This window comes from Gymnoscopelus microlampas (genome assembly GCF_963454915.1).
Source record: "Gymnoscopelus microlampas genome assembly, chromosome: 15".
NCBI classification, from domain to species: domain Eukaryota; kingdom Metazoa; phylum Chordata; class Actinopteri; order Myctophiformes; family Myctophidae; genus Gymnoscopelus; species Gymnoscopelus microlampas.
In genome coordinates, this window is record NC_139952.1 from 1,691,662 (window position 1) to 1,763,750 (window position 72,089).

At 42.5% G+C, this 72,089-nt stretch overlaps 2 protein-coding genes across 2 annotated transcripts in view; both read left to right on the forward strand.

Moving 5' to 3' along the window:
- LOC311061251 (uncharacterized protein) overlaps window positions 1-4,757 on the forward strand; it is a gene marked incomplete at both ends in the record, with an annotated part of 25,204 nt that extends 20,447 nt beyond the window's left edge. Inside the window, 3 exons of the mRNA XM_084079806.1 lie at window positions 170-313; window positions 3,968-4,490; window positions 4,736-4,757. Of these exons, the coding sequence (XP_083935932.1) occupies window positions 170-313; window positions 3,968-4,490; window positions 4,736-4,757 (689 nt within the window). The remainder of the gene's footprint in view (window positions 1-169; window positions 314-3,967; window positions 4,491-4,735) is intronic.
- A 34,673-nt stretch (window positions 4,758-39,430) lies between these two features.
- On the forward strand, window positions 39,431-54,978 carry LOC311061306 (uncharacterized protein). Its single transcript, XM_084079887.1, has 3 exons — window positions 39,431-39,563; window positions 51,045-51,151; window positions 53,432-54,978. The coding sequence occupies exons 2-3, from the start codon at window positions 51,121-51,123 to the stop codon at window positions 54,949-54,951; spliced, it is 1,551 nt and encodes a 516-aa protein (XP_083936013.1). The 5' UTR covers window positions 39,431-39,563; window positions 51,045-51,120; the 3' UTR covers window positions 54,952-54,978.
- The last annotated feature ends 17,111 nt before the right edge of the window (window positions 54,979-72,089 follow it).

A 72,089-nucleotide genomic window follows, 5' to 3' on the forward strand; every position in this document is an offset into this window, starting at 1 on the left:
AAACGCACATTTAAAATGTGTGTGTCCAATCAAAGTGATTTGATTACATTTTTATTGAAGATACTGAACTGTCACTGCATTGTTGAAGCTCTACTGTGATCTTTTGTAGTACAGTATGTAAGGTTACTGAATGATAACCAAGCGTTATTTCTACTGGTGATTTCCACAGAGCACCACAGACAGACGTCTACACAAACGGGAGAGATGGCCTACAAAACATATTCAACGTTGTCAGAGGTTCAGCGAGAGATCGACCAGGGACGTGGACTGCTTGATGCAAGGATGCAGCCTGTAGTAAAGTTGTACAGGATAGGTATGTACTGTTTTAGGTGCCTTTCACACCCACAGTCCGCTAAAGAGGTCCAGACCAAGGACCAAACTGTTACACTGTTGCATTGTTCAGTGGATCTGGTTTGTGTTCGCACAGTCCTGTGTTAAAGGAGAATTTCAGACCAGCCTTTTTCTTACCTTTGTATGACATTATTATATCCTAGGTAGGACGAGTGGTACAGTTTATTTGTCTGACGCTTATAATATATTTCTGTCCCAAATGGAACATCCTGTCAATATGAACGCAATAAAATATATGCGATCTAGCGCATGGACCGCTACTACCGCTGGCTTGTTCTGCTGTACCACTCATCCTTGGATATAATAACATCATAGAAAGTTTTGAAAAAGGCTAGTTCTGAAATTTGCCTTTAAGCGAACCAAATATGTATACAAATGACACGTACATGTCTTTCATCTTTTGGACAGAACATTTCTAGGAAAAAATCACTTCATTACCATAGACCACAATGGTGCAACAGCAGTGCATTATGATAGCTTCACTTTCATTAGTGTGATTTTTGTATTCCAGTTGCATACGAATAGTGGAAATGTATTAAAACTCAAAAGCTTAAAATACATCATGTTTGTGTAAGCTTCTTGACAAGCATTCTTCCCCACGTGGAACTGACGAGGCATACATGTGTCATGGATTTGTGTCGTGACAATTGCACACAACCCTACCACATTTCTACTCCAGAAAGGTTGTGTTCAGAACAGATAAGACTAGAGATGGTCCGATTGATCGGCCATGGATCGGATCGGCCCTATATTTTTTATATATGGATATATTTTTATTGTATTTACATTAACCACTTGAACCCTAATATCCCTATATTCTGAGGGGAACTTTAGAAGAGGTAGAGTAGAGTGTAGAGGGAAAAAGAGCAGACCAAGTGGAGAGACTAGGGTCAACTTTACTAAGCACTGAGAGTTTTAAATGTCTGATAAATACACCGATCACAGTGCTGTCAAACAAGTCTATGAAGCTATCCATGGAATCTATGAAAAGGTTTCATCTGCAACACAAATGTTATACAATATACTGTAGTGGGGGTCCCTGGTTCATCTCTCCCTCAGCTAAGGGGTCCATGACCTGGAAAACCGTACTAGAGGGGGGGGGCAAGACGTAAAAGGCAATATCCCTTGTTTTGATGATAACATTATTATTAGAGATACTGTGGCTGCCAGCAACAATGGATATGACATTAGCCTATATGTTGGATGAATTCAAAAGGATACAGTTAAAATTGAATAACATTCTAAGCTGTCACTATAGCTTACGTCAAAGCAGTGATTCCCGTATTAGTGACATCAATTGAATTAATCCAGTCTCACAACTGCCCACTGTCAGTTTGAAGGGAAAAAAAAGGATACAAATTGATTTGCATCCAACACTGCTAGACTTGTATGAGTTACAATATTTAGCTATTGATATATGTGCATGAGTAGTGGTTTATTTTCCATATGTTCTTCTTCATTGAACACACGAACACACTGTATTTTCGTTAAACTTCGTATATCAGGTCCTCCATGAAGTCTGATTGCGTTCACACTTATGACAAACTGGACTTGGCACGAGTTCCGACTTGTCAGGGAGCCCATGATCCGCTTGTTTGATCCGCAACAGGGTTTGAAAGCTGCTTGCTGCAGATCAGGCAGTGCTTCTCTAGTCCTTTCATTGATCAGACAGAAAAGTCCTGTCTGATTGTGACTGTAAACTGACCAATATTATAGGCCTACAGCTTTGGTTATCCTCTTAGTCTCTGCAAAGAGACTTTGTCCAAACTGGGATTCCACATTGACCGCCAATCCCGTAGTCCTACGGGCCGTTAAATCCAACCGTTAACCGCCAATCCCGTAGTCCTACGGGGCGGGTGTTTTCCCATGTTAAATCGAACAGGTGCAGATTCCGGATTTTTTTTGCACTTCCGGTTTCGGGGGGGGGGGGGGGGGGGGGGGCGGACCGGAAACAAAATAATACTGTTTCCGGTTTTTGTCCCGCCTCCGTTTCCTGTCTAGCGATCAACTTTGGAAGCCATTATCTCGGCTTGTTGTTTTGCTCTCCGCATCCCCCACTGTAAGGTTTTGCTCTCGTTCTCCAAAATGGAGGGTCGGATCGCGTCGCCGTTTTCGGTGTTTTGTAATGTCGGATCCCGTGTTTGTGTCGAACCAAATGAATGCAGATTTTAAACGGATTTAGCGGGGCCTATGGCGGAATCAAAAAAACAAAAAAGGACAAAAAAAGCTTGGCAGGGGTGAGTGCATTTTGAGATTATGCCTTGGCGGGGGATGTGTTGGTATCGCAAATGTGAAGCAAATTTACAGAAAGTCTGATAAAAACTACATGCAAATGTATCCACGTTTCCATTCATTAACACATGCAAATGTATCCACGTTTCCATTCATTAACACATTGTCTGCTCAGGACGTAGATTTACGTCATTTCAAATCCAACCGCTGACCGCCATTGACATAGATCTACGTCAATTCAATTTAAAAAAAGAAAATTCGCAAAAGCGAGCGAACGCAACTTAGAAATGATCACTTGACTCTGATAGAAGGAATGGACGGATATGACGTCATCGTCCAATCATGTTAAGATTTGTAGAAAAACAAATCTTGCCGGGTTTCTTATTTTTTTGGTGAAAACGAGCCATATTCAACGGGCAAGGGCAACAAAATGGCCGATTGCGGTTACAACATTTTTGTTCCGGTGGATTGACGTGACCCTCCCCCACCCCCCAGACACTCTTTGTTTACATACGCATGCACATCGTGGCTTTCGCGGCTCTCCAAAGATCGTCAATATAAGGTAAAACAACACTGGCACCAGCCGATGAATTAATTAAATAATACCTTGCAGTGAATGTGTTAATAATTAGCGATTTTAAGGAGATGATTGTGCCAGATTACATTTTCCTGGGGGGATGTGATCAAGATGTATGAGTCAGATTTTTCAGATCACGTTATGTGCTCCGAGAAGTACACTTTTTGAATTGTTTTTTGAATTGCAGTTATCTGACCAGTAGTATGATGGGTCCAAATATCTAATCTTAGACCTCCTGATCTGCTCACAAACGATTGGGGTGACTCCAATAATTATATCCTTACAATACAAAATTGAGATAAATGAGGATAGACTGGTGGTTTGGAAATGGAGAATGTATTTACACCATACGTTCTTGCAACAACAGTGTTTCCTGTAAAACAGCTAAATACTGTATCAAAAACATATATAATTCAAATATTTATACAATTCAAATACTTGAGATTTTTCATATCGCATTCTGTGCTCCAAGGAGTACACTTTTCGAATTGCCAATAGCGCCAGGCACCACCTCTTGCGTGGACACAGTTATTCATGGGTGTGTTTTGGCATTACACTAATAAAACCAAACACCGGTTTTCTGCTGATCAGAAGCGGTTATCTTACCAGTAGTATGATGGGTCCAAGATCTAATCTTAGATCACTCCAATAAAGATATCATTACAATAAAAATGTTTGACTGTTACATTTCCACCACAAAGAATGAAATGAGGATAGACTTGTGTTTTGAAAATGGAGAATGTATTTACAGCTGAATCTCTTGAAAAAAATATATGATTTAAATATTTCATTTTATCTTTTGCCTAGACTTCCTTCTGGTCCAAGAGGAATCAGAGCCTCCACAGATTAAAGAGGAACAAGATGAGCTACTTAAGAGACCAAATGATGGGTTTTTATACATTGGGCACCAGTTATTTAGCTCTTCCACTCAGGAAGTGGAAGAGCAGCAGCGCCGGCGAGTGAAGGCAATCTTTGACGAAAAGTCAGATGAGGAGGAGTTCCTTGGATTTCCTGACCTGGATCATGCTTTAAAATCATCAAAACAAACTCACTCCATGGGGATACGGACAGGGAAGAAAAACTGTATTTGTACAGAGTGTGGGAAAGGGTTTATGGATAAGAATACACTGAATATGCACACAATGATGCATACAGGGGAAATGCCACACACTTGTAGAATTTGTGGCAAAGGCTGTATAAAAAAGGGTGATCTAACAATACACATGCGGACTCATACAGGGTTGAAGCCCTTTACCTGTACAGTTTGCTACAAAGGGTGTCGTCAAATGGCTCATCTAAAATCACACATGAGAACTCATACAGGGGAAAGGCCAGTTACTTGTACCATTTGTGGCAAAGGCTGTGCTCACAATGGTCAATTAAAGGCACACATGAGGAGTCACACAGGGGAAAAGCCCTTTATGTGCATAACTTGTGGTAAAGGCTTTAGTTACTTGAATCATTTAAAAACACACTGGATGATTCATACAGGGGAAAAACCCTTTACTTGCAAAGTTTGTGGCAGAGGCTTTAGTCAAAAGATTAATCTACAAAAACACATGTGGACTCATACAGGGGAAAGGCCCAGGCCCTTTAAGTGTAAATTATGTGGCAAAGCATTAGCGTCAAAAAATACACTACGAATACACACAATGATGCATAAAGGGGAAACGCCCCTTAAGTGTAACGTGTGTGGTAAAGGCTGTCGTGAAATGGGTCATCTAAACACCCACATGAGGACTCATACAGGGGAAAAACCCTTTATTTGTACAGTTTGTGGCAAAGCCTGTAGTCAAAGCTCTCATCTAAGAACACACATGAATAGTCACGCAAGGGGAACGATTGTGGCAAAGGCTGTAGTATAAAGGGTGATTTAAATGATTCTGCTTGTGTGCTGGATCATTCAATTGTCATCAAAGTGACTTACCTCCTTTTGGTTATGGAAATGTTGTACTTAACCCATGACTAAAATTTAAAAAAAAGAACAATATAGTATTAAGACTTCATTTGTTATAATATTTTGATGTCAAGATAATGTGACCCCTAAATTGCATATTTTATTAGTGTGAAAATTAGTTATACTTTGACTTCTGACACTTTCGGCAAGGTTTGTGTATTTATAATGACATTCTTTTAGAATTGAATTAATCTAACTGCTGACAGTCAGTTTGGATGGGAAAAAAAGAGAATAATTGATATGCATCTAACACTTGCTAGTCTTGTGTGAGTCAGAATATTTTTCTATTGATATATTTGCATGAGTAGTGTTTTTTTTTCATATGTTCTTCTTCATTGAACACACGATACACTGTATTTTCGTTAAACTTCCTTTATCAGGTCCCCCTAGTTGGAATGATCTCCCCTTCCACCAAAAAACTGTGGCCTCTGTGGACCTTTTTAAAAAATGTTTAAAGACTCACCTATTCTAACAGGCCTTTACATAGCCTTTTATGATTACCGATCTTTGTGTTGTAACATCATTCTGTATCGATTTCTTGATCTTTACCGACTGACTGGTTAAAAGCCGATTGTTTTATATTGTGTTCTTATTTTATTATTGACTTGTTCTGCTTTTATTGTTGTGAAGCATTTTTTGACTCTGATGTCTGCGAAAGGCCCTCTACAAATAAAAGTTACTTACTTAATTACTAACTAGCCCTTTCATTGATCAGACAGAAAAGTCCTGTCTGATTGTGACGGTAAACTGACCAATATACGCCTATACCTCTACAGTTTTGGTTAACCTTTTTGTCTCTACAAAGAGACGTTGTTTCACAAAAATCCAAACTGGGGTTCCATTAACACATTGACTGCCAAGGGGTTTTCTAGAAATGGCTCTCCCACTGCCAAGGTTTTTGACCATTCTGACTCATTTTTGAGGGCCCACAGAACATTTTGTACTAGGACTATGAAAACATAGAATATCTCAAAAAAAAGCTTAGAATCTCTTCTTTCATCTGGAAAAAAAGTGAGTTGATACCATGCTCTGTTCTTTAGCTAGAGGAGTTTGAATACAGCTTGGTATTCACCAAAAAGAGGCCTTTTTCTTCAGAAGCTGAGATATGAGCGTTTTAGTAAATGACACACATTTAGAGGCATAACTTGATTTCAAAAGTGTTTCAAATTTATTTAGGGCCTTCATTGACATCAGTCATGTAAACAATACTTGTTTATAAAAAATAAAAAATAAAAACTGCTTTTGATTGTACATCTATTGCTCTGTTTCGCTCCAAAGTGCTCAATTCAAACAACATTTTTCACAATATTTTTTTTTTCATTTTTTTTTTCAAATAATAAATAATAATAATTCAAAGGTGATGTGCAACATCAATATATTCATCGAGAGCGTCATTTTCCAAACTTTTTGCCCACACAATTCAAAATCTCAATACTACATTCATTGCAGATCTACAAGCTTGCCTTTTTTTTTTCTCTAGGGAGTACAACAACAAATTGGTGCTATTAGAGCAAAATAAATAAATAAAAGTAAAATATCTGCCTGGCATGAAGCAGTATGAATAGGCAGGTTGAGGTTGGTAGGTTGAACAACATAGTAGCAGCTGCTTCACAAAGTGCTTTCAAAGTAAATGTAACTACATCAAATAATAATAAATACTTATCATTCAAATCAATAAATTGAGTGCAATCAGCGCAAATAAATAAACAAAAATAAAGTTCTTTTTTTTGCAGCACCCTGAGCGGATCAACGTGCGTCTACCCTTCACCCGGCTCTCGAGGCCACTCTAGTAGTCTTTTACAGTGTGGTACCGATGTGTACATTGGTGGTGCAAGGGCACACGACAGGACTTGCACTCAAAGCTTGTCTCACTCCGGATGTTTTTCCCGTCCTTCTTCTTTGTCGGTAGCTTCGATCGGGAACAAACCCTACAACACCTTTGTGGGTACTTCTTAGCAGAACTTGCTTTGGGGAAATTGATCAGTTCGTGATCTAGTCTGTCATTCAGCCTGGACTCGGGGTCAACGTTTGGTGGCAATGGGTGTCTAACACGTGGGGCATCCCCAGGAGGCGGGGCCTCACTCCTACCCTCCTGACGACGGGCAGCTCTGGGGCGATCCCCAGGAGGCGGGGCCTCACTCCTACCCTCCTGACGACGGGCAGCTCTGGGGCGATCCCCAGGAGGCGGGGCCTCACTCCTACCCTCCTGACGACGGGCAGCTCCGGGGCGATCCCCAGGAGGCGGGGCCTCACTCCTACCCTCCTGAGGACGGGCGGCGCCGTCTTCCTGCTCTTCCTCGGACCCCTCCTCTCCGTCTTCATCCTCTTCCTCGGACCCCTCCTCAGCAGGCGGGGCCTCATTCCTACCCTGCTGAGGACGGACGGCGCCGTCTTCCTGCTCTTCCTCGGACCCCTCCTCTCCGTCTTCATCCTCTTCCTCGGACCCCTCCTCAGCAGGCGGGGCCTCATTCCTACCCTGCTGAGGACGGGCCACTCCCCCAATGTTCCCGCGGGTGGTCCAGGACTTCACTACTGCCAAGATGAACGAGTAGAAGTTCTGAATTCTTCCAGCTGGGTGCCTGGCCTTGTAGATCACATAGGCGTTGAACTGGGTAATCTGGAGCATATAAAAGAAGAACTTTTTTGTCCACTTCCTCGTTTTCCTGGTACACATGTAATAGCTGAGGTTCTGGTCTAGCTTGTCGACCCCGTTCATGTGTTTGTTATACTCAATAACACACACAGGCTTCTCTTCGACCACCTTCTTGCTGTGATGTTTCTCCTTCCTGGACACGGGCAGCATGTCATGAGGGTGCAAGGTGGAGATCATCGTGACGATTTTTGTTTTCTTGGCTCGCCATGCCAGTACCATCACGTCCCTGGAGTGGCGAGAGATGGTGGACCCCAGTGGCAGCTTTGAAGGGGTAACATCTGCGATGGCTGGTGGCTGTCCTCGCTTCTTACGAAGGGTCCCGCAGACGTATGTCTTCTTGTTCAGGAGCATAATGGCCGTATCCACTGAATTGTACAGGTTGTCCATATAGAGCCTATATCCACATCCGGCTAAACTGCCTAAGAGTGTTGTTATGATGACAGGTAGTGTCTGCTTCTTTTTACAGTATGGCAGCATGTTGTGGAGGTAGCCTGTTGCTGAATCACACAAAATGTACGACCTGATGCCGTACTTGACCGGCTTCTGTGGGGCATAGACCTTGAACTCCAGGCGTCCCCGCCACAACAGCATTCCCTCATCAAGACTGATGTCCACGCTCGGCAGGTACATCTCCTGGAAATTGGCCAGCAAGGACTGCAGTATTGGGCGGACTCTCCAGAGTTTGTCTGCGTCTTCGGGCTTTTCTGGTACAGGGCGGGGGATGGTGTTGTCCACGAAGTGGAGGTTGCTCAAAATGGCCTGGAACCTGTTCCTCGGCATCACTTTCCGGAAGACGGCGGCCTCGATGTACTCATCAGTGGACCAGTACATGACGAGCTCAGGCTTTTGGCTGATTCCGGTCAGAAGAAAGAGCCCCAGGAAGCGCTTGAGCTCGTCTAGATCCACCGCTTTCCACTTCTTTGCTCTGCCATACTTCTTGTCACTGGCCGGCTTCTGTTCGGCATAGAGGTTGGTTTGAGTGCGGATTTCCTCCAACAACTCATCCGACAGCAGCAGCTCAAAGAAGTCCACGGGCTCATCAGACTGCAGAGCAGCAGCAGCGTTTTGAGGACCCGGAGTCCCAGCTGTGAAGGGGATGTCCCGAGGACACCATCCTGTGGAATGCCACACAGGAGGAGGACCCTTGTCCTTCTTGCCCTTGGCACCACCTGTGAATTATAGAAATAGATCATTACCATAAAATACTTTTTTCTTTGACACACACACACACACACACACACACACACACACACACACACACACACACACACAATAATAATTCTTACCTCCACGACCAGCTCCACCAACCGCTCCACCAACTGCTCCCTCCACCTCCTCCTCACCACTAGCATGCGACCCTGTGTAACATAACATATACTTTTTTTTAGATATTATGTCCATCTTTAGCAAAGCATTTATCATCCACAGACCACATGCATATATACACTGAATAAATAAATATGAGAGAATACATTTACCATTACCCTGGTTTTAGCATTTTTTCATTCATGTGCTATAATTGACAATTCACTCACCCCTACTACCGTCATCATCATCATCATCTGCATCCATGGCAGACACCAGTTCCAGAGCACCCACCAGTACCTCCTCCTCAGCATCTACAATACAATTTCAAATACTTTGGTGAATATTATGCATTTAGCAAACATTATCCAGACAGAGCGACTGACAAAAGGCACATATGAGATCAAATAGACATGCCTGATCGACATCAAAGGCTTCAGTTCAGGTCAGAAAAACAACATAACAAAAACAAAAACCCTTTGACCTACAGGATTTTTGTTGTTGTTATTATGTGGCCTGACCTGAACGGATGCTTTGATGTCTTTTATATTATGACAGCCATAATGTGCAGACAGAGGGAGGGGGCATGCAGCTGGCATTTTCCCCCTACAAGAAAACTGAATAAAATGAACAGATCTACAAGCTCAAAAAGCTTGTAGAGCGAGCCTCGCACAACGCCAACTGAATAAAATGAACAGATCTACAAGCTTTTTGAGCTTGTAGATCTGTTCATTTTATTCAGTTTTCTTGTAGGGGGAAAATGCCAGCTGCATGCCCCCTCCCTCTGTCTGCACATTATGGCTGTCATAATATAAAAGACATCAAAGCATCCGTTCAGGTCAGGCCACATAATAACAACAACAAAAATCCTGTAGGTCAAAGGGTTTTTGTTTTTGTTATGTTGTTTTTCTGACCTGAACTGAAGCCTTTGATGTCGATCAGGCATGTCTATTTGATCTCATATGTGCCTTTTGTCAGTCGCTCTGTCTGGATAATGTTTGCTAAATGCATAATATTCACCAAAGTATTTGAAATTGTATTGTAGACGAGGCTCGCTCCGTTGTGGCCAACGAACCACAGGTTGAGAACCGCAGCCACATACAGTAACGAAAAACGGGCCACAGCCTGTCGTCTATGTTGCCAGATCGTGGGAAAGTAATAAGCAACCAGGTCTATGAAAACGAGCCCACAAGAAGCGAATAGCCGAGTATAGGCCACATGGGCACTTCAAACATATCTAAAAAAAAGGTGAAAATAGTCCATCTACAAAATCACAACCACAATTACCATCATTTCCAAGCAGATTTACAGAAAAACAAGTCCAGTGTGGCTTAGCAGACCTAGCCCTGAAACAGATACTAGCGTCATGTGAACCATGGCTTAGCAAACCTGGCAACGACGATAGTTTACTTTTCTGCATTGAATCAACTAAACGCACGGTCAGATGAACTAGTAACGAATACAACTCGATCAAATCAACTTGTAACACATAAAACGATATAAAAAAAAGTATGCTTACCACTGGAAAAAGGACTGTTGCCCCGACTGAGAGCCGCCGCCGGTTCCCAAGCCGAGCCCTCAGAGGCACCACTACTGCCGTCACTGTCGGCGTCGGTGTCGGATTCCTCCACCCCTGACCCCAACTCGCTCCCCGTAACACTGCCACCGGCCCGGGCCCGGTCAGGGCTCGCAGGAGGACTTGGGACGGGGGGACGGGGACGAAGGACACGGGTGCTGCTCGGATCGCTCCTACGGCCGGGGGGCAGGTCCTCGCGGTCCTGGGTGCCGACACTCGGCCCTGGTTGGAGGTCCACAGGAGGAGGATAAACCACCGGAGCTTGGGAGGCTGCTGCACCAGCCCCAACCAAGAACCTCTCCATGGACTGCTGACCAGGTCCGGGGGTGTTCTTGCGCTTACGCGAGCACTTTTTCCCTACCATAGCTACTCTCTCACAGTACACTATATCTAATATAAACTTTATCTCCTCTCTATTACCACCTATTTTCTCCTATTCTCTCCCTATAACGCCGATCACCTCTCCTATAAATACTCCTATTACTGCACTCTATATCTTACCTCCACGCCCTCTCTATCTATAATATATATATATATATATATATATATATATATATATATATATATATATATATATATATATATATATATATATATATATATATAAAACTCAGTAGGATTTATATATATATATCACTCACACTTACTACACTCAAAATATCAACTCACACACACAAACTCACGTACAAACAATTCACTCTTTCACTCAATATAACTCCCACACAAACTCACGTACAATTCACTCGTTCACTCACCGTATCTCACACTCGTATCTCTCGTTCAATCTAACTTACGTATCTCACACTCGTATCTCTCGTTCACTCGATCACAACTCTCTCAACTACTGCTACTGCTGCTACTAATACTACTACTATACTGCTACTGATACTACTACTATACTGCTACTACTAATACTACTACTATACTGCTACTGCTACTACTACTACTACTGCTACTGCTACTACTACTACTACTACTGCTACTGCTACTGCTACTACTACTACTACTACTACTATCAAACTATCTATCTATATCTCTCTCTCTCAATGACGACCGGCTCTTACTAAACTTTTTGAAAATGCACAGAAAGAGGGCTCCGCGCGTGCCCTTTTTGTAGGTTTCCGATCTCAGGACACCTGTTATTTTTCCACAGTGGCTTTGATCTGAGGTCACAATGACCTGGATCCAGAAGAGTTTTTATTTTTTATTTACAAAACAACAATATTGGCGGCGCGATCAGTCAGTTTATCAAAGGGGTAACATGCTGTGTGTTTGTGTTATGATCTGTCCCTGTGTGTGGGAAAGGCTGCTGCGGGTGCACGTTACGAGTGCGAGCATTGACGTGCACACCCTCCCTTCACAGGCAGTCAGGGTGCATGGATGCGCATGCACATTACCAGCGTGGAATGTGATGTGCACACGCTTCCCCAACGAACCTGGCCATGCTGCTTTGTTGATTACTGCAGCGCAGCTGAGGCAGAGAGAGAGAGAGCGATCGCTCGGATTCAACTTTAGGTTTGGGACCCCTGATCACTGCTTTAGATGATGTTTTGTGTGATCACATGTTCAGATGTTTTTATTTTATTACATTACGAGTGCGAGCATTGACGTGCACACCCTCCCTTCCCCCATAGAGCCAGCTGCTGCTATTCAGTGATTACAGGCAGTCAGAGTGCATGGATGCGCGTGCACATTACCAGCGTGGAATGTGATGTGCACACGCTTCCCCAACGAACCTGCCATGCGGCTTTGTTGATTACTGCAGCGCAGCTGAGGCAGAGAGAGAGAGAGAGAGATCGCTGGGATTAAACTTTAGGTTTGGGACCCCTGATCACTGCTTTAGATGATGTTTTGTGTGATCACATGTTCAGATTTTTTTTTGTTTTACTTCTACGTAATTTTCATGTAAGAGATTAACCCACAATGTGCCTGAGGGGTTAATCTAATGTAAACCATTAAAAAGACCTTGGCCCGTAGGACTACGGGCTTGGCAGTTAACGGTTGGATTTAACGGCCCGTAGGACTACGGGCTTGGCAGTCAATGTGTTAAAAGGTATCGCAAATATGAAGCACATTTACATAGTCTGATAAAAAAACTACATGCAAATATATCCACGTTTCCATTGATTAATAATTACATTTTTAGGAGATTCTTGTGCCAGATTACATTTTCCTGGGGTGCATGTCAGATTTTTCAAATCGCGTTCTGTGCTCCGAGGAGTACACTTTTCAAATTGCCACCGGGCACCATCTCTTGCGAGGACACACAATTATTCATGGATGGGTTTTTGCCATTACACTAATAAAACCAAACACCGGTTTGATGCTGATCAGAAGGAGTTTTCTGACCAGTAGTATGGTGGGTCCAAAGATCTAATCTTAGACCTCCCGATCTAATCACAAACAATTGGGGTCACTCCAATAATTACAATACAAAATTGAGAGTTACATTTCCACCACAAAGAATGAAATGAGGATAGACTTGTGTTTTGGAAATGAAGGAATTATTTACAGCTGTTCTTGATAAAAATATATAATTCAAATATTGAATGTTTCATTTTATCTTTTGCCTAGACTTCCTTCTGGTCCAAGAGGAATCAGAGCTTCCACAGATTAAAGAGGAACAAGATGAGCTACTTAAGAGACCAATTGATGGGTTTTTATACATTGGGCACCAGTTATTTAGCTCTTCCACTCAGGAAGTGGAAGAGCAGCAGCGCCAGCGAATGATGGCTATCTTTGACGAAAAGTCAGATGAGGAGGAGTTCCTTGGATTTCCTGACCCGGATTATGCTTCAAAATCATCAAAACAAACTGACTCCATGGGGACACAGACAGGGAAGAAAAACTTTATTTGTACAGAGTGTGGCAAAAGATTTGGGGATAAGGGACACCTGAATAGGCACACAATAATGCATACAGGAAAAACGCCACATAATTGTAGAATCTGTGGCAAAGGCTGTGTTAGTAAGGTTGATCTAACAATACACATGAGGACTCATACAGGGTTAAAGCCCTTTACCTGTACAGTTTGCTACAAAGGGTGTCGTCAAATGACTCATCTAAAATCACACATGAGAACTCATACAGGGGAAAGGCCAGTTACTTGTACCATTTGTGGCAAAGGCTGTGCTCACAATGGTCAATTAAAGGCACACATGAGGAGTCACACAGGGGAAAAGCCCTTTATTTGCATAACTTGTGGTAAAGGCTTTAGTTACTTGAATCATTTAAAAACACACTGGAGGATTCATACAGGGGAAAAACCATTTACTTGTAAAGTTTGTGGCAAAGGCTGTAGTCAAAAGATTAATTTACAAAGACACATGCGGACTCATACAGGGGAAAGGCCCTTTGTGTGTACATTATGCGGCAAAGCATTGGCAACAATGAATACACTACGAATACACACAATGATGCATAAAGGGGAAACGCCCCTTAAGTGTAACGTGTGTGGTAAAGGCTGTCGTGAAATGGGTTCTCTAAAAACGCACATGAGGACTCATACAGGGGAAAAACCCTATATTTGTAAAGTTTGTGGCAAAGCCTGTAGTCAAAGCTCTCATCTAAAAATACACATGAGTATTCACTCAAGGGGAAGGTTTGTGGCAAAGACTGCAGTATAAGGGTGATTTAAAATGATCCTGCATTTGTGCTGAATCATTCAATTATGGTTATTAAAAGTACAAGTGATTTACCTCCTTTTGGTTATGGAAATATTATACTTACTCCATGACTAAAATAAAACATTGAAAGATACAGGAATGAGCATTCATTTGTTAAATTATTTTCATGTCAAGATAATGTGACCCTCAAATTGCATATTTAAACTGTAAAAATGAGTTATACCTTAACCTCTGACACTTTTGGCAAGCTTTTGTATTTGTTGTCTTTTTTTTTAATAAACAAGCAGATGTATTATTAAATCCATCAAGAGAACTCTAATTAGCTCCTTACCAATAAAGGCACTATTCCTTAGAATTAATGTTAAATGCACATGTATATTTAGTTGTAGGACTTACTTAAAATCAAACAACCTATGTATCTTGCAGGTATCACTTAATTGAAACAATAGATCAAAGCAATGGTTCTCAACCTCTGGGTTTGGACCCCAAGGGGGTTACGGCATCAAAAGTAATCAACAAACTATACTAAGAAAAGTGGTCAAACATTGGCCAAATTGTCAAATAATATAAGAAAGAGGCAACACTTTTGAAAAATAGCTTATCTACAAGCTCACAACGCGAGCTTGAGCTTGTAGATTTTTTTTAAAACTATATATCTGTAACAACATTGAATGCCTCAACTCCTACATTGCAAGTACTTATCAAGGTGGGGGGGTCCCCATTTACTGTATGGTTATTGAGTGAGTTACAGCCTGAAAAGGTTGAGAACCACTGGAGTAGAGTACAGTCCTATTGATACTTTTTTTTTCTTCCTGTGCCATTCTACTTTATTCCACATAAACTTATTTATGGAGTTTTGTGATTTCTTTACTTGTGTGGATTGCCTGGCGTGTGAATAGTCTGTGGAAATATATTTACTGGAAAAAGGTTGACTTGTCAAATACTTATTTCTCCCACTATAAGTACCTTTTTTTGTGTCTGTGCTTGACTTGAGTATTTGCATTGTTGTTATGTGTGTAGCAGCAGAGAGTATTGATAGAGAAACAGCACCATTACAAGGCAAAGGAATGTAAATAAACGATCAAATGTATCATAGATATCACAACAACCACTAACAGCCAAATGAAATGCGCCAATTAAAGCAGCACATCCAATCAAACAAAATCCCATGCGTTGTCTCTGCCTCAGCTCTTTCAGGGTTTAATCCCAGCATCCCTTACAGCAGGGGAAGTCAGTGGTGTGTTTTATCGTGTTATATATATATGTATATGTATTACACACAGACACACACACACCCACATACACACATTTGAATTCTTTATTTATGTCCACATAAATACAAGGTCTAAAGGACACAAATACTAGTAGTGCAGTCTGACACTGTGGGTTACTACGGCATACCTGCCGACAAAGGCAATCAAAGTTACAGTTATACACACACGTAGGGCCAAACAGTCAGTATACAGCTTATGGGTACAAATAGCAGCGCCGTCTCCAAATAGCGCGACTGCCAATGATAGCTGACACTGAGCAATATTTTGCTAGCTGTTTGGCTTTTCTCTTTGAGAGACCAGCCATCTGAAGGCCTCTAACAACGAGCTTATGAACATGGCCCAGGCTGCCAAATATGAAAACTAAAAGTTTACAGTTGTAGCCCAGTTGCGACATGGTCTGCTCTAGCAGTTGATACTTCAACACTTTAGTTATAAAGGCTTCTTCTAGGCTGTGGTCAAACGTACAGCCAACCTCTAGAATGAGAACCTCTCTGTTATTCTCATCAACAACAACAATATCGGGGGTATTTGCTGCTATATCAGAGAACATTGAGACATCACTACACAGATTGAACCTACTCGGCTTCACAGTGGAGTGCTTATACAGCATTGGAGCAGGTGACCTGAATGTGGAAATGATACTGTCTGCAATCAGATCCACGATTCTATCATGTCTACAAATGTAAAGCCCTCTGTACGCATGACAACCATTAAGGATGTGGGCCATGGTTTCAGTAATCTGTGCGTGGTCATGATGTATACAGTGTGGGCTATGACTGTCAGGGAGCCAGATGGAAAGGTTAAGCTTAGATGGTAAAACCTGGAGCCTAGCTTTTAAGGTGAGGGTGATGATGGCCTCATCAAGAGCTACACCTTTAAACACTGTATGAGAGACAGAGTGGTCAGCGGTCAGGAGACAGGCAAGCTTTCCTTGCAGTCTGAGTTCAGTCCAGTGCTTCCGTTGTCGTTGTTGTTGCGCTGACATGAGGTGACCACGGGCGTTGGTGAGTGACAGTTCATACCCTGATCCACAGATGTTAATAGTGGCCTTTACAGATATGTTGGGGTCAGAGATTACCTCCTCGGATGCATTGACAGCCTCGGAGTCCGGCCCCACCCACTCCAGGGTCACATCTGACCAGCCGCAGAGGTCATTCAAGTCCAGCCAATCTGACCACACCCCAAATCCGGCGGCGCGGCTGTCCAGCTTGCCACTCGGTTTCTTCCGGTAGCCCAGGAAGCTTGGTTCCGACCCACGTGCCAGCGGGACCTTGCGCTTCTGCAGGTCCAGAAACAGAGAGGCTCTGGCCTGCTCTCTGACGTGCTGGTCATCACTGTTCAGCATATTGAGGAGATGGCTGAGTCTCGTGGCAATGTAAGTCCATTCAAAGTTGGGAACACCAAGTCCGCCCTCCTGCTTGGTATGGAAAAGGATGTCCCGTGTTGAGTGAGTGTTCAGTCCGGTCCATTTTCTCACCATATGCACAGTCCTGTTGTTCATTTCACAAAGAAACTTACGGGGAATATGTACATTGGAAAACAAATGCTGAACTTTAACCAGGGCTACCTGTCTGACTGCTTCAAGTTTCATGATGAGTGGCAGGGGTGATGAATTAATTAACTCTAATCTCTCGGAATAATCAGAGACAATTTCATTCACTTGCTCCTCCCATTCCCCTGCCACGTTAAATTTATGGCCCAGATAGTTATATGTTTCATGACGTGCGTAGACTCTTAGTGGCTTGTTATTAACTGTAAATGTGGGAATGACATCTGTTTTTGCCCTGTACCAGCGGTTCCCTCCGCTTCGTCGCTCATAGAAAACAGCACATTTTGTATCTTTGACCTCTAATCCAGACCACTCTAAAAAAGAGTCTGTTCTGGAGAGCATGGTGTTGATGACATCCTCCTGTTTGGAGGCTATTACCACATCATCTGCATACCCCTGGACGGGGTTAGGGGAAATTACATTGGGGGGAGCACAACTACAAAGCCATTTTAACCATTGGTTGATAGCGAGTACAAAATTGACTGCGCTCCAGGGACAGCCTGTCTTTATACCTACTTGGAGTGGGATTGGGACTGTGAGCTGTTTGCCACAAATCACCTGTATATATGAACCAGAATAAACATCCCTAACAATGTCGATAAAAACCTGGGGTAGATGTATTTCCTCTAGGGCTCTCAACATGACATTATGTGCTAGGGTTCCAAAAGCATCACGGAAATCCAAAAAAACTGTAAACAATTTACTGGACCCATGTTTAAAATCATCAATACCTGTTTTTAAACAAAACACATGTTCATTCATGCCTTGCCTGTTAATATAAGCCTTTTGCTTGGAAGATAAAATCTTTTCATCTACAAGCCAAGACAAAACACGTGCAAGAATACATTTCATAAACACCTTGTAGATTGTAGGAATATATATATATATATATATGTATATGTATTACACACAGACACACACACACCCACATACATACACACACACACACACACACACACACACACACACACACACACACACACACACACACACACACACACACACACACACACACACACAGAAATTAGCTGACACAATTAGAAATGTAACTCTATACAATGGAAGCTGATTAATACTCCTGATTGGCCGAAAATGTATGTATTAAAGAGGTGGAGATAACCTTTATAGCAATGAATACTATCAGAATATAGTGCTTTAACTTTTTTAACCAAAAGCGTTTTGTTTTCACCAGAAAATATCTCTTACCCTACTACCTTTAGTACACTATTCAGGTAAATGTACTTTCTTACTGTCCACTACTGGATGATAATAATAATAATTGTAATAAGTGGTGGGAAAAGTACTCACATTTTTTACTTAGTAAAAGTATCAATAATGCAATGTAGAAATGCTGTGTTAGAAGTTAGAGTCAGAAATTAAAAATTTACTTGAGTAAAAGTTCACAATTATTGGCATTAAAATGTACTCAAAGCACCAAAAGTTAAAGTACTCATTATGCAGAATGTCACAAGTTTTCACAGGTAAAAGAGAATAGATCTACAAGCTCACAATGCGTCGCATCGAAACGCATTGTGAGCTTGTAGATTGGCAATTTTCAAATGACTGATATGTATATAGGAACTAAAGTTTTCAAATAACTGTAGTGGAGTAAAAAGAATAACATTTGCTTCTGTCCAATATTCATGATCTGGCTATCAAAGCATACTTTTTTGACCACAGAGAAGTCAGATACCTCTGGAGAGGCTAAGAATCTTCATTCAACCATACAAGCCCAAATCCAGGGATATGTGCACCCGAACTATATGCAAACTTGATAGTACAGCAGCTAAGAAAAAACAATCGTTGAAATCTGGAAACAAGCCCCGAAATTGAAATGAGTGTGCCTCATTTTTTGGAAAAATCCCATTAGCCACGTAAATTTCAAAATGGCCGCCTATTTTATAGATGGCTTCCTTTTATTGGCTACCATATTTATTGTTTACCATATACATTATTTGTCGATTTTAACATATTTGTCTGGTTGCTTTGGACATTTAGGGTCCTACCTCTAGACAAATTGTGCAAATAATTATGATAAATGTGCAAATATGGCAAATCCAACCAGTAGGTGGGAAATGGTGCAGGATTAACTTGGAACTCCCTTTTTCCTGGAAGGTGGGGACATGAATGAATTAGGTGAATGATTTTATTGAAGAATTTCATGATTTTGCAGTCAAAGTGAAACTTCTGACAAGGACAAGTCAAAGTTATGAAAAAACAAAGTCCGTTTTTTTTCAACCCATGACAGAAGAGTAGGACCAGAATTACAAGTGAATATTCCTCTAAAATGTACACCTTTTGGTATATCTGCCTATAATAAGGCATTATTTTAAAGGCTGCTGATTCAAAATGCAACCAAATATTGGCATTCTGGTTGCTTTTAGATGTAGGGACACTACCTGTAGACCATCTGTGCAAGTATGATGTAATAACCAGCAGGTATGAAATGGCAAAGGAGTGACTTGGAACTCCTTCTTTGTCACTGCATGGATACATGTCATGACTTTTGCAACAAAAGTTAAACTTCTGACCATCCATTTCAATTTCATGAAGAGGACAAGTCAAAAGTTATTAATAAATATGTATCCAGGAGGAATACATATATGTATTCAGGAGGAATACATATCCCCAGTTCAAAATACATTTTGAACCGGGGAACAGACTATGCAAGCCTGATCTCTAGGGGGAGGGCATTCCAGAGAGTCGGAGCTCTGAAAGCGAAGGCCTGATCAGCATTTTATTTTATTTTTTCTGGGAGAATGGGATTTTGAGTAAAGCTTTGTCTAAGGACCTCAATTTGAACTTTGGTACATATGGCACGGAAGTATAGGATGGGGCCAGACCAGAAATGGTTTTAAAGGTCATTAATACACATTTAAAATTAATTCTGAAAGTGATTGGGAGCCAATGTAGGAATGCCAGCGATCAGGACCTGGGCTGCAGCATTCTGAACCAGTTGTAATGTTGAATGGACTTATTGGAGAGAGAGGAATACAGGGAGTTGATCATTATCATTACAATACAAAATTGAGAAAATTGAATTTCCACCACAATTAAAATCTGTCGGTAAATTTAAACGGTTGCAAATAACAAGGACATGGAGAATGTATTTATAGCTGAAGTTCTTGCAACAGCAGTGTATCGTGTATGTATTTATAGCTGAAGTTCTTGCAACAGCAGTGTATCGTGTAAAACATCTAAAGACTAGAAAAAATATATATAATTCAAATATTTAATGGTGTTCTCTCATTTTATCTTTTGCCTAGACTTCCTTCGGGTCAAAGTGGAACCAGAGCCTCCACAGATTAAAGAGGAACAAGATGAGCTACTTAAGAGATCAAATGATGGGTTTTTATACTCTCAGCACCATTTATTTAGCTCTTCCATTCAGATAGTGGAAGAGCGGCAGCGCCGGCGGCTGACGGCATTCTTTGAGGAGAAGTCAGATGAGGAGGAGTTCCTTGGATTTCCTGACCTGGATCATGCTTCAAAATCATCAAAACAAACTCACTCCATGGGGAGACAGACCAGGAAGAAAAACGTTATTTGTACAGAGTGTGGGAAAAGGTTCAAGGATAAGTGGAGTATGACTAGGCACAGGATGATACATACAGGGGAAAAACCATTTACTTGTAAAGTTTGTGGAAAAGGCTGTAATCAGAAGATTGGTCTAAAAATACACATGCAGACTCATCCAGGGGAAATGCCCTTTAGTTGTACATTGTGTGGCAAAGGCTGTGTGACAAAGCAACTACTACGAATACACACAAGGGTGCATACAGGGGAAAGGCCAGTTACGTGTACCATTTGTGGCAAAGGCTGTGCTCACACTGGTCACTTAAAGGATCACATGAGGAGTCACACAGGGGAAAAGCCCTTTATCTGCATAACTTGTGGTAAAGGCTTTAGTCATGTAACTGCTTTAAAAACACACTGGAGGACTCATACAGGTGAAAAACCTTTTACTTGTAATGTTTGTGGCAAAAGATGTAGTCAAAAGATTAATCTAAAAAGTCACATGAGGACTCATACAGGGGAAAGGCCCTTTAAGTGTACATTATGTGGCAAAGGTTGTGCGTCAGGGTCACAACTACGAATACACACAAGGATGCATACAGGGGAAAGGCCCTTTAAGTGTAACGTGTGTGGTAAAGGCTGTAGTGAAATGCGTCAATTAAAAACTCACATGAGGACGCATACAGGGGAAAGACCCTTTATCTGCATAGTTTGTGGCTACTGCTTTAGTCAAAGTGCTCATTTAAAAAAACACATGAGGAGAAAGCACACAAGGGGAAAGTTTGTAACATTTTAAAAACAGCATTTGAATTAAGTTTTCACAGCCATGGGTCCTGCATGTGTGTTGGATCTTTCAATTATCGTTGTCATTCAAAGTGCAAGTCGGTTATGGAAATATTGTACTTACCATGACTAAAATAAAAATGTGAAAAATACAGGTATGGGCATTCATTTGTTGAAATATTTTGATGTCAAGATGATGTGACCACCAATTTACATATTTAAAATTGTGTGAAAATTACTTAACTTCTGACACCTTTGGCAAGATATGTGATTTTTTAATGTTTTGCATGAACAAGCTCATATATATGATTAAAACTATCTACAGCTCACTAATTAGCTACTTACTATTACAGCCACAATCCCCCCAAATAAATATTTTAAAAAAATGGTTTCTATTTATTGTAGGGCTGTAGACAATAACAATAGATTAAAGCAGTGGTTCTAAACCCGTGGGTTGGGACCCCAAGGGGGTTACTGCATCAAAAGTAGTCAACAAACTATACTATAAAAAGTGGTCAAACATTGGCTAAATTGTCAAATAATATGAGAACGTTTTTTTTTTTTTTAAATAGCCGAGCTTGTGGGTTGTAGATCGGCTTGCAGATTGGCTATTTTCACTATTTATCTGTGGAACCTAGTCAAATTGAATGCCTCAACTCCTACATTACAAGTGCTTATCAGGGTGGGGGGTCCCCAGTTAAAATTATGATTATTTGGGGGGGTCACGGCCTGAAAAGGTTGAGAACCACTGGAGTGGAGCACATTCCTAATGATAGGCCTACAGCCAGTACAGTATACAAACACTTCAAATGAAATGCCGCTCCGACGCATCAACTGTGTTTAGAATTTAAACAATGTGTTTATATCAGAATCAATCCAGCAATCACTGATACACACACCGCTTGGCGGCCCTAACCTCTAGTCCCAAGCTCACAACCTCACGACCCACCTGCTGTCAAATAGAAAGCCTGTCTTATCAGTGGTGGGACCGTCATTGGGCCGCCTGTACTGTGGGTAACCATGGCCATCAGGAGACAGTCGAGTGTTGTCACTGGGCTGATGTCCTTGAAATATGTTCATTAGTACACCGTCACTCTTTCAGTTTGCCGTAATTGTGATAAAGAGGTCAAACTTCCTGTATCTGGTTGCTATGGCAACCTGCCAGATAAGGCTGAGGGTCTGATAGGCAAATCAGAGAATCAATCAAGCCTAGAGTCTGATCACTGATCGAGGTGGGGTAAGATGCTTAAATAATAGCCAGAGCTCTGATCAACAGTCTGTGGCAGGTCTTGGAGGCATGCGGAGTGATCATGTGCTTGCAAATCCTGGACGAACTTCAGAGCTTTTGTCCATTATAGTAGCAAGATTATAGTTGTAAGATAAGATGATAATAATAATAATAATAATCATAATAATAATAATAAAGCTCTAATTATGTAGCACCTTTCAAAACAAAATTACAAAGTGCTTCACAGAGAATCAAAAACACCATACAAAAAAAATATTAGAGACAAAAAGACATTAGACGCAATGCAGTAAGACACAATAGGATAAAACAATTAGGGAATCAATCAATCAATCAATCAATCAAACTTTATTTATATAGCACATTTTTACACAACGTCAGTTGAACCAAAGTGCTGCACAGGTAAAAGCAAAAACAAAAACGAAGAAACAGAAAACAATACAACAAATCAGCAAAAAGGACATTTTATGATTAGATATGGTTAAAGGCCAGAGAGAAAAGATGGGTTTTAAGTAAGGTTTTAAATATCTGGATGGACTGAACAGATCTGATGTGGAGGGGGAGATTGTTCCACAACTGTGGGGCTGCCACCGCAAAAGAGCGATCACCTCTGGTTTTGAGGGTTAGGTTTGATGGCACGGTCAGCAATGACTGGTCAGCAGACCTTAGTGCTCTGGGTGGGTTATGGGGTGTTAGGAGTTCAGCCATATATGGGGGGGCCAGACCATTGATGGATTTAAAAGCAAATAATAACATTTTAAAATCAATTCTGTATTTTACCGGAAGCCAATGGAGAGAGGCCAACACTGGAGTGATGTGGTCATATTTTTTGATACCTCTGAGAAGGCGAGCAGCAGAGTTTTGGACAAGTTGTAAGCGCCTGAGTAGGGAGAGGTCGATGCCATAGTATAGAGCATTACAGCAGTCAATCCTAGATGTGATGAAGGCATGGATTACTAATTCAAATTGTTTGAGGGGGAGATATGGTTTGATTTTGGCCAGGAGTCGTAAATGAAAAAAGCTGGTTTTTATGACTGAGCTAATCTGTTTGTCAAATTTGAAGTTGCTGTCAAAAATAACACCTAGGTTTTTTGCATTATTGTGGATATTGGAGGTGAGGGGGCCCAGGGAGTTGACAGGTGAGGTGGGGTGGTGTCCAAAGATGATGATTTCGGTTTTATTGTTGTTAAGGTGTAGGAAATTTGCATTCATCCAGGATTTAATGTCATCTAGGCAGTTGGTCAATGGTGTGAAGGAATTATTGTTATTAGACGCAAGTGGCATGTATATTTGTACGTCGTCTGCGTAGCAGTGGAAGGCAATATTATGTTTAGAGAGGATAGATCCGAGGGGCAACATATATAATAGGAACAGTAGGGGGGGCAGAATAGAGCCCTGGGGAACCCCACAGGTGAGAGGGGCTGCGGGAGATGAGAACTCACCCAGCTGGACAGAGAACGTCCTGTCAGTTAAATATGATCTGAACCAAGTTAGGGCCGTGCCAGAGATGCCAACCTGATTTTCCAGTCGTGAGAGCAGGATTCTGTGGTCCACCGTGTCAAAAGCCGCCGAGAGGTCCAGCAGAACCAAAATGGCGGGGCTACCAGAATCCACAGTTAAAATTAGGTCATTAAAAACTTTTAAAAGGGCTGTTTCGGTGCTATGGCCCGGTTTAAAACCTGATTGAAATGTTTCATGTAGGCCATTATTGGTTAGAAATGATTGTAATTGGATATAAACTGTTTTTTCAAGGACTTTAGATAGAAAAGGTAGCTGGGAGATAGGTCTGAAGTTGGATAGAATAGATGGGTCTAGGTTTTTCTTTTTGATTAATGGATGGACAGTAGCATGTTTGAAGGTGGCTGGGACATGTCCTGAGAGAAGGGATGTATTTACTATTGATACGAGGCTTGGGCCGACTGAGCAGAACACTTCTTTGAGAAGACGGGGGGGGGGGGGGGGGGGGTGCTATCTGTGGGGCAGTTTGTTGGCCGGAGATGAGAGACTATGTCGGAGAGTGAGGAGAGTGATACCAGTTCGAAGTGATCGAGAGCAGCAGGGTGAAGGTGCAGAAGGTGGAGCAGTGAAGGTATGCAATGACCTAAGATCTGATATTTTGTCAGTGAAGAATTTTTGAAAGTTGTTGCAGAGAGTGAGTGATGGGGTGAGAGGAGAGATATCACGAGGATTGATAAGGGAGTTAAAAATATCAAAAAGCACCTGGGGTTTGTGACTATTGTTTGATACTGTGTTGGAGATGAAGGCCGATTTTGCAGTTTTAACGGCTCGCTGGTAACTAACCAGGCATCCGCGCAGGATTTCCAAACTAACGTGGAGTCTGTCATTTTTCCAGCGTCTCTCCGCGCGCCTGTTTTTCTGAGTGGAGCAATAGTGTCTAAAATGCGAGTGCATGTGGAATTAAAATTCAGGAGGAGTGCCTCCGCAGTAGGGATGTAATTTGTGCCCATGACAGTAGGCACAGAATCATTAAAAATGTCAGAGAATTGTGATGCAGTGGATGGGTTTATCGCGCATGTGCGACGCACAGGGACATTAGGTTTGGTTAATGAGCAGGGGATTGTTGAAGTGAATAAAATTGGAAAGTGATCTGATGTGCATGGAGGAGTACAAATATCGGTAATAATGACGGATAGTCCCTTAGTTAAAACAAGATCTAAGATATGGCCCTTTTCGTGAGTAGGGTTGGATACAGATTGCGTGAGACTAAAATAATCAATGAGAATTAAAAAGTCCTTGACGAGGGGTTTTGATTTAGAGCAGATGTTAAAATCTCCAGTAATTATGCAGTGGTCGTATTTGATCATAGTTTCTGACAGAAAAATTCATTTATAAAGTCTTTGCTTTTTGGCGGGCGGTATATGATTGCGCAGAAAACTGGCGGGGACATCTTTAGCTCAAAAGATTGTAGCTCAAAACGTAGAAAGGTGGTTACAGGTTGAATCAGATTGCAATTAATATTATTTTTAAAGATTGAGGCTAAGCCTCCTCCAGTGCTAGTGGTTCGGGGGGTGCTGAAATACGTTCGATCTGGGGGGAGTAGTTCGGAAAAGGATGTGGAGTCGCCAGCAGGGGCCCATGTTTCAGTTAAAAACAGAAAATCAAGGTTGTGAGTGGTGATAAAATTCTGTAATAAAAATGTTTTTTCCTTTATGGATCTCGTGTTGAATAGGGCCATATGAAAGTTAATACTAGGGCTGGGTGATGTTGTGGCGCGTTTTAGCGGGCGGAGATGGATAGGCACAACGCTGCGCCTGGAGATGTGGCCAGGTTTGTGTTGTCTCGGTCTGATCAGGGCTGGGATATGGGAAACCAGTGGAGCTACATTTACATAGGTACACAAAGCATCAAAATCGTTAAGAGCAGTAGGAGCATGTTGTGATCCGATCCCAATGAGAGAGGGACAGGGAGGTAGGGTGGAACTAGTGCATTGGGCACTGGGACCGGGGGGAAGTCAATTTGTGTCAGACAGGTCAGTAGTGGACAGAGCAGTGTGGTGACTAACACCACGGGCTAGGTTAGCCGCTAGCATTTTGCTTCCTAGTCTATTAGGGTGAAGTCCGTCGTGGCTGCAAAAAGAGGAGCGGTCCCAAAACAGGTTAAAATTGTCTATGAAGTTAAGATCGTGGGCCCGACAGAGTCGTAAGAGCCAGGTGTTCAGGCTAGCGATGCGACTGAAACGCTCGTCACCGCGAGTGAGAGTTGGGAGAAGACCGGAGATGAAAAGTGTCATTCCACTACTGCCTAAGAGATCGATGAGATGCAAAAAATGGATTTTTAACACCTCGGAGGTGTGAAGGGCTGTATCATTAGTCCCAATGTGAACCAGGACCCTTGTGATTGACAGTGGGAGCTCATTGAGGACACCTGGGAGCTTATCTAAAAGGATTGGGACAGTCGCTCCGGGGAAACAGCGTGTTATAGCGTTAGGAAAGTGGATGTGTTTGACGATAGAGTCGCCGACGATCAGTAATGAGGGGGGTATAAGTGGGGGGATGGTGGCTAGAGTATTTGGGGTGGTTTGGGGACGATGGATACCAGGAGAGACAGGCTGCTGAGGCTGCTGTGACGAGGAGGACAGCTGTGGAGTAGTGCAAACTGTGGAGGCACCCATCCGTAATTGGGTTTGAGGCGGAGTGGGAGCCCCGGACAGCCGCTTTTAACATTAGGTGGCGGTCATTTTGCTGACCCGGGGCGGACCGCCCTGGCCGGGCCGAGTGGGGCGCTGAGGCGTCGGTAGAAGACCCCGCAGGAGGGAGAGAGTCATGGACATGGACCGAGAGTGGGGGGAATTCAGCAGTGGACAGAGGGGAGAATGCGTTGCTGGTGGTGGTGGGTGAAGGAGCATGGGGTGGAGATGAGCGTGGGGGACCCCCATGAAACAGCTTTAGAAAAGTGAGTTTTCAGGAGGGATTTCAATCGGGACAGACTATGCAAGCCTGATCTCTAGGGGGTGGGCAGTCCAGAGAGTCGGAGCTCTGAAAGCGAAGGCCTGATCACCTTTTGTTTTTTTTCTGGTAGAATGGGATTTCGAGTAGAGCTTTGTCTGAGGACCTCAAATTGCACATTGGTACATATGGCTTGGAGGTATAGTATGGGGCCAGACCAGAAATGGCCTTAAAGGTAATTAATACACATTTAAAATCAATTGTGAAAGTGATTGGGAGCCAATGTAGGGATGCCAGAATTAGTGAGATGTGATCGGCACACAATGATACATACAGGGGAAAAGCCACATATTTGTAAAGTTTGTGGCAAAGGCTGTAATCAAAAGCTGCATCTACAAATACACATGAGTACTCATATAGGGGAAAGGCCCTTTATTTGTACATTATGTGGCAAAGGCTGTGCGACAATGTAACAACTACAAACACACACAATGGTGCATACAGGGGAATGGCCAGTTACGTGTATCATTTGTGGCAAAGGCTGTGTTAACAATAGTCAATTAAAGGCACACATGAGTCGTCACACAGGGGAAAAAGCCCTTCATAGCATAAATTGTGGTAAAGGCTTTAGTTATGTGAATCAATTAAAAACACACTGGAGGACTCATACAGGTGAAAAACCCTTTACTTGTAAAGTTTGTGTAAAAAGTTGTAGTCAAAACATTAATCTACAAAGACACATACGGACTCATACAGGGGAAAGGCCCTTTATTTGTACATTATGTGGCAAAGGTCTTGCGGATATATCATCACTACGAATACACACAAGGATGCATACAGGGGAAAGGCCCTTTAAACGTAACGTGTGTGGTAAAGGCTGTCGTGAAATGGGTCACCTAAAAACCCACATGAGGACGCATACAGGGGAAAAACCCTTTATTTGCACAGTTTTATGGCAAAGGCTGTAGTCAAAGCGCTCATTTAAAAAAACACATGAGGAGAAAACACGCAAGGGGAACGTTTGTGGCAAAGGCTGTAGTATACATTTTAAAAACAGCATTTTAATTACGTTTTCACATCCATGGGTTCTGCATGTGGTGTGTTGATCATTCAATTATCGTTATCATTCAAAGTGCAAGTCGGTTATGGAAATATTGTACTTAACCCATGACTAAAATAAAAATGTGAAAAATACAGGAATGATTTTGAAATATTTTGATGTCAAGTTGATGTGACCCCTAATTTGCATATTTAAACATTTGTGAAAATGAGTTATAACTTAACTTCTGACACCTTTGGTGTTTTAATCATGCATATTAATCAAGATATGCATGATTAAATCTATGATTAAATCCACGAACCAGCGGAACAGCGCCCACTCCTGGCAGTGACGTCAGGACTTCAGTGCTCTTTAGTCAAATAATATAATTTAGAAAATAGCTGATCTACAAGCTCACACCGCAATGTGTTGTGAGCTTGTAGATTGTAGATTGGCTTGTAGATAGGCTATTTTCACTATTTATCTGTGGAACCGAGTCAAACTAAATTGAATGCCTCAACTCCTACATTACAAGTGCTTATCAGGGTGGGGGGTCCCCAGTTCAAAAATTATTATTTGGGGGGGTCACAGCCTGAAAAGGTTGAGAACTACTGGAGTACAGCACATTCCTATTGATACAGCCAGTACAGTATACGAAACATCACTCTACATTACATTAAAATACAGTCATTTAGCAGACGCTTTTATACAAAGTGACTTTCTGGAGACCGGAGGGCGGAAGAGTCACGAGACGAGATTTTGAACGTAATTTCAGTAAAACAGAGTTATAAACACTAATGGCGGCGCAAACAGAGATATGAGACTACACGGACAGCAGGCATGTCCGACAGATATATACAAGAATTTTTTTTTTTTTTTTCGAGTGACGGAAATCAGTGAATTTAGCCAAGATCTAAAGACGGCCGTTCTGAGCTGCAGTTTGCAACTTTGCACGTTATGAACTGGGGGTCCAGGACTCTCATCATGACTTAACATCAAATCAAGGTAGGAAAACGCTTAGGGCAAAATTCTCCTTTAAACAGGTGAGACAAATGGGAAAATCAAATGAGCAAGAGCTAAAACAAATAAGTGTATCAAATAAACAAAATCCAATAAAACAAGAGCTCATACGAATAATTGACAACAAGGAGGCAAGGACAGGACCAGCACAATCTCCATCTCCCTCCATATCCCTGAACCCCAAGCCGGCCTTCACCGACGCGCGAGAGAAAGCCTGGCAAAGACCTACAAGTCCTCGGCTCTGCCCGCGATCAATGCAGTGGCGCTGCTCCAAGGCTCAGCCAGCGTGCGGCTGGGTGAGCTTAGGAACAAATGTGGCGCGGAAGCAGAGGAGCTGGAGCGGCTGGTGCAGCTCATGATTCAGCTCACCTGTCACGCCACGATGTGGACGGGGCGAGCAATGGAGGGCTGAAATTCAACCGGGAGGTAGGCGACGCCAAGAAGCAGCTGCAGGCTCTCCCTTTAGTCCCGGATAATCTCTTCGCGGGCGCTCCTGAATTCCTGCGTCACTCGACGGAGTCCAGGAAGGCCCAGAAGGAAGCAGGGTCGGGCGTCTTGGAACCAACCCCTCCACCGGCTACTAGGCCCCGCAACGAGAGGCCCTCTGGGAGAGGACGCTCCACCTCTCATCAGTCAGCAGCTGGCCACTCCCGCTCCTCCTCGGCCCAGGCGGCCTCCGCAGAGAGGTCTCGGGACGTGGGGAACAATCACATAGGGAGGACCCCCGCCAGCCCCCCAACCCCCCCCCCCCCTTCAGACCTCCACGACGCGACTCAGGAAAATGAAAATGACACTTGCCCCCCTGTGCATCTGATTGTTCGGCAGCCCCACCTACATCCCCACGGGCGGAGTGGGTGGAGGCTAGCCCCCCGGGCCGTGTTGGGGAAAAGGACAGGTCCCTTGCTGGCCCCGATGGACAGAGTCGAGGACGGCTCCTCGGGTGCCAAGAGACACAGACAGGTAGTTGCTTTAGAAAAGAACAATCTGAATGTTGTCAGCAATGTTTATGTGCCGTCTGTGTTTGTTCCAATAAATGTGTTGCAAACTACATAACAGCTCATTATTTCACCTGTCATGAGACCGCGAGGCAGGGGGTCCCCGAAGAGAGGACCCCCTAGTATCGACCCTCTCTCTCAGGATGTCCGGATCGCGGCATCCCAGACACCACTGGGCTAATTCCTTTGCATTTAATAAATCCAGTGCATGTAATAAAACCAGTGTCACCCCCGCCCACCAGGGGGCCAGTGTACCAGTGTACCAGGGTCACGCCGGTTTTGCCTCCCGTCCACCAGGGGGCGTCAAAACGCCACTGTGGGACTGGAGTCTCACGGGTTAGTCAGGCGGGCCCCAGTTGCCGCCAAGATGGCGGAACGGGAGGCCTGTTGTGTTTACAACCACATGTGCACAGTGCCACGCTCGCCTCTGGAGGACGGCAGAACGCCCCCAACGAGGAGGGCAGTTTTGTCAACACCTCAAGAATGGCCGACGGGCTTATACAAGATGGCGGCGACAAAGGTAGGCCGGATGTTGACATCGCGGAAGGCTCCCGTGTCCAGTCACGTGACTTCCGAGTGTCCCGAACAGACCGTTGGTACCTTTACTGTCTCTAGCGGGCGCCACAGGGATGGCCCCGTTGGATCAAGTAACGGCGTCACTAGTCCCCATGGAAATGACCACGTGCTCCGCGGGGCCTGTGATGCCCCCCCCCCCAACTCGCTCGCTCTTTTCGGAGATGGACGCGGGCACTCGGAGTCCCGGGTGCCAAGATGGGTTCTCGGAAGGTCCTAGTACCTCCCCGGTGCGTGGAATTTGAGCTTGTGTGGCCTGCCCCCTGACGTCGTAGCTACCATCCAGGGTTCGAGGGCCAGTTCCACGAGAGCTGCATACGACATAAAATGGAACATTTTCGTGTCTTGGGGTCTGGAACAGTCACCGTCGGTAGTGGCTTTCCGGGCTCCGGTGCGCAGCGTCCTCATTTTCCTACTAAGCAGGCTAAATCAGGGGTTGACTTTCTTGACGGTTAAGGTGTACCTGGGGCCATTTCCGCTCGTCACAAGGGTTTCGATGGCAGGACGGTTGGCCAGCATTCTCTGGTGCGTCGTTACATGGGCGGCGTCAGGCGGGCCGGGCCGGTTAACAGGCCTCTGTTCCCGGCCTGGGACCTGGCGGTGGTGCTGGAGGCACTCTGCCGCCCTCCGTTTGAGCCTTTTGAGTCTGTGGATCTGAAGATCATTAGTCTCAAAGCGGTCCTCTTGGTGGCTTTATCTACGGCCAAACTGGTCAGTGATATGCACGCGCTCTCGGTGAGTTCGGAGAGCATGAGGTTCTCGAGTGACGACAGGAGGGTTCTGTTTAAACCAAACCTGCCGTTCGTTCACAAGAACCAGGTGGTGGCCCATGCCCCAGTCGAGCTGGTGGCTTTCCATCCACCTCCTTTCGCTTTGGCGGAGGATAGACGGTTGTACTGTCTCTGTCCGGTGAGAGCTCTGAAGCTCTACTGCCAGAGAACAGCAGCCAGCCGATTGTCAACGCAACTTTTTATCTCCTTTGGCCCAGGTGGTCAGAGGAAGGCGGTTGCTAAGGTGACACTTTCTAGATGGATCGTGGATGCCATTAAGCTGGCCTACGCTAGTGGTGGTGCCCCAGTTCCGGTAGGACTGAAGGCTCACTCTACTAGAGGCGTGGCGGCATCCTGGTCCCTCTCCAGGGGGGCCTCGGTTCAGAAGATATGTGCGGCTGCAAATTGGTTGTCTCCTTCGAGCTTTGCGGCTTTCTACAGCCTGGACGTGGCAGCGTCATCAGTGGCGCACGCGGTCCTGGCCGTAGCGGCTGTCTCTAGTTAGAGGGGGAGAGTGGAGAAGGCCTTGTTTATCTCTCCTGGCTTCCTCTTCCTATGTTCCCTTGGGACCAGCGGTTGGCTGGGTCCCAGGGGAGAGGACCCTGTTCCCTCATATTAGGTTATGTGGCAGACCTGTGTCTGCTCATTAGTTGAATGAGGCAGATTATTTGGTCTGTCAGGGTCTACCTTTTCTTTCTGTGTCCCGCACCCAAGCCCGGAGGGCTGGGGCGCCCGTGAGGCTGAAGGTCACGCCCGTGGGGCGTGCGGGCTGAGGGGCGTGCGGGCTTGTGAGGGTTGAGTGGCTTACAGCCTCCGGGGGGTTTATGAATCCCATAGCGAGTGACTTACGTAGAAAGGACAACAAACTCGAGGTTACGTAGGTAATCCCTGTTTGTTTCGTTTCGGAGTAAGTCACTCAGCTGACACCCCTTTTTGTGCGCGACTGCGAGCAGAGAGCTGTGTTAGAGGGGATAGCTTGTATTGTATGTAGCTCTGTGCATCGCCTGAGGGTGTTCACCTCCCTGTGAACACTGAACACAGGGAGGTTTCACCTCCCTGTGTTCAGTGTTCCCTTGTCAGATTATAGTTAATGTCATGGTGTGACCTGCCCTTGTATGTCCTGCCTGTGTGGTTCTGCACTTAGGTCCAAAACTTGTCTCATATCGTGACAGGCAGTGACTCTGCTGTCCTAACATCAGTGGGGAGTTCATTCCACCACTGTGGGGCCTGAACAGAGAGAAGCTGTGACCGTGTAGATCGGCCAGAAGTACCTCTGGGCGACGGGGCAACCAGCCGCCTCGAGGCGGCAGACCGAAGTGGTCGGGCAGGGGTGTAAAGGCTTGAGCATAGCCTGCATGGAGATAAGAAGGAGCTGTTCCTTTCACTGCCCTATAGGCTAGCACCAGGGTATTAAACTGGATGTGAGCCACTACAGGAGCCAGTGTAGAGAACGGAGAAGGGTAGGTGTGTGGGAGAACTTGGGGCGGTTGAACACCAGACGAGCTGCAGCTTTCTGAACAAGCTCCAGAGGTCTGATGGCAGACGCCGGGTCACCACCAGCAAGGAGGGAGCTGCAGTAGTCCAGGCGGGAGATGACAAGAGCCTGGATGAGCACCTGCGCTGCCTTCTCAGTGAGGAAGGGGCGAATCCTCATGATGTTGTAGAGGAGGAATCTGCAGGAGCGTGTCACTGATGCGATGTTTGCCGAGAACGACAGTCGGTCGTCCAGGGTCACACACAGATTCCTCGTAGTCCGAGTTGACGTCACCACAGCATTATCAATGGTGATGGCCAGGTCTCGGGGTGGACAGCCCTTCCTCGAAAAGAATGACACACAGGAGCTCCAAACACGATTATTTCAGTCTTGCTTTTCCTTGTCCATGAAGTACCTTTTTTTGTGTGTCTGTACTTGACTTGAGTATTTGCATTGTTGGATACTTTTTGAGTCCACTAAATTTCTAGGAATTGAAAAAGGTGCATGAATGAACCACTTAAAGGTTTCATGACGTTCAGTTTTACCACACATTAAAAGTCTTTGTCATGGTCCTTCAAACGTGTATAAAAAGTTTTAACAAAAAAATCCACTCCATTGATCCATGGCAGGTGTTTTTCTCTTACATTTCTAAAGCCTTTTCAACTGCAATGAAAAAAGAAATGTTTGCCTGCGGGTGGCGAGCAGCTAACCACCGCCACCGTTGGCCCGGTCGCTGTGAAACTGCACACACACACACTCCCTGGATGCCACAGCAGAACCTCTGCCCCATATTTTTCAGATCAGCCTGTCATAGCGCCACCATGAGGCCGACTTTTGCAAAACACATTTTTGCATATTACTCCTACAGATTTGGTCCAAACAACACGCAAATTGGTACACAGTATCTCTATAGTCATGTAATCAACACGGATCTGTCCGATTTTCCATATTCCATCCTGATTGGCTAAAATTGGCTTCCAAAGTTTGCAGGATTGGTTCGTTTTGAACAAAATGCCTCAAATCATGAACGCAGCATGCGATTTCCGTGAAATTTTCCACGTAGATTCCCACTTGGCCCAGGAAGAAATGGCACTTGAAAACGTTCACATCAGCCTCATGGTGGCGCTATAACAGGCCGATTCACGTTTTACCTATAACTGCACCGATCTGCATGAAACTTTGCACGCACACCCCCTAGAGGCAAAGGAAAAACCTTTGCCCTGCATTTTTCACATCTGCCTTTTAGAGCGCCACCAGGAGGCTGACTTTTGTAAAATAAATGTTTTCCTCTTACTCCTTCAGATTCTGTCCAAAAAACACGCAAATCGGTACCCAGTATCTCTATAGTCATGTGATCAAGATGGATGTGTCCGATATTTCATATTCCATCCTACTTCCCCAACATTGACTTACAAAGTTTGCATATAGGTCCGTTTTTAAAAATTCCTCAAATCATGAACGCAGTGTGTGATTTCCGTGAAATTCTGTACACACATTCCCACTAGGCCGAGGAAGAAATGCCCCCCTTTTCACATTGGCCTGTTATAGCGCCACCAGCAGGTCTAATTTAGCAAACCACATTTTTGGAACAAAATCATGAATGCAGTGTCGGATTGCTGTGAAAAGCCTAAGAAGAAATGGAACCCTTTTCACATTGGCCTATTATAGCGCCACCATAGTGGTAGTGAGTTGACAATATTTTTTTCAATATTGTTTTTGTTCTAGTAATGCTAATAGAATTACACTTTTTTTGTTGGTGGGGGGGGGGGGGGGGGGATTTTGAAGGACTGACGGAGTTGACATGTTATGGTTGGGACACACCAGATAGTAATATTATTTAGTGCATTTATCAAAAAAGCTTACCAGAGCTTTCACATCTTTCCCGCCTTTTTTCAAACCCGGAAGTGAGACAGGGGACCTTAGGGCGGTTTCACACTATGGTCCGTTTGAATGAAACCGTTTCCGAGAACGAATGGCTTCTCCCAGTTGGCCAGCATTCACACTGGCCAAGATCCTTGCGCACTCGAGACCATTTAATTTCAACAGTAATTGTAAATATGTGCCTCATGGGGGCGCTGTTGACTATGGGGCTGTGGGCGAGAGCATGTCATTCACAGTCTAGAGTGAATAATAAAGTTTGACTGTGTTCCTGACGTTGTCTTGAGTTATAATAACAACAGATCAACAATACACAACCAAAGCAGTGTGTGCACTGGTCTTTGAAACCTCAAAATGTAACGTAGTCTGATGGTAATATGATATTGGCGTCACGGACGCATCCTTGGTATTTTAGCAGTAACGTCACGGACTAATCCTTGGTGTATTTATCCTTATATATACGTTCGCTACGTTTGTTTATTATTTTTCACGGCTCGTGCTACTCAAACACTAGCGGGATTATTATTTCTTGTCAACATTCAAGTAGAACTATGAGAAGATATAACCCAGCTAAAATAATGCGTCATTATAAAAATATATAAATGATATATGATTAGCAGTCCACTTCCTTCTCTTGGTACGGGTGGATTCACACTGCCGCGTTACGTTCCCGACTCCGCAGCAATCGGACCCGAGACTACCTCCCAAGGTGGTTTAGAGTACGGAACGGTGATCCGTTTCGGGGAACGATACGCAACGTTCACACTACCACAACATCAGCCAAGTGGCCCAGGGTGCGCACCCGGGACCATAGTGTGAAACCGCTATTAGAATATAGCTAAAACCTGTTTATGCCTGATTACATTACGTTTTTGAAGAAATCTGACGGAGTTGACAACAATCTTGGACACAACTTTAAAGGGCAAAAACACTTTTACAAAAAAAAACATTAAAAAGGTTGATGGCGAAAGTACATTCGTACACCTATGTTATCAATACACATGGTTAGTTCTTTTAATGCTTTAAAAAAAAAAAAATCTTTGAAGTTGTGAATCCTTGTCTTAGACAAGGGTGTTTTCTGTCAGAGTGCAAGTTTAGATGTAAAAAAAAAAGGAAACCAGACCATTTTTTAAAAATAAATCTTATGTAATTCATAATGTATAAATCCTTTAAGAATATATTTTCACCAAACTTTTTATAAATAATAATTTTAAATGTTTTGGTAGGACATGATTTGTCCCAATTATCAAGAATGGGTGTGTGCCCTAATTACTAATACTGTAGTATATTTCCATATGTTAGAAGTAATAGGATTGCAGGTCTACTTTGGGCTGCAGACAGAAGAGTGGATTCAGACCATTTGTGGGCTCCAGCCTGGCCGGGTGGGGGTACAATTAGCATTGACTATTGTCTTATCTTGGAGACAGTGCGTCTATCCATTTGTGATCAAGGCTGACACCTTTCCTTTCCTGACTCTTTACAGTTGCAAATGTGGAGAGCCAGAGAAGGTGGGGTCCCACCTAACAGGGCTGACACACCCACCCATGTACTTTTGTTAGATCTCACTACTATAAATATACTGTAAAATGTAGGCTTGAGTGTGTGTCAGAGGCCGGAGGGCCGCGCTTAGGGGAGCTGAGGCTCCCTAGGAAAGCTGTTTGTACTCTGTTTGTTCCATGAAATAAATCCGAAGCAACGAACCTCACTACGGAGTGATGTCTCATCCATTCTTCACCATTCATTCACATCTCTGGAACATCAAACTAACTGTACAATATGGCGTTGTTGGCAATTAGTATAGTGCATTAAAACCTGTAAGTCTGTGGTTTTAAGATACCACAATACCATTTATAAGCTTTCACTAGTGACAAAACTATTACTTGTAATGCAATAAGTCAGAGTGTATAATAATAACAAGGCAATAATTCTAATTTAGTGAAAATCTGCTTGCATTGAAACACATTGTTACAATTAACCCCGGTCAATGTGTTACAATTGCCCCTGATCGGCCAGCCATGATGAAATCCCATATTCTAGCTAGAAACACCTATCACATCAACAACTGCTATTTTCAAATGTCTAAAATATATATATACGGCTGAAGTGGGTAATGTGTGTTTTGTAATAATAATCAAAATATTCAAAGTAACTAGTAACTAAAGTGTTCAAATAATTGTAGTGAAGTAAAAGTACAATATTTGCCTCTGAGATGTAGTGGAGTAGAAGTAAAAGCACAAACTGGAAATACTCCAGTAAAGTAAAACATACCTTGAAATTGTACTTAAGTACAGTACTTGAGTAAATGTACTTAGTCACTTTACAGCACTGCATGTTTACAGCTGTAACAAAGTGGGTGACAGCTCCATCATTGCAGTTTCCAGAAATAAAAAGGAGAAATGCAATTGTACCACCTGCAATGTTCACCTTTGTCCACTTGAGGGAGACACAGACCATGGAATAAAAATGGGAGCTTGGCTATGAATGCTATTACATTAAAACAAGGAAATGTTTTAATATAACATTACTAAAGTATATAACACAGTCTTCCTTGGTTATTTTTCTACACACTAGCTGCAACAGGAGTGTAATAACCTTTACATTAAGGATAACTTACTTTATTGCTTGACTGAATTAATAATTAATTAATTAGCAGTGGTGTAAAGCACATTTACTCAAGTACTATATTTGAATACCACCCAACTCACTCCAAATCCAACTCACTCCATGAAGACTTAAGAAATATTCGCCCAACTCACTCCAGGGCTCGGCCAACTCACTCCAGGGCTGGGACAACTCCCTCCAGGACCAAAGACCAACTCCCTCCAGGACCAAAGCCAACTCACTCCAGGACCAACCCAACTCACTCCATGCAATGTCACCAGTGTAATATTGGTTCAATGTGTCAGTGGTGTAAAGTAACTAAGTACATTAACTTAAGTACTGTACGTATGTACAATGTTGGGTATTTGTGCGTTATTTGAGTATTCCCAACTTCCAATGGTTTTACCTCTACTCTACTACATATTATCCAAATATTACCATCTTGCAACCTTTTATATTTTTTAACCTTTTTTTCTATAATAATGCGGTTATGTTATAGTAACTGTGTTGTTTTACCTGTTGTTTTACACTGCCCCTTTTGTCAAATAAACTGTTCCATTCCTACATTTGACCTCTTGTGTTGTGTTATGAACAGCAGCTTGTAGCTTTTATATAAACCTGTGTATAAACCTGGTATTTAGAGCAGTGTTTCTTAAACCTTTGGGTTCATTTGGTTACATGCAATATAAAGAGAAACTTTGGATCCACTTTGGTTTGGGTCAAAAAACAAAACCTTAACGAGGAATATAACAACACCTCTTGATTTGACCAACAATAGAATAAGACATCTAACAAACACTGGACTCCAAGTGCCAAAGTGTTAACAGTCCAGGGCCATAGATACTGATACTGTTAAGGCTCAATAATAGCCTAACAAGACGGGGGCCAGCGAGCCCCCCCCCCCCCAGAACCATTAAGTTGTTTTGTAGAGACAGTATTTAAAACTTTAACCAACTTTAACCAATTCCTCAATATTGTACTTAATTCCTCAATATTGTACTTAAGCACAAATGTCTTCCTCAATAATAATTTGTGTGTGCAAATTAAATTTGTGGAAACTTTAACCAAGCCTAAAACAGAATAGAGTTAAAAGTAAGAAATTCCTCAATATTGTACTTAATTCCTCAATATTGTACTTAAGCACAAATGTCTTCCTCAATAATAATTTGTGGAGTGTGCAAATTAAATTTGTGGAGTGAGTTGTCCTCTGCTGTGGAGGGAGTTGGCCAAGTGTGTGGAGGGAGTTGGCCAAGTGTGTGGAGTGAGTTGGGCTCTGCTGTGGAGGGAGATGTCTGTAGTGAGTTGGGCGCGATTTGGAGTGAGTTGGATTTGGAGTGAGTTGGGCTGTTACCCTATATTTACTCCAGTAAATTAAAGTACCTCAAAACTGTACTTGAGTATTTCCAATTTTCTTCTACTCCACTACATTTCAGAGGCAAATATTATACTTTTACTTCAATACCATTATTTGTAAACTTAAGTTTAGTTACTTGCAGATATACATTATTATATAATAAAACATACATTACCCACTTTAGCTACTAACTTTTACTAATTAATTTATACCTAGTCTATTTGAAAATAGCCGGTCCATCGTGTTGTGAGCTTGTAGATCTGCTATTTTTTAACTTTTTAGTACTTTTACTTTTGGTACTTTAAGTATATTCTGATGCCAATACTTTTGTACTTTTACTCTTTACTCAAATAACATCTTGAACACAGGCCTTTTACTTGTAACAGATAATGTCTTACATGATGGTATTGATACTTTTACTGAATTTGCCTGCCTGCCTGCCTGCCCACCCGTCTGCCTGCCTGTCTGCCCACCCGTCTGTCTGTCTGCCTGCCTGCCTGCCTGCCTGTCTGTCTGTCTGTCTGTCTGTCTGTCTGTCTGTCTGTCTGTCTGTCTGTCTGTCTGTCTGTAGTGACAGTTACACACCTCCTCCACCAGAGGGCGAAGAGCATAACCTCCAACCGTTGGAACCCTTTACTGCGCATGCGTCAAACACGTTGACCAGGAAGTAACGTGGTGTAGCTTTTCATGGCAACAAAACATCCACACGGGATGAGAAACGGCTTTTCATTGAACAACAGGGGAATATTAAACAACACAGACTTCCTCTTCGACTTCCTCTTCGACGGATAACATCCGTGGCTTGAAGGTAAACACTTTATATTTGACATGTGTTCATGAAATACGGAGCTTCACCTATACTGTGCTAGTAGCTGTAGTATACAACCCTCGTAGACGTATTTATGATTCTGACGTTTTCAATCTACGAGAGTTGTAGGGTTCACGCCCCATGGAGACATGGACTTTCTGCACTATGCCCCTCAGATACTCCAAACGTGTACACATTGAAAATAAAGGTGCTTACCCCAAAGCCCCAAATGTTAACTACTTCTACGCGGTAGTAGTTTAATGTAATAATCCATATATTTCAATAAAGAAGTGTTTTAATGCCGTCTGTGGCCGAACGCCATTTTTTCACCCTCGTTTACTTCCTGTTTACATTAGTGTAATTCCGGGTTTCACCGGATGCGCCCCCTCACTACCCGTCACTACCGCCCATTGGGAACTTCCGACAGAATCGGCCGCAGACGGCATTAAAACACTTCTGTGTTCCCCAGCTAAATGATGGATAGTTAGGAACCAAATGGACCCTCATGGGTCTGTAACTCTGACTGAAAGTGTACAAATGGAACCAATTGGTTCCATTTGTACACTCTCAGAGTTAAATTAACATTGATTTTACTATATAAATTGGGGTCCCAGAGATAGAAATGCCATTATATGGGGTCCGTAGCCTAATGCATGTCAAACTGGGGGCTCCTTGAAATTAAAATGGTTGAAAATCACTGCAAGAGCCATAAAAGTCTTCTCTTATGGGTGTCCCTGGCATATCTTTTCAAATGGGGGTCCGCAGGCTAATAAGTGTCAATTTGGGGGTCCTTGACACGAAAAAGTTTGAGAACCACTGGTGTAGAAGATCTTACACTACCAACTCATTAGGACCTACATTTAACACGTGCATTTATACTGCCTAAATATCACATCAATGATAATAGTACATTGGTACGTAAGAGGAAGGCTAGCAAAGACACACGTTACAGTTATGACCGTGTGTGGGTGGGTGTGTGTGCGTGCTTGACATTACGTTTTTGAGGCACGTGGCCTTCTGACAAGTAAATTATTAAAGTTATTGTCTGTGTAAAAAATTCACTCATATTGATGAGATGGAATACGTGTAATCATAGAACCATTAGTTTGATTGGTTGTTTATCATAAAACACAAAATAAGAAAACACTATAATGTGGCCATTAGTGTTTGTCTCTATTTTATATTTATAGAATGGGGAAGGCCATTTAAAAACGTATTTGGAGCTGACCCAAATAGATTGGAGCTTCGAAGCTTTCTTCGATGGCACAGGATTTGAATGTGAAAAAATAAAGACTATTTGTATTTTGGTTTAGTTTTTAAACTATATATTTCTTTTAAAAAAAATCAAAATAGACGGATCTACAAGCCCACAATGCTTTGCAGCATGACATGTTGAGAGCTTGTAGATCTGCTCCTCTTCAAAGCCAATGTGAGCAGTGTTGCCAGATTGTGCGAGAGGAATAAGCAACCAGGTCTATGAAAACAAGCCCAAAAGAAGCGACTATAGGCCACGAGAGCAGGGGTGTATTGGGGATTTTTTCCCAGCAGGACGGTATTTTAATGACGTCTTGCGGGCATGGTATGCACGTGGACACCGTGTACATTTTAATTTACCAAAAAGTAGGAAACGTTTGTATAGGAAATGTTTTTTTAGCCTTTTTTGGCTCTTTTAAACTAACTAGAGTAGGGCGGCCGGCCCGCTAGCCGTGCACGGGGCCCCGCGCACGGGGTACCAAAATGGTGGGATAAAAATTTCCTAAAGAAAAGTAAAAGAAATAAAATAAAAAAAAGATATATATATATTTTTTCTCCTGGGGGTCCGCGGACCCTGGGAGTGTTGGTACCCCCGCGGACCCCCGTGGAACATGGCGGACCCCTTCGCCTGTTCTTTTTTTTTCATTAAGGTGGTTGCTTTTTTCTGGCGCAAATGTGGCAACACTGATATTTTCTTGTGTTTTGTGCTTGTCTTCTTTTGGCAACGTGGCAACGCAGATAGCGAGTGTGTGTTGACTGTGTACTTGTTGTGGGGACATGACAAAGTCGGCTGCGTGTTTTTTTTTGTGTTTGGGATGTACATGGCACGTGAATGACGGACATATTGTGATACAGACATGACTGAAGTGAAAGCAACGGCCTGGGTCATCAAAAAGGTAAGCTAGAGGGGGGGGTTGAAGCGAAGGACGCGCTTGTGGTGTTGTTCTGGCGATGCAGAGATGTGGAGATTTAAATGGCGGCCGCTTCGTGTTGTTTCGGCTGTGCCCGTCGGCGTTCGGTGTCGGTGGTGCGCACGGTAAACGGTACGAAACTGTTTCCTCTTCCGTTGTGGCCGTAATGTGGTGAGTGGAATTAATTATGTTGCGACGTGGAAAATGTGTAGTGAGCAATGTGACGTTGCCTAATACCCACGTAAATTCAGCGCGCACGTTGTCGCTACTGTGTTGGCGTGACGTGGTGTGTAGTTGTTGTGTTTAGTCAAAATCAGTGCTGTGGGTATGGCGTCAGCGGCAAGGCGGAAGTCAATCCTCGTTTATATAAGTAGATAAAAACTCAAGGAATGTCATGCCATGTAGTAAGTTTTTTTTTTTTTTTGATCTCTGAAGTTGCTTAGAATCCCTTTGTTCCAGGTTTTGTGATAATAATCTAAATCTACAAAGTAACTAGAAACTAAAGTTTTCAAATAAATGTAGTGGAGTAAAAGTACAATATTTGGATCTGAGATGCAGTGAAAGTATTGGACATACTCAAGTAATGTACAAATACCTCAAAATTGTACTTGCTACAGTACTTAAGTAAATGTACTTAGTTACTTTACACCACTGCGTTTCACGTGAGGGAAGTCCTCTGACTTCTCAGCCTTGGTCATGAGGATCAACATCCTCAAACTGGGGCACGGTGGCGCAGTCGGTAGCGCTGTCTCCTCACAGCTAGAAGGTCCTGGGTTCGATTATCACTGGGGGCGTGTCCTCTCTTCCACGTCATCAGCGCCCATACCCTAGGTGGGGTTGGAGAAAGGGCCTACTCTGTTTGGGTTTGCATGTTCTCCCCGTGTCTCCTAGGGTAGTTAATACTCTCACAAAAACATGTAGTAATCCTGGGCGCTATACTGCCTCCCCCATGACAGCCGGGGCGCCTGATGGAGGGGAAGGGAACTGGTTGGATTAACGTGTTCCTTCCACGCGCTACGTCCTACCGGGGAACCTCCCCCCTGTCAGGTGATAAGAAGGCTCTCTAAGTTGTCTCTCATGCTTTGAAGGAGGCATGAGCTCGGCCCTGGGCTCCCTAGGCTGGTGAGGCGAGTGTAGCGCCCAGGATCACTTAGAAAATTGGCACCGGGTGAAAAAAAGGTTACAAAATCGTGGGACAAAAAAAGACATCCTCAAACTGCCCCATAAGAGAAGATCTTAGTTGTCTTTTGGGAAAACTGGGCTCTATCTTTCTGTATATTATTGTGTTTTAGTGCCCAGTTCACTGATAACCGTAGTGACCATAGACTAGGGTATAGCATATGCAGCTATGAATTGAATCTTCCCTGGTTATTTAGGTTGAGCCATGGTCACTCAAGTTTCCTGATAGCATTAACAATGTTGGCACCGTTGTCTGTGGTAACACATGCCACTTTTCCCCTCGTGATCCCCCATGCTTGAACGCATTCTTGCAGTTCTTCTGCTAGGACATCAGCTGTGTGGTCATCGGGGACGCATGTCGACATTTTTGCTTCCAGACCCCAAGTTGGCGTAATGTAATGAGCTGTGAGACCCGTGTAGGGGACCATGTTGGTAGCTAACCACACATCCGTTGTCAGCTCGAAAAGTCTGCTGCCACCCAGCCCAGGTAGCTCACACTGCTAGTATGAGCTACCTGTAGACATGTTTGGAGTAACTCCTTAACACATTGAGTGCAGGTTACTATGCATCCAAATCATCATCAGAGTGCCAGCGTTTTTTACCATGTTTTGACGATCTTTGGACAGCCGCAGAAGACACAACGTGCACGCTGATGTAAAAACCCGTCTATCCACTTTAACAATAACATTTCTACCGTGATCGGCCATTTTGGAGCGATAGCCTGTTGAAAACGGCTGGTTTTCACCATAAAAAAAAAATCTGATTTAGGAGTGTTTTTCAACAAATCCTAACATAGGAATGGACGGAAGTGATATTTTTTTGGGATGACGTCACATCCGTCGATTCGTTCTAGCAGAGTCGAGGGATCATTCCTAAGTTGCGTTAGAGCGCCCTCTTGTGGAATCCTCCCTCTTTTTAAAAAAAAAAGCCGTAGATCTACGTTTATGGCACCAGACGGTTGGATTTGAGATGACGTAGATCTACGTCCTTGGCACTAAGGATGGGCAATATTGTCTATATGGCGATATATCGCGATATTTTATTTCCCGATACTGTATCGATACTCCAGGCCGCCGTATCGCGATACTTTTTGGAGAAAAAAAATATATATATTCAAAGATTTTCCCAAATGTTCATGATTTTTCAACCGAAGGGGGAAAGAAAGCCTGTTCCATGTTGTTATAGCAGCCAATTTGTTTGTTTGTTATATAGTTTCCATGCATAGAAACCAAAGTGCAGTCCTGACTCCTGACACTCCACTGCCTCTAGATGTCGCACTCACTAGTTCTCCTTCCCATTCAGTGAGGACTCTTCATCATTATCGTCATCAGTAGGAGACAAAGACAACATGGCGGCGAACGAGAACAACAACATTAGCGCAGCGCCTTCAGCTTTTAAAGCTGATGTTTGGGTGCACTTTGGGTTCAAAGAAAAAGGAGGAAGCAAGGACTTGGACAAAAGTAATGCGGTCTGCAAGCTTTGTAATTCTACGGTGAAATATTCAGGAAACACGACCAACTTGAGATCTCACTTAAAACGACGCCACTCTGATACATTAACACAGCCACTGCAGCCACCGAAACGTGTGGTGGATCCAAAGCAGACTACGCTGGATGGATCCAACCTGCTTCCATCTGGCTGCTTTCGTGCACAGAAGATTACCGAGTCGATTGTGCATTTCATTTGTCAAGATCTGCGGCCTTACAGTGTCGTTGAAAACCGCGGATTCAGGCTCATGGTGAACACTTTGGATCCCCGCTATGCGATCCCGACCTTAACGTGCCTAACATGTACAATGAGGTGAAGATTAAAGTATAGACATCTCTGAGCTCTGCAGAGAGAGTGGCCTTAACGTCTGACGGGTGGACATCACAAGCCGTCTAAACGTATGTTACGATTGCGTCCCACCACTTCTCCCAGGACTGGAAGCTGATTTCACTCGTTTTGAAGACGAGGGTAATGGTCGAGAGACATACCAGCCTGAACATCTCTGAGTTACTTAAAGAAGCAATGAATGGGGCATAGAAGAAAAGGACCCAGTCATCGTCACAGATAATGCGTCCAACATGACCAACCCAGCGCAGATTCACACCCTGAATCTAGCTGCACAGTGCGCACTGAAGCTCCCAACAGTTGCATGCTTTCCGGGGAGAGTGAGACGTATAACAAGCTTTTTCAGACGCAGCACCAACGCCACCAATGTTTTGAAGCAAAAACAAGATCTGCTCGATCTGGACGACCACAAGCTGCTGACTGACGTTGTACTGAACCCCATTTATTTTGTTTAGAAAACTACACCTTCTGCTGGACGTATTATGTATAGCACTGGGTTTATGTGTAGCACAGAGTGGAAATTAGTGCCAATAGACCCTATTAGGTTCAGCTTGCATACTAGCAGCAAAGCAAAAAGCAGTTCAGTTTGGCTGCAGACCACAAACATTCTTCAGCCTTGGTCAACATATGTCTTTTTACAAAATATTCAAAGTAATAGCTACTTTAAGACAAAACACTGGACTGGCTTGAAGCTTTATTGTTCGCTAACTGTCAAACTGCTTTATTGTTCGCTAACTGTCGAACTGTTGTTGACTCACAATAGAGAGGACAGTATAGACGTTGCTACCAGATGGAACAGTGCCCACGACATGCTAGAGCATTAACTGGAGCAGCAGCCCTCCTCTCAGCAGAGGTTAGGAAGAGTGAGAAGGACATCTGCACCCTCAGTGAGTCAGACGTAACATCTGCGGAAGAAATTGTTGCCGCTATGAAGCCCATGAAGGTAGCTACACTTATCATGTCAGCGGAGAAAAGCCCAACACTATCAGTTCTGGCACCCCTCCATGCACAGCTGTTTCATGATGTACGAGTGAACCCCACTGATTCTGCCTTGACAAGGGCTATCAAATCTGCCATATGCACGGATCTTCAGAAGAGGTACCAGGACCAGCAGAAGGAGAGTCTCTACATGGCCTCAGCTATCGATCCAAGGTTTAAGGCCATGCCCTTCCTTTCTGATGATGAACGCCATGACATCAATGAGAGAGTCATCACATAAGTTGCAAGGAGCCAGGACGCATTGCGGCTAAGTTAAAGCTACGAAAGCTAACTAGCTACTGTATGCTATTAAACGGACTGCTTTGTAAAAAGTTTGTAGTCAATACAACATTTATCTAAAAATAACTACCATTTTCACTTGACATAGAAACAAGGTGAAAGTTAGTCCAATACAATCATCAATACCAGAGATGCTCGTAGGCCTGCGTCCTGCGTCGCTGACGCACCATATTGCGAAAGGACGCATTCATGACAACTCTAGTGCGTCCATGGGACGCAGCTCCGATTAGCTCCGATAATATATAATATTTGTCAGCTGTGATCTACATGGACTCTCTCGGTTAGGCACCGTTGGTGGAGAAGTATAACTCTCCGGTTAGACACCGTTGTACTGGAGAAGTATAACTCGGTTAAACGGCGTTGTGTGGCAGAAGCAGCAGCACAGCCCCTCGCTGTTAGTCTACGCTACTCACACAGAGAGAGAGAGAGAGAGACGGCATGAGGACCTGCTCTTAAACGTGTTAAAACGTCTTGGATAGACCACTGTCTGGAATAATAACTGATCATCATACATACAGGTCTACTACTAATCTTTGTTGCTGTTGTCATCTTAAATTGACCAGCCAAAGTAAAATCCCCGATTTTAGAGTGTTCTCCCACTTGCTTGGAGATCAGAGTGAGTGGTGGATTAACGCATGTTGCCAATCAGCTGTGTAACATTAGCAGGTTAACGATGGCTCGTTGATCCTATGCATTTGACCCTGATTTGACCACAAAGGCAAACAAAAGGCAAGCACTAATTAATGGCAGCTGTAAGTAACCGGTTGTATATCGTCTGTGTCTTGTGTATGTTTAATAGGCAACTGGATGTTTTCTGTAGCTTAGAGATATCATAACAATTAATTCCCTGAAGAGGGTAGACCCTCTCCCTCATGCTAAACTTAAAGTGACTTATAAGGTTCCACTTCTCCTCAAAAAGACAACTTTATTTTCCTTTCTCAATGACAAGCCTAATAGTATTATTGCATGTTGACTATGTGCAATAACTGCAAGCCAATGTTCATAGGCATTGTCAGTATTTGTCTTCATTATTTCTTGAATTCCTATTTCTTTATTTGCCAATACTTCCACTGTAAGCCAGTGTTTTCAGTCTACACAATGAATAGTAAAAATAAATTCTACATTCATAAATAATACAAAATAAAATAATAATAATGATTAAAAGGTTCTATGATTAAATGTATTCTATTGGTCAAAGGTATGTTAAATCCACCTGTTGCCCACTACTAGTATTTCTTACCATAAGGTGTGCTAATACTACAGAATCATATACATTTGAAAAAATATATTTATGATTTTTTAATATATGTATATATATCGGTATCGGTCTTGAAAAGCAGGAACGGGTCGCACTGATCTAGATCTGCTATTTTCACAATATGTATCTGTGGAACTGAATCAAACTAAATTAAGTGCCTCAACTCCTAATTCCTCAGGGTGGGGGGTCCCCAGTTAAAATATGATTATTTTGGGGGGTCGCTGCCTGAAAAGGTTGAGATCCACTGCATCAGGATATAATGTACACAGTCACACACGCATAGAAGATATGGAGATTGGAGATCAAAGAAAACGATAGGGGGGGGACGTGTAATTGGGGACCCATAAAATGTCCCTGGGACCCATCTAAAAGACCACCCTTGCATCCCAGGACCCATTACATTGAAAACCTAGCAACATCACTGCAATACAAATATTTTGATTTTAAAATGGTTAAAAGGCATAAATAAATACATAGATAAATGTAAAAGATTTAAATGTGAAAGTTTTAAAAAGCCTAAAAAATGAATATAGTAAAAATATTTTTAGTTATTAAAACATTGACATTCATGTTACATAATGTTGCAGTATTGAATTTTTGGGGCTCAAAATTGTTACTGATTCACTAATTCACAGATATAAAAAAAAACAAATTTAATATGGTGTGTGTGTGTGTGTGTGTGTGTGTGTGTGTGTGTGTGTGTGTGTGTGTGTGTGTGTGTGTGTGTGTGTGTGTGTGTGTGTGTGTGTGTGTGTGTGTGTGTGTGTGTGTGTTGCTGTTTTTCAGCAGAGAGAGACTGGAGTGGCGACAGGAGAGGCTGATGTGGAGGTCGAGGAGGAGGAGGAGGAGGAGGAGGAGGAGGGGGGCAATGAAGAAACTCCTGTGCGTGTGCAGGATGGCATCGCTGCAGCCCCAATCAAGAGAGGTTCCTGCAATCTAGCTGACCTACTTGGTGAAACATATGCTACTGGTCCTGCAAAGAAGCTGAAATCCACACAGGACCAGGCAGCAGAGGAGGTGGCAAGATACATGGAGGTGCCCCCCATGTCACTTAAAGGAGTTGAAGGAGCAGCAGCCAATCCACTGGACTGGTAGCCTCGGAAACCCATGCCTTTTTTTTTGTTTCAAAAGAAAAAAAGCCTGGGAGAACCTTGCAGGAACGCTGGTCTTAGGACCTTGTTATCTCCTAACCGATCAGAGTGCTCCAAACCCAGGCGCTGGAATCCAGCGCCTGGGTTTGGCTCCGCCCTTCAAGACCATCGATTGGGCTCGTTCTTTCAGTCTACTGGACTGGTGGAAGGAGCATCAGAGGGAGTATCCACTCTTGTTACACCTTGCAAAGATGTACATGTGTATCCCAGGTATAAGTGTCAGCTCAGAGAGAGTCTCTACCACAGGGGATATAATCACAGCACAGAGGAGTCTGCTTACCTCAGCCCATCTTGGTGAAATTCTCTTCCTGAATGAAAATGTAGGCCAAGCCTGCTATTGTACCATGACTACCATCCATGTGTTTGCGAGTTCAGGTTTTCCACATTGAACAGGCCCAAAGTTACCCAGCTAAAAGCTTGGATACTTGTATGCAAGTTCCACAAGAGTTCATATCAAACAAAGTATAATGGACACTTGCAAACAACTTTTGAGTTAGACCACTACTACATGGTCATGGTTACATTGCTTTAATGTGTTGATTTTATAGCATACTTATTACTTACTACCTCACTGCCTCAGTGTCATCACTGTCGTGACAGTTTTATTGATTTCGTTCATATAATGCACAAATTGTTTTCACTACGTTTTAAACATTTAAACATTTAAAGTTCTGTGTGTGTGTGTGCTTACTAGCGCTTAGTGATAGAATATAATATGTATGCATATGCCTGTGGCATTTATTTCTCCCTCTACATAAATTTGATTTACATGTGAGATTCGAGAATACTTATGTTAAAAATGACGAATACTAGTCTAAATGCACTTTAATTTCCATGTTGCCGTCAGTGTTTCTGTTTAATAGTGACACCAACAGAACAATAAGAATAACATAATAATAATAAGAATTTTGCACAATGAATGCACACGTGCAGTGCACTTTATTGTTTTTTGTATTAATTAATGACTGCAGTGTGCAGTCACAGAGCACTTTATTTTTGTATTTACTGCAGTGTGTGCAGTGCACTTTATTTTTGTATTAATGACTAGTGCAGACAGTGAGTGTGCAGTGCACATAATGTTTTGTATTGATTATGACTGCAGTGGCAGTGTGCAGTGCACTTTATTTTGTTATTGATATGGCAGGCTTGGAAGTTGGCAGCTAGATTCATTCAGTCAGTGTGTTCACTGTTCAGGTACTTCAGTAAGTGCAAATTTGCAATTTTGCATACCGTTCAATAAATGAAAGTTTGAAAGAAATCAAAATGGTTTTGACTCAATTTGTCCCATGAGTTATCAATATATATATAATGTGATTGTGATGTACAATGCATGCATGTTATTAGACTTCCCAGGGCAGGTGCCAGGTGGTACACTTCACATGTTCAGCTCTATAAAAACAAAACTGTAAATTCTGTAGAATATCGCAATATATTGCAATATGTATCGTATCGCAATATATCGTGATATCGCAATATATGGCAATATGTATCGTATCACAATTTATAGTGATATAATCGTATCGTGATCGTGTGTTAAATGATTGCTTTTCTACAGCATGAGCTATTTGGATACAGCCATTGTGCATTGTATCCATCTCGGGATATTCTTTTTGTACTTTGCACTTCTGGCAAAGGCTCTAAGGGTTTAGGGCTGGTGAAGCTGAGTTGTTCCACTTGTTGGCGACAGTGCCGTTTCTTTCGGTGCAAGTTTGGAATGCTCTGTTGGATGGTGAATCTGCAAATGCTTGTGTACATTTTTTTGTATCGGAATCTTTTGACGGCACAACTCTCTTTCAAAGACTACAAACGGCTTTAGGTGTGTCTTTGGGCTGGCTCAAATCCAAAATGATCCCAAATAGGGGATTTTGTGTTCTTCTTGGCAACAAACTCTTATATCTGTACATCCACAGTTAAAATGTTCTCTTCCACCTGGCTTCACCATGGGGGCCGGGCGGGGCCGGACGCTTCTCTCGAGTTAATTCATTTTCTCGCGTGAATATATCGGCAATCGGCAATATTTTAGCCGATGATGGTCGGTGGGAAAATGAGTCCAACCTTTAGTGTGCATGCACACTTTTAAAAAGAAGCACTTTAGGCAGAATTCCCAAGCAGACAACAGAAGCTATTTATTGTATGTAAATACAAAAAGCAGGAGTTGGCTTATTTCACATGCCAGAGTGACTAGTGGTTAGTCTACCTAATTTCCCAGCCAAAGAGGAAATCTGCACACCATTGGTTGTTGGCACGTGTATACACATTGACTGCCAGGAATGAATCAATGATTTTATCCTTGCCAGCGGTTTTACCTTATTTTGTCTCTTCTATCCACCAGAACAAAAACCTTTGTACTGCGATCGTCCGTTCTGTTGTTATATGGCTCGTTTTCACCAAAAAACGCAGCCTGGGAGAAGAAATCCGAGCTAGATGTGTTTTTCTTTTAGGATGTAATTTCTGCTTCGATCATTCTTTCGCAGTCAAGAGATCATCCATAGGTTGGCGAAGAGCGCTCTCTTGCGTAATCACTAAAACATTTTTTTTTCAAAGAGCGCATATAGGTTTTTTGTATGTAACGTTGCTGAATGATAGTAAAAGGTCTTTCTACCTGTGATTTCCACAGACCACCACAGGGAGAGGTCTACAATATCAAGATTCAACGTTGTCTGAGGAACACCGAGAGACTGCTTGGTGCAAGGATGCAACCTGTTGTAAAGTTGTACAGGATAGGTATGTCGTTTTATTTACTGCTGACTACTACAGAGAGAGGTCTGTGATAACAGGCAGACTCACATGTTCATAGCTATTATCAAATGAATATGCCACATAATTATTTGTTGGTGGCAGGTATTTTATTATACTTGATATGTACAAAAGGTGAGAAAATAAACTTTAAAATGAATTTACTTTATAATAATTTGCTTTTTTACTTTAAGCGCCCAATACATTGTCAATGGCCATATAAAGGGTAGCAACAGCAAATAACACATGAGTCTATACCTGTTACAATGCTATATACCCCACAACAACTCATCATACCAGATTGCTCGTATGCTGAGTTGCTAGTGCCAGGATTCGATCCCATGACCTTGTTGTTCAGAGTCAAGAGCTCTTCCGACTGAGCTACCCAGACACAATAATACACTTAATATTAATAATAAACGTTATTTATATAGCACCTTTCATGACATAAATGCAGCTCAAAGTGCTTTACAGAGCAAAAAACACAAAACAAAAACAAAAGACAAAAAAATTAAACAATGGCTTAAAAATAATGGCTAAACAATACATAACAGGCAATGAGCAAAACATTAAAGACATGAAGAACAACACAGATATTTAGAAGAGAAAAAATCAACTAAAAACAAGAGTGAAGACATAAGTTTTGAGCTGTGCTTTAAAACTTTCCACAGAGGGTGCCTGTCTTAGGTAATGGGAGTTTATTCCAAGCCGTCGGCCCTTAGAAGCAGAATGCTGCTTCACCGTGTTTTTACATGACATTTCAGGCACTTAGAGTAGGCCAGCACTAGAAGACCTGAGGGGGCGGTTTGGAACATATCTAGGGAGGAGGTCATAGAGGTAGGAGGGTGCCAGACCATTGACAGTTTTATAAACAAGTCAAATATTTTTTAAATCAATCCTAAAAACAACCGGGAGCCAATGTAGTAGTGATAATACTGGAGTAATGTGTTCTCTCATCTTAGTTTTAGTTAAAACTATGGCTGCCACATTTTGAACTAGTTGTAATCTGTCAGTTGTTTGCTTTGGCAGGCCAGAGAAAAGTGCTTTACAGTAATCAAGCCGAGAGAAAACAAAAACGTGGATCAACGTTTTTGCATCGTCCAACGACAGATAGGCTCTAATTTGTGCAATATTTCTCAGATGGAAAAAGCAATCTTGATAACATGACTAATATGTTTATTACAATTCAATTCAGAATCAATAATAACACAAGAAATGATGTACATTGACATTCCATGAACGTGCAATTTTTACACTACAGATATATTTTGTTATATCACCAAGTTCGCACGGGTCTGCTCCGATTTAATCCAAAGATCTAAGCTGTGTGATGTATACATTTTGAGTTAAGACCATTAATATCAACCCATGTCCCTCTGCACTCCAGCAATCAGTACATATGGTGATGTCTAGCCATGGTGACGTCTAGCCAGTCATTGCTTAGTGGTGCTGCAAAGTAACTAAGTACATTTACTCAAATACTATACAAGTGCCTACAATGCACAGAACACTTTTAGGTACTTTTACTTGACTTTCCATTTTTGTTAATTCTACTCTACCAATATTATAGCATTTGACAGCTTTAGATATGTGTTACTTTCCAGGTATTATTAATACAAAACCTACAGTAACCACATACAGCCGACTCCCACCCTCACACACACACCCCATACCACCTCCCACACCACATAGCCCCCTATGTCATACTTCGACTATTCAAAAAAACAGATGTATAATGTGATGCGTTGTGAGCTTGTTAGCCTCGATCTCCAGGCTTTTATTGTTTAGTTTTGCTCAAAAATAAAAACCTGGACCAGTGCGTCGGTGTACCCGGTATAGGAGGTGTTTCATTTCCCCAACCAACCAGAGTGCAGTGGGCGTCGCTCGTCGCTCGTGATGTTGTGTTGACGGGGCGGGGGCTGACGGACAGATCGGTGAACCAATGGGATCACACGCATTCTCTTGCCGGAGATGTTAAACCCGCCCCTCTAGGCACCAAAGCAGGAGGGCTAGTGCAGCCTATGAGCTTGTAGATCTTCTATTTTGGAAAAAAGCTTGACAATCGCAAAGTACATTTACTACTATTGACCTTTTTGTACATTTCAAGCTCCAATTTAACTCTAATGGTGTGTATTGGTCAACATAACCCCACACAACTCCCCCCACACCCCCCAAAATAGGGTTGTCTTGCCTTCCTAAATCTCAGAGATTAAAGGGGTAGTTAACTATTGTTCTAATTAAAACCTTTTAATTGTATCTTATTCCTAGACTTCCTGCACCTCCCTGTGTGTAAAGATGAGGTTTCCGCTGAACAGCAGGAGAGGAACTTCAGTCTGATCCACGTGGAACCAGAAGCTCCACAGATGAAAGAGGAACATGAGGAGACACTTCAAAGACCAGAGGAGGCTGAAAAGTCAACACAGACATTACTAGCAGTTAAAAGTGAAGATGACGATGCAAACATAGAGACAGAGCCTGTAGCCAGCACCTCAACTCAACGCATGGAAACACAAGCTTATGTAGAGTACTGGGTACCATCACAGCCAACTAGTGATGACCAGCTCGTCTCGTCACACTGTTCTGAATCTGACACTGGAGACATTGATGACTGGGAGGAAACCAGGGAAGGTCACTCAGCTTTAAAAACACTGAAATCACACAAAACACAACATGTGGAAGGAAACATAGTGTCTGTGAGCCACAAGCTGCCCCAGGACCTGAAATCATCAAAACACTGCAAGAGGAATGACACAGGGAAGAAAAGCTATAGTTGTACAGTGTGTGGCAAAATGTTTAAACAAAAGGGACATCTGAAGAGACACTCAAAGATTCATACAGGGGAAAAGCTATGTGCTTGTATAGTTTGTGGTAAAGGCTTTGCTGAAATGTCTCGTCTAAAAAGACACATGGTGACTCATACAGGAGAAAAATCATTTCCTTGTACAGTTTGTGAACAAAGTTTTAGTCATAGCAATGGTCTGAAAATGCACATGCTGACTCATACAGGGGAAAAGCCCTTCCCTTGTACAAATTGTGGTAAAGGCTTTTCTGAAATGAGTAATCTAAATGCACACATGAGGACTCATTCAGGGGAAAAGCCCTTTACTTGTACAGTTTGTGAAAAAAGATTTAGTCAAAATGCTCATTTAAAAACACACATGAGTACTCATACAGGGGAAAAGCCCTTTGCTTGTACAGTTTGTGAACAAAGATTTAGTCAAAATGCTCTACTGAAAAGACACATAAGTATTCATACAGGAAAAAGGGCTTTCATTTGTACAGTTTGTGGTAAAGGCTGTAGTCAAAAAAGTGATCTAAAAACGCATATGAGGACTCATACAGGCGAACAGCCCTATGCTTGTACAGTGTGTGAACAACGTTTCAGTCACAGTAAAAGTCTAAAATCACACATGGTGACTCATACAGGGGTAAAGGCCTTTCTTTGTACAGTTTGTGGTAAAGACTTTCGTCAAAGAAGTGTTTTAAATACACACATGAGGACTCATACAGGGGAAAAGCCCTTTGCTTGTACAGTTTGTGAAAAAACTTTTAGTTCAAACAATCTAAAAACACACATGAGAACTCATACAGGAGAAAAGCCCTTTGCTTGTACAATTTGTGCGAAAGCCTTTGGCCAAAAGGAAAATCTAACAAAACACATGAGGACTCATACAGGGGAAAAGCCTTTTAATTGTACAGTTTGCAAGCAAAGTTTCCGTCAAGATGGCCCACTTAAAACACACATGAGAACTCATACACGCGAAAAGCCCTTTGCTTGTACAGTTTGATCAGAGATTCAGTCAAAACAGTAATTTAAAAACCACACCCTGTGTGAAGGTAGCGGCGCCTTTGATACATTTTGTCATCGATATTTGTTTATAATGTGTTTATAGCCATGTGTCACGTGAAGCAATCGCTTGACCAATCACTTTGTTGACGGGTCTGACCAATCAGAGCGTTGACGGGCCTGACCATCAGAGTGTTGACGGGTCTGACCAATCAGAGCGTTGACGGGTCTGACCAATCAGAGCGGACGGCTCTGACCAATCAGAGCGTTGACGGGTCTGACCAATCAGAGCGTTGACGGGTCTGACCAATCAGAGCGTTGACGGTTCTGACCAATCAGAGCGTTGACGGTGAACACGGACAAAGTCAGGTAGAGCACACGCAAGAACTCATACAGGGGAAAAAAATCACACCCAGTGTGAAGTGAGCAGTGATATTTATGAGTTATTAATTTCATCATGCATCTCGGTAGCCAATCACAGCACGTCCTGCGAAGTGACGTGCTTACATTTTTTACATTATTATTAATTTCATCATGCGTCTCGCTAGCCAATCACAGCGCGTCTTCGAAGTTTGAAGTTAATTGCATCATGTGTCTCGTTAGCCAATCACAGCACGTCCTGCAAAGCTTAGCCTATGGGCGTGTTTTCCACAGCATGGCGTCACAGCGAAAGACAAATTTTCACGACGGAAAGAAAAACTTTCGCCACGGATGGGTCCTAAAACCTCTTATAGGAGCGGTTGCACCGCTCAAAAACTTTAGTTGAAGTCGGTGTCAAATATGAAGATAAATTACTTTGTATGTATGTATGTATGGGATGCACCGATATGGAAATTCTTGGCCAATAACAATTTAGCTGAATACCGATATTTGTTTGTTTAGTTTTTGGTGATATTATTTCCCCCTTATGTGCCAGGGAAACGAATACATTTCAAGAAATAATTGTTACAGAAACGCAACATAATTGCCTCCTAACTCCTGTAACTTAAATCGGTATTGGTATTTGCCGATACCTATGTTGACCGATAGTGGCAAATAACCACGGCCTATACCGATATGCGGCCAATATATCGGTTCATCCCTAATAAAAAATAAATAAATATATATTTAAAAAGAATCTTGTTTCTTCCCTGTCATGTGAGTTGACACGTGACATCACACACAGACACATGTATGTTCATTCAATCTAATCCAGGATGACAATGACAAGTAATAGATAGTACGGTGATCACATCATCTGACAATGAAACATGACTGAATAAAATGAACACATTCTCATCTTGTATATGGATTTTTGTTTAATCTTGAGTATGGGTATTTCTTTCTTTCTTTTCTTCTTTTAAACAGTCAACAAACTCAATGCGTCGCAATGCTTGTAGATCTGCTATTTTCAAATGATTTTTATACATTTTAATTCAATTGAAAACTTGTGAAATGGGACATTCTGAAAAATGAGATCTTTCTACTTTTGTACTTCAAGTACATGTTGATACCAATACTTTTGTACTTTTCTCAAGTAAATTTTGATTACCGGACTTTAACTTGTACTTTTTTTTAACCTGTACTTTTTCCACCAAAATAATTGGCTACTTTAAATGGGTGAGAACATTTTACACAAGCAGTCTTTCTAGCTGTTCCACTGCAGTGTTTTATGTAATGTAGTCTGAGTGACAGGTGATAATGAATGAATCATGTGTGTAGTACTGTAAAAATCCACAGGGAGCAGCAGTCACACTGTGTGTTTAAACCATTAAGACCGGGAAGGCATCTGTGTGTCATTTTCAGATTTCTTTGGCTATTCAAAAATAGCAGATATACATATATTGTAGATCTGCAATTGTTTTGAAAAATCGTGAAAATGTGTGCAAATCATTGAATATATATATATTTACATTTTTTAAATATATATATATATATATATATATATATATAATTTTTAACTAAAATCTTTGCTTCTGGGGGGTCCTTGGAACAACATATTTTGAGATGAGGGTCCGTGGCCAAATACATATATTGGGGACCTTGACATGAAAAAGTTTGAGGACCACAAGTTTTTTCAAAAGAACTGTTAGGATTTAGAAGACATTTGTAGAATCCCCCAGAAGCAAAGATTGGAGTTAAAATGTTCGCTTTAAAACATATATATTCAAAGATTTGCACACATTTTAATGATAAAAAAGCAGATCTACAAGCTCATAGCGCGGCACTCTGTGCTATGAGCTTGTATATCTGCTATTTTTGAATAGCCAAATAAATCTAAAATGACACGAAGTGTTAAAGGCCTTGTTGTTAGGTTGAAGGTTAATCTGAATAATACACAGGGAGGCTAATGTACTACTGTATGCTGTACTGTACTGTACTGTATACACATCCGCTCCTGTGTTAAATATCTTGGTGTAATCCTTGATAGCTCTTTTAAATTGGATAGACAAAATCGGTTCCATCATCAAAACCAGCCTTTTCCGGCTGCGATGAATCGCCACCGAAAAGCCCATCTTCCAGCCGAGCAACTTGAAATGTTGATCCATGCTTTTATTTCGTCTAGGCTAGACTACTGCAATCAGGCCCGGATCAACGCCCCTCAGGGCCGTGGGGCTACACCAAATCGAAGGGCCCCCTCATCATTAATCGGACTATATCGGGTGCGTTTGCTCGCCCAGCGAATGAACGTGCCTGTGCGTTCTGTGTTCGGCACGTGCCACCGCCAGCACGATCGGCGCTGACACAGGCACTGGGCGCACAGCCTTTCCAACTTCAGTCTCTGCTATAACTACAGTGTCTATCATTTTACAAATTGCATTTATTATTAAGGAGGTTACTTTATAACAATATAATAATATAATAATACTAACTAGAAAAAGTGCTCCTCGGAGCACAGGTCTCCGCCAGGTCAGGTACGTTATTGTGGCCTCCTGGTGGCGCTATAATAAGCCAATGTGAAAAGGGTGCCATTTATTCTTAGGTCTTTCACGGCAATCAGACACTGCATTCATGATTTGAGGCATTTTTTTCCAAAAATGTGTTTTGCTAAATTAGACCTGCTGGTGGCGCTATAACAGGCCAATGTGAAAAGGGTGGCATTTCTTCCTCGGCCTAGTGGGAATGTGTGTGTGAAATTTCACGGAAATCGCAAGCTGCGTGCATAGTTTGAGGCTTTTTGTTCAAAACGGACCAATCCTGCAAACTTTGGAAGCCAACCATAGGTAATGAGGATGGAATAAGGGAAATCGGACAGATCTGTGTTGATCACATGACTATAGAGATACTGTGTACCGATTTGCATGACGTTTGAATAAAATCTGTAGGAGTAATGTAAAAAAATGGGTTTTGCACAAATCGGCCTCCTGGTGGCGCTATAACAGGCCCATGTGAAAAAATTGGGGCAGAGGTTCTGAATTGGCATCGAGGGAGTGTGTGTGCACAGTTTCGGAGCGAACGGGCCAACGGTGCCGGAGATTAGCTGGTAACACACAGACAGGACGGACACACACACGGACACACACACGGACACACGGACGGACGGACGGACGGAGGGTAAAACATACTCTCTCGCCATGCCTTCGGCCTGGCGGAGACAATAAAGCTTTATTCATATAGCACCTTTTGAAACAAAGTTACAAAGTGCTTCACAGAGATAAAATACACCATACAGTAGGAGAGCACAAAAATAGAAATACAAAAATATGAAAAAAATAATAAAAATGCAGCAATACAGTAGGACACAATGGGTAAAAGTCTTTAGGTAATAAAAGCGACTCTACATAAGTGGGTTTTCAGGAGGGATTTGCAGACTCTGCAAGCCTGATCTCTAAGGGGAGGGCATTCCAGACAGACAGGGCTCTAAAAGCGAAGGCCCGATCACCTTTAGTTTTTTAATGGGAGAATGGGATTTCGAGTAGAGCTTTGTCTGAGGACCTCAAATTGCGCTCTGGTGTATACTGTATGGCTCGGGTAGGTCGGAGATGTATGAAGGGGCCAGACCAGAGATTGCCTTAAAGGTAATTAATACAATTTTAAAATCAATTCTGAAAGTGATTGGGATGTAGGGATGCTAGAATTGGTGAAATATGATCGTACTTTCTAGTGCCGGTCAGGACCCGGGCGGCAGCATTCTGGACCAGTTGTAACCGTTGAATTGATTTGTTAGAAAGACAGGAATATAGGGAGTTACAGTAGTTTATTTTTTATTTATGGTTATTACAGGGTTTTTTTTACGGTTATTACAGTTGTAGGCTACAAGGAATATGGTGATGAAGAAACGCAGGGGTGGAAGAATTACTTACATGTTGTTCGTAAGTAAAAAAAACTAATACCACAATTTAGAAATACTCTGTTGGGGCACAGTCACACTGCACTTTTATTGTCTCCGCCAGGCCGAAAGGCATGGCGAGAGAGTATGTTTTACCCCCTGTCCGTCCGTCCGTCCGTGTGTGTGTGTGTGTGTGTCATTCTGTCTTGTCTGTGTACAGCTAATCTCTGGCACCGTTGGCTTGATCGCAGCGAAACTGTGCACACACAGTCCCTGGATGCCAAAGCCGAACCTCTGCTCCACATTTTTCACATGGGCCTTTTATAGCGCCACCAGGAGGCAAAACACATTTTTGAACAGTACTCCTACAAATTTTGGCCAAAAATCCCCCAAATCGGTACACAGTATCTCTATAGTCATTAAAAGAAACGGCTCACTTCAGATTTTTCATATTTCATCCTGACTTGGCAAAAAATGTTGACACAAAATTGTCTTTCAAAGTTTGCAGGAGTACTCTGTTTCGAACAAAATGCCTCAAATCATGAACACAGCATGCAATTTCCGTGAAATTTTGCACACACATTCCCATTAGGCCGAGGAAGAAATGCCATTTGAAAATGTTCAAATCAGCCTCATGGTGGCGCTGTAACAGGCCGATTCGTGTTTTTACGTATAACTGCACCGATCAGTGTAAAACTTTGTATGCACACTCTCTAGAGGCCAAGGACAAACCTTTGCCCTGCATTTTTCACATTTGCCTTTTATAGCGCCACCAGGAGGCAGACTTATGTAAAACACATTTTTTTGATATTAAGCCTTCATATTTGATCCAAATTTCACGCAAATCGGTATACATGATCTCTATAGTCATGTGATCAAGACGGATCTGTTTGATTTTTCATATGCCATCCTGATTGGCTAACATTGACATGTAATGTTTGCAGGAGTGGCCCGTTTTGAACAAAATGCTGCAAATCATGAATGCAGCGTCCGATGAAACTTTGAACGCACATTCACACTATGTTGAGGAACAAATGCCACCCTTTTAACATTGGCCTGTTATAGCGCCACCAGCAGGTCAAATTTAGCAAAACACATTTTTAGAACAAAATGCCTCAAATCATGCACGCAGTGTCCGATTGCCGTGCAAGGCCTAGGAATAAATGGCATCCTTTTCACATTGGCCTATTAGCGCCACCAGGAGGCCATAATAACCTACCTGACCTGGCGGAGACTTGTGCTCCGAGGAGCACTTTTTCTAGTTTTACCTATGGGGCGGAATCTGCCAATGCTTTGTCAATGCAAATGTGTGGATTCATGGTCTTCCGGATCTTTCCGCTTGTCGCGCACATCTTGCGTTTAAGCGCTCTATGCTGCTTTTCCCCCTCAGTCCAATCGGGTGAGTCGAAGGCGGACCGTCCCAAGACTCAGGAAGCGACATGGTGCTTGCGATAGAGCAACTGGTTGTAGCTGTTGTATGGGAGGGTCCTGAAAGTGAGTGACAAGTGGGTTTATTGTCTTCTCCAGGTCGAAAGGCATGGCGAGAGTATGTTTTACCCCCTGTCCGTGTGTCCGTCCGTCATTTTGTCTGTGTACAGCTAATCTTCGTCACCGCTGGCTTGATCGCAGCGAAACTGTGCACACACACTCCCTGGATGCCAGAGCAGAACCTCTGCCCCAAATATTTCACATGGGCCTTTTATAGCGCCACCAGGAGGCCGATTTGTGCAAAACACATTTTTTGACAGTACTCCTACAGATTTGGTCCAAACATCACACAAATTGGTACACAGTATACTCTATAGTCATTAAACTATGCCAAACTATGCCAAAGCAGGAAAGAGACCTGGCAACCCTGACGTAGCCCTGACGGTAAGCGTATTGCGTCACTTCCTGTATTGTCTGAGCTAGCGAGACGTGTATCGTTTAGCTGCGCAAGACGTTAACGTTGATATTATTGTATTGTTGTGATTTGAGCACACACTGCCACTGCTAACTACTACCCTATCTCTCTACTGTGTGGCGACTTTATCGCTGCTTGGGCTGATTGTCTAGCTAAGGGACTAACTTTGCCGTTGGTTGTTGGCTTTACAATTAGCCTAGCTTTAGCTTAGCGGCTACCCTGGCCTGCTGGGCGATGGCTTCTCACTCCTCCCCCCGGTTCCCTTCTCGCTCTCATCCTCGCTCCTGTGCTGAATGTCACATGCATAGTTACAGCTCCGACGCCTTTATTGAATGTGCGGATGTATGTAACAAGTGCTGTGTGCTTGCAGCGCTGGAGAGGAGGCTCTGGCGGCTAGAGGAAACTATAGCTAGCGGTGCTCACATTAGCCTAGCCTCTGCTCCCGTGCAACAGGGAACAGGGGGACATTACCAGTCACGGTCACCGATCGTGACTGATCATAGTCCCCACACGCACCCCATGACCCAAGACGGCTGGGTGACTGCTCCTGGTCGTAAGCGTAGTAGGCCTAGTAAACAAAAGCACACGGGACACCAACCACTTCACGTTTCAAACAGATTTTCCCCACTCGCTGCTACACCCGTTGAGTTTAGCAGTGAGACGTTAGCCCCACTCGGTGACACGCCCCCTCCATATGTCGCTGAGAAAACAACTCTGGTTATTGGTAGTTCTATAATGAGAAACGTGAAGTTAGTGACACCAGGGACCATAGTCAAATGCATCCCTGGGGCCAGAGCGGGCGACATCGAATCAGATTTAAAAATGCTGGCTACAAGTAAACACAAACGTTATGATACAATAGTAATCCACTGCGGTGGCAATGACACACGACTTAAGAGATCAGAGATCACAAAGATAAATATTGAGTCTGTGTGCACATACGCAAAGACAATGTCGGACTCCGTAGTTTTCTCTGGTCCCCTGCCAAATATGATTGGCGATGAGATGTACAGCCGTATGTCTTCATTCAACCGCTGGTTATCAAGGTGGTGTCCAGATAATAACGTGGGCTTTATAAACCATTGGCAAACTTTCGAGGGGAAAACTGGTCTGATGGGGAGAGACTGCATACATCCAACCTGGGATGGTGCAGCGCTCATCTCTAGAAATATAGACAAGTTTATCGACAATAAACTATGACCACCCAGAGTTGGGACCAGGAAGCAGAGTTGCAGTCTTACACGCTTCTCTGTGCTTCCACCAGAGCAGCCACCTACCCTACAAATCAGAACAATTGAAACTACTCGACCCCCTAGGCATGTGAAACCAAGGGCTCGAGGAGTTGTGCATAAAAACTTGGCACAGATCAAAATTAATGCAGTAGTGCCACAAAATAAAATAATTAAATGTGGACTCCTGAACATTAGATCCCTACGCTATAAAGGTGTATTGGTAAATGAAATCGTATCAGACAACCATCTTGATCTACTTTGTCTTACTGAAACATGGCTGGGTGAGCAAGAATACGTCCCCCTAAATACAGCCACCCCACCAAGTCACATAAATGCTCATATTCCCCGAGACACCGGCCAGATTGGAGGTGGCGTTGCAGCCATATTCAACTCAAGCTTAATAATCAGCCCCAGACCCAGGCTGACTTACAAAACGTTTGAAAGTCTGGTTCTCACTCTTTCGCACCCAAGCTGGAAATCATTACAGCCTCTATTGTTTGTTACAGTGTACCGCCCTCCTGGGGCCTACACTGAATTTCTACCTGAATTCTCAGAGTTTCTATCACGCCTAGTCCTAGACTCTGACAGAATCATTCTGGCTGCCGATATGAATATCCACGTGGATGTTGCAACCGATAGCCTCAGTAAAGCGTTTATTACATTAATTGAGTCAATTGGTTTCTCTCAGTGTGTAGATAAACCTACTCACAAGTTCAACCATACCCTCGACCTTGTTTTGGTCTATGGTATTGAAATTGAACATCTCATAGTCTTCCCATATAATGAGAACCTCTCCGACCACTATTTAATAACTTTTGATTTTACATTAATTGATTACTCACCATTGGACAAAAATGTATTTGGTAGAAATATATCTGATAGTGCTGTGGGCAAATTTAAGGAAGCAATACCATCAGCCATCAACTCAGTATATTCCAATACAATTGAAGATCTTTATACCTATAGCCCCTCTCAGGTCGACCACTTTGTTGATAATGTCACAGGCTCCCTTCAGACAACGCTTGACTCTGTTGCTCCTTTAAGAAAGAGGGTAATAAAGCAACAGAGGCTAGCCCCATGGTATAACTCTGGAACTAAAAATCTCAAGCGAACGTCACGTAAGCTTGAAAGGATATGGCGTTCAACCAAACAGAAAGAATCCTGTATAGCCTGGCAGAACAGCCTTAAAATATATAGGAAGGCTCTCTGCAATGCCAGAGCCACCTATTATTCCTCTCTAATAGAGGAAAACAAAAACAACCATAGGTTCCTTTTTGACACTCTAGCCAAATTGACAAAAAGTCATGACTCTACTGATCCGCGTATTCCTATATCCCTTAACAGCAATGATTTCATGATTTTTTTCAATGGTAAAATCAATACTATCAGAGATAGTATTGATAACCTACTACTCTCAGCCCCTACCGGACCGCCCTCCGACGTAATATCCTCAGAAGTGACTGTACGACACAGTGTATATTTGGACAGTTTCTCCCCGGTCGAGCTCTCCGAATTCACTTTAATGATCACATCTTCCAAACCAACGACCTGTCTCTTGGATCCAGTCCCAACTAAATTGCTTAAAGAGGCCATGACCCCGGTTGGTGCACCCCTACTCGATATGATCAATATGTCTCTGGTGACGGGCTACGTACCACAGTCCTTTAAGGTAGCTGTCATCAAACCCCTCCTCAAGAAGCCTACTCTCGACTCAGGCATTTTGGCTAACTATAGACCTATATCGAACCTCCCATTTCTCTCTAAAATCCTTGAGAAAGCAGTCGCCAAGCAGTTATGTGATTTTTTACATAACAACAAGCTATTTGAAGCTTTTCAGTCAGGATTCAGAGCACACCATAGCACTGAGACGGCATTGGTGAAGGTCACAAATGATCCTGATTGCATCCGATAATAACCTTCTCTCTGTACTGGTTCTGTTGGACCTCAGTGCTGCATTTGATACTATTGATCACCATATTTTGTTGCAGAGACTTGAGCATCTGGTTGGCATTAAGGGTGCTGCATTGAACTGGTTTGAGTCCTATCTGTCTGACAGATTTCAATTTGTAAACGTTAACGATACACCTTCACTACGCGAAAAGGTTAAATACGGAGTCCCACAAGGCTCTGTACTTGGACCAATACTATTCACTCTATATATGCTTCCCTTAGGTGAGATAATTAGGAAACACTCTATAAATTTCCATTGCTATGCAGATGATACACAATTATATCTATCAATGAAGCCAGATGAAACAGATCAACTGGCTAAACTTCAAGCATGTCTTATAGACATCAAGAGTTGGATGACCCGTAATTACCTACTCCTCAACTCGGACAAAACTGAAGTTATTGTACTCGGCCCTAAGCACCTCAGAGATAAATTAATCGATGAGAATTTTACCCTAGATGGTATTACCTTGACCTCCAGGGCCACTGTAAAGAATCTGGGAGTCACGTTTGACCAAGACATGTCCTTTCAGTCCCACATAAAACAAATTTCAAGAAATGCCTTTTTTCACCTGCGTAATATTGCAAAAGTTAGGCACATTCTGTCCCAAAATGATGCAGAAAAACTTGTCCACGCATTTGTTACTTCTAGGCTGGACTATTGCAACGCCTTACTATCAGGCTGCCCAAGTAAGTCCCTAAATAGCCTGCAGCTTGTCCAGAATGCCGCTGCGCGCATACTGACAGGAACCAGAAGAAGAGATCATATCACTCCTTCATTGGCCTCTTTGCACTGGCTCCCGGTTAAATACAGAATAGAGTTTAAAGTTCTCCTCCTCACATACAAGGCTCTCAATGGACAGGCACCAGTATATCTCAAAGAACTCATCGAGCCCCGTAAACCAGCCAGAACACCACTGCGTCCACAGTATGAAAAAATGCTTACGGTTCCAGTAAACCCCCAAAAAACTAGAACAGGAGGTAGAGCATTTAAGTTTCAAGCACCTCAGCTGTGGAACCTTCTCCCAGTCTCAGTCCGTAAAGCAGACACACTCTGTATATTTAAAACTAGACTAAAAACCTTTCTCTATGATAAAGCCTATAGCCGAAGTGTATAGACTCAGTCCCCCTATAGTCATCCTCTCTCCCCCACCTTCCCCTTTCTCCTCTCTCCCCTCGTCCTCTCTCTTCTCGTCCTCCCTTTGGTTGTGTGGGTTTGTGTCCCATTGGTACAATCGTAATTAACCCTGTACGGATTCACGCTCTAGTAAGGCCTGCCACTAATTCTACAACCGGGGACTCGTTCCCCGGAGTTTCTTCTACCACCCACGTCGCAGGTCCATGGACTATTACTATGGACCCCCAGCTGCGGCTCAAGACTGTGACTGCGGACCGGGCCTGGGCCTCTCCATGGAGTCTATGGACTGTTACTACGGACCCCCAGCTGCGGCTCAAGACTGTGACTGCGGACCGGACCGGGCCTCTCTCCATGGAGCACGACCTGGACACGACCGTGGACTTCTACTACACTACACTATACCGCTACACTATACTGTATATTATATTATCTTAAACATTTTTATATTATTCCATTATATACTGCATACACACTATTGCTGTACTATATTATACTATCATATGCTAGTATCTTACACTATTATATTTGCTATTATTATTATTGTTACTGCTTGCACTGTATCTCTTTCTGTCTCTCCTCTGTCTCTCCCTTTCTCTCTCTCTTCTTTCCCCCAACACGGTCGAGGCAGAAGGCCCCCGCCCTAGAGCCTAGGGTCTGCCTGACGTTTCTTCCTGTTGAATTAAGAGGGAGTTTTTCGTTGCCACTGTCGCAAAATTGCTTGCTCAGGGTGGGATGTTGGGTCTCTTCTCTACATGTAAAGTGTCTTGAGACAACTTGTTGTGATTTGACACTTTAATAAAATTGAATTGAATTGAATTAAACTAAATGGGTCCTTCAGATTTTTCATATTCCTTCCTGATTGGCTAAAAATGGCTTCCAAAGTTTGTAGGACTGCTCCGTTTTGAACAAAATGCCTGAAATTATGAACACAGCATGCAATTTCCGTGGAATTGTGCACGTACATTACCACTACGCCGAGGAAGAAATTCCACTTAATCTTTTACAAATCAGCCTCATGGTGGCGCTATATCAGGTCGATTTGTGTTCTTACCTATAACTGCACCGATCTGTGTAAAACTTTGTATGCGCACTCCCTAGAGGCCAAGGAAAAACCTTTGCCCTGCATTTTTCACATTTGCATTTTATAGTGCCACCAGGAGGCCGACTTATGTAAAACACATTTTTGGATATTACTCCTTCAGATTTTATCCACATTTCACACAAATCGGTACACATGATCTCTATAGTCATGTCATCAAGACGAATCTGCTTAAAAATGTGGTAAAACTTTGTATGCACATTCGCACTACGCTGAGGAACAAATGCCACCCGTTAAACATTGCTCTATTATAGCGCCACCAGGAGGCCGATTTTAGGAAAAGACATTTTTTGATATTACTCTTTCAGATTGTATCCAAATGTCCAACACATTCTCACTCCCAACTAGTCACTTAATGAAGAACCGTCAGTAGCCCCTAAACGTCCGATTATGAAGGTCCTGGTTCCCCTAAAAGTCCGATTTTGCAGTCCTGGTTATTTCTCCCTAATGCCCTAAAAAGTCCAAACGGGACTATGTCGTTTGCGCATGCGCAAATGAACGTTCAACATAGTGCGGTGGGTGTGGTGGATTGCTCCATTTACAACGCTAACGTCCAGGTCATAAACGATCAGATTTCAAATATGAAGTGCTTAACTAAAGGCCACGGATGTTATAATTGTGTACGTTCCAGCTTGAGTACCCATATCTTCCGTATTGTTCAATAAAAAGCCTTTTAATCCGATCGACGGCCATTTTCTCCGTCTTTTCATCAGCTTTCAACTATGCGATCCTATCGGTTGGGAGGTGTATTGCACATTATAACTCTATGCGAAAATGGCCGACGATCGGATTAAAATGCTTTTTATCCAACAATACGGAAGATATGGGTACTCATGCTGAAACGTCGGCATGTATAACATCCTGGGCATTTAGGTAAGCACTTCATATTGGAAATCTGAACGTTTGTGTAGACGTTACAGTTGTAAATTGAGCAATTCATCACACCAGGTTGAAGAATGTCCATGACCGTCATCTTTCAGGCCTACCGCTGATAACCATTAGCACATTGGTTCTCAAAGTGGGGTCCGGGGACCCCCAGGGGTACTTGAGGGGGTTCCAGGGGGTCCCCAGCTAAATGATGGACAGGGACCAAATGGACCCTTATGGGTCTGTAACTCTGAGAGTGTACAAATGTAACCAAATGGACCCTAACAGGTCCATTTGGTTCCATTTGTACACTCTCAGAGTTAAATTAACATTGATTTTACAATATGAATGTGGGTCCCAGAGACCTACATGCCATTAAATGGGGGTCCGTAGCCTAATGCATGTCAAACTGGGGGTCCTTGAAATTAAAATGGTTGAAATCACTGCTAGAGAGCCGTAAAAATCTTCTCTTATGGGGGTCCCTGGCTTATCTTTTGAAATGGGGGTCCGCGGTCTAATAAGTGTCTATTTTGGGGTCCTTGGCACGAAAAAGTTTGAGAACCATTGCATTAGCACATGAAGTCAATTCATTGTTTAATTTCAAATAAGTTTAATTTCACTTATATCACTTCATTCTGTTGATGTTTCTATTTTACTGCTACAGCAATTCATCACAAGGCTTTTTCTTTACTATTTAGCATAAATATAGTCCTGGTTATTTCTCCCTGGTTATTTGCCCCCCCCTCCCCCTTTTTTGTACATACTTTTTATTTTATTTTGATCATGTTTTGTTTTGTATATATTTCATTATTTTCTCATGACCTTTTTTGTACATAATGGTATATATTTTTTTTCCCCTCTGTATTCTTATGTTGATTTTTGAACTGTTTGGTTGCTACTATATATGTCTATGAAATTAATTCAAGGACCCCAATGGAAACAAGCCCGCAAGGACTTTTTTGGCCGGACCTTTTAGACAAAAGCATTATAAATGTAACTGTGTTGTTTTACATTCTTTTGCCTAATAAAAATTTCAATCAATCAATTCAATCAATCAATCCCTAACGCCCTAAAAAGTCCAAACGGGACTATGTGGTTTGCGCATGTGCAAAGGAACGTTCAACATGGTGTGGTGGGTGTGGTGGGGATTGCTCCATTTACAACGCTAACGTCCAGGTCATAAACGATCAGATTTCAAATATGAAGTGCTTAACTAAAGGCCATGGATGTTAAAATGGTGTACGTTCCAGCTTGAGTACCCATATCTTCAGTATTGTTCAATAAAAAGCCTTTTAATCCGATCGACGGCCATTTTCTCCGTCTTTTCATCAGCTTTCAACTATGCGATCCTATCGGTTGGGAGGTGTATTGCACATTATAACTCTATACAAAAATGGCAGCCAATCGGATTAAAATACTTTTTATTGAACAACACGGAATATACGGGTATTTTTGAGGGATCGTACATAATTTTAACGTCCGTGGCCATGGGGTAAGCACTTTATAGTTGAAATCTAGACGTTTATGTAGATGTACGGGCCGTAAATGGAAAAAGTGCAAACATCAGGTTGAAGTGTCATGATATGAAATCTATCTATCTACATTGGACTGACACAACGTGAGCTAAGAGACGTGGTTTAAATGCAACATAACACACATCACCACCCAAACAAACCTGGAAATATTCTGTGCATTTTCATATTTTGTTGATCATTTTTCGATAAGTGTTTGTTGAGAACGAGAGATTTGTTTAACTTTTCCAACCCCGTGACGTCACGTCAGATTACTTCCGCATTCCGCGTGTTCGTACTCATGTCTCTGTCAGTGTCAATAAAGATCTGACAAAACAAATGTTTTATGATCTATCTAAACGTTCAAATGTTTTAAAAAGGTGCTGACCCTATGGCCACGGATGTTACAATTATGTGCGGGCCCTTAAAAGTACCCGTATCTTCCGTATTGTTTAATAAAAAGCATTTTAATCTGATTGGTGGCCATTTTATCAGAGAGTTGTAATGTTGCGTGAGTGCAGTACACCTTTCAACCCATAGGGTCAGGTGAAAACATATGGAGAAAATGGCCAGCAATTGGATTAAAAGGCTTTTTATTGAACATTACAAAAGATAAAGGTACTTTTGAGAACCCATACATGATTTTAACATCTGTGGCCATGAGTTAATCATTTTATATTTAAAGTGTGAAGAGTTATGTTGATGTACAGGCTGTAAATGCAGAAGTGCAAACACCAGGTTAAAGTTTCGCCATGACTGCCATAATGTATTATGGTTTCCAAGTGCTATACTGCCACCGGACATAAACATTAAAACAGATCAAATAATTAAAATCTTTTTTTATTGTTTTTTAACACCCTCCCTCACTAATTGGATGACGCTGAGTCGAATCGTGGGTTACATCAATAGTCTACAATTTTTCAATTAGAAGTTATAGATTTTTGAAATATAAAGTTAAGCTTTTCTCACATTTTTCAAAAATATTTTTTTTTTAATTAAAAAACACATTTTCAGACTCAGAAAAGGACGTTGAATTGAATGGGATAGGTCTCGATTTTTTTTAACTTTTGGGAAAGTGGTTTAAACAAGCGTTAAATTGTCATAAACGTGAGGCTTTTTTCACAAAAATATTTTTTTTATTTTTTTATTTTTTCGACCCTTCCAACCGCTTACTGAGATGATTTCGAGTCGAATGGTAGGTTACATCAATAGTCTAGAATTCTTTAATAAGAAGTTATCGATTTTTGAAATAGTTCAAGGTTTAGCTTTTCTCACATTTTTTTTTAAAATATTTTTTTTTATATTAAAAAACACCTTTTCAGACTCAAAAAAGGACGCTGAATCGAATGGGATAGGTCTCGATTTTTGTAAACTTTGGGAAAGTGGTTTTGTCAAACATTGATTTGTACGTGCGGTATCGAGCACCTAATCTGTGATAAATCAATGGAGATATTTTTTAAAAATCTGAAACTTCTCTCCATCCATGTTGAGAGTAAGCCGGATTTATTGGAACCAATCCTGATTTTTTCTGACACTGATAAGTTCAAAAGTTCACCGAAAAGACTGCAAAGGTCGACGCGGCCGAAACAATTGCATTTGTTTTAATATCTCAAATACGATAAGGACTTATAGTCCAATGTTTGGATATGTTGTTCAACTTGCCAAGACGCACGCATGGATATCTTGTTTGTCCCTAACCGACATTTTTACCAATTTCTGAATTTGGCTCTCAGTATGGGTGAACGTTCTACGACTCCATGTACCTTATGTCATTGTCAGAAGCAAACGTTAGAAGTGTCGTAGCGGGACAATTAAGACATCCATACGTGCGTCTCGGCGAGCTGTACAACATATCCGAACGACGGATTCTAAAAACGTATCGTTAAGGAGATATGTCGTGTTATTTTGCGAAATAAGTTGAGATTAGTCCCCAGCCATTTAAGGAGAACGGTAAGGCCGTGTGCGAGAAGAGTTATACGAGCACGTTCGGGGTGGCGCGCTGATGCATATACTGGTGTCCGATTTTGTTTTTACTATTTTTGAACAGTTTTTCGCTGTTATCTCAGCCACTAGGGGGCGAAAACACAATCGGACAACGGATTCCGTATCTGTTAATCAGCCCAAACGCGCCAATATAAGTTCCCTCACACGAGGACATGTGGTTGCGAAAGCTAGGGTTACGCGCTTTCTCGATTAACTTGGCCACTAGGGGGCGAAAACACGATCGGACAATGGATTATTTATCAGCTCTTCAGCGCGAACGCGCCAATATAAGTTTCCTCTCACACGGACATGTGGTTGCGAAAGCTAGGGTTACGTGCTTTGTTGATTAACTTGGCCACTAGGGGGCGAGAACACGATCGGACAATGGATTATTTATCAGCTCTTCAGCACGAACGCGCCAATATAAATTTCCTCTCGCACAGACATGTGGTTCTGAAAATTAGGGTTACGGTCCTTCTAGAATAACTTGGCCACTAGGGGGCGCCGAATCGGACAATGGATTATTTATCAGCTCTTCAGCTCAAACGCGCCAATATAACTTTCCTCACACATGTTATTATTATTATTATTATTATTATTATTACCCTTATTATTATTATTACCCTTATTATTATTATTATTATTATTATTCCAGTGTGTTACTGCTCTATACATTACATTATTATTCCAGTGTGTTACTGCTCTACATTCAATTATTACCCTTATTATTATTATTATTACCCTTATTATTTCAGTGTGTTACTGCTCTATAATTACATTATTATTATTATTATTATTATTATTATTATGATTATTATTACCCTTATTATTATTATTATTATTATTGGAATACAATACACACGGGGTGCCTTAAATATTATAAAATGAATTACAAAAGCGATATCAGCGTTGCATCATTTCGTTTAAAGTACTGAGAATTGGGAAATACTCCAGTAAAGTAAAAATACCTCAAAATTGTACTTAAGTACAGTACTTGAGTAAATGTACTTAGTTACTTTACACCAACGCCCTATAGAACCACAAACAGCAATTATTTGATCTGTTTTAATGTTGTAATGTTTATGTCCGGTGGCAGTATAGCACTTGGAAACCATAATACATTATGGCAGTCATGGCGAAACTTTAACCTGGTGTTTGCACTTCTGCATTTACAGCCTGTACATCAACATAACTCTTCACACTTTAA

Bases quoted from the DNA above. Each gene is read 5' to 3' on its own strand.
- LOC311061306 (XM_084079887.1), top strand. From the start codon at position 51,121: ATGCAACCTGTTGTAAAGTTGTACAGGATAG. The intron at 51,152-53,431 runs GTATGTCGTTTT...TCTTATTCCTAG, and splicing joins TGTAAAGTTGTACAGGATAG to ACTTCCTGCACCTCCCTGTG.